The sequence below is a fragment of the Schistocerca nitens genome, chromosome 2 (assembly GCF_023898315.1).
Source record: "Schistocerca nitens isolate TAMUIC-IGC-003100 chromosome 2, iqSchNite1.1, whole genome shotgun sequence".
NCBI lineage: Eukaryota > Metazoa > Arthropoda > Insecta > Orthoptera > Acrididae > Schistocerca > Schistocerca nitens.
This window is the reverse complement of record NC_064615.1, coordinates 382820900-382892988: the sequence shown is the minus strand read 5'-3', so window position 1 is coordinate 382892988 and position 72089 is coordinate 382820900.

The window sequence follows — 72089 nt, the reverse complement described above, 5'->3', positions numbered from 1 at the left end:
TCTTTTGACACATGTCTGATGTGCGCCTGTCCTCCAACATGTCACTGCGACTGTGGTACGCGGCATCAGTGGGGGGGCTATATTGAAATGTATCGGGCAGCTGTGTAATTCGGGAGTTATCATTAAATTTCCTATGAAGATATCGGGGTGCCATTTGCCAGCAATTTACTACCAGTAATTTATGCCCAGTCCTGTTGGAAGTGAGTTCAAAAATGGCTCTGAGCACTATGGTACTTAACTGCTGAGGTCATCAGTCCCCTAGAACTTAGAACTACTTAAACCTAACTATCCTAAGGACATCACACACATCCATGCCCGAGGCAGGATTCGAACCTGCGACCGTAGCAGTTGCGCGGTTCCATACTGTAGCGCCTAGAACCGCTCGGCCACAACGGTCGGCGTGGAAGTGAATATTTATTGTTAAAAGCGGCAGTAGAATTCGTAATCCGTACGACGTGTCAGTGGCATTCGACATTATCAGCATACTTCACCAGTATATGCTCAGCTTTCATGGCTAAATTCAGAAAAGCACATAGGTTTCCACAAATTACGTCTCCCCTACCGACATTTCAATCTATTCGGTCCGTCATACCGTTCTTCGACCTTAACACACTTGTCCGCACAACACAGGAGAAACAGTCGTTCCCATCTGAGCAAAATATTTTTCTGTCCCTCTCCGTCACCCAGGCGTCTTCTCTGAGTCATTTTGTCAGCAGCAGGAAGTCGACTCTATGATGATTCCCTCATTTTATTAGAGAAATGAAGAACAAATCTGATAAGGCGCTGCAGTCATGGACTGTGCGGCTGGTCCCGGCGAAAGGTTCCAGTCCTCCCTCGGGCATGGGTGTGTGTGTTTGTCCTTAGGATAATTTAGGTTAAGTAGTGCGTAAGCTTAGGGACTGATGACCTTAGCAGTTAAGTCCCATAAGATTTCACACACATTTGAACATTTTTAAGAACCAATCTGAGCAGCCGTCTTCGGTTGTTTCGAGATGACGCTATCGTTTATGGACTAATAAAGTCATCAGATCAAAGCGAATCGCAAAACGATTTAGAAAAGATATCTGATTGTTGCGAAAAGTGGCAGTTGACCCCAAATAACGAAAAGTGTGAGTTCATCCAAATGAGTGTTAAAAGGAATTCGTTAAACTTCGGTTGCACGATAAATCAGTCTAATATAAAAGCCGTAAATTCAACTAAATACCTAGGTATTACAATTACAAACAACTTAAATTGGAAGGAACACATAGAAAATGTTGTGGGGAAGGCTAACCAAAGACTACGTTTTATTGGCAGGAGACTTAGAAAATGTAACAGACCTACTAAGGAGACTGCGTACACTACGCTTGTCCGTCCTCTGTTAGAATACTGCTGCGCGGTGTGGGATCCTTACCAGATAGGACTGACGGAGTAAATCGAAAACGTTCAAAGGAGGGCAGCACGTTTCGTATTATCGCGAAATATGGGAGAGAGTGTCACGGAAATGATACAGGATTTGGGCTGGAAATCATTAAAAGAAAGGCGTTTTTCGTTACGACGGAATCTTCTCACGAAATTCCAATCACCAACTTTCTCCTCCGAATGCGAAAATATTTTGTTGACACCGACCTACATAGGGAGAATCGATCACCACGATCAAATAAGGGAAATCGGAGCTCGTACGGAAAGATTCTTTCCTCGCCCTATACGAGATTGGAATAATGGAGAATTGTGAAGGTGGTTCGACGAACCCTCTGCCAGGCACTAAAATGTGATTTGCAGAGTATCCATGTAGATGTAGAACCACTCCAGTTTCAAAAGACAGTTAGTAACACATCTACTGAAACAACAGTAATGTTGCCTTTTGTCCTGGACGCGCACCTTAGCCCGTTAAAACTAACTAGTCTTCTTTCCCACAGAAACTTCCTCGTTTCTCATACTGTTACAGTTTACCTAAATGTCTCTGCCTCAGAACTCGCTATGTGACAAAATGCCAGTTTCGTACACATGTAAATACTTCTTTTATCTGTTACCCTCACTATTACTGTGGCATTACTGTCACCATCTCCATCAGCACACTGGACTCGCATTCGGGAGGTCGACGGTTCAATCCCACGTCCGGCCATCCTGATTTAGGTTTTCCGTGATTTCCCTATATCGCTGCAGGCAAATGCCGGGATGGTTCCTTTGAAAGGGCACGGCCGACTTCCTTCCCCTTCCTTCCCTAATCCGATGAGACCGATGACCTCGCTGTCTGGTCTCCTCCCCCAAACAACCCAACCCAACCATCAGCACCCATAGCAGCAGTACTGCTACTACTAGTAGTAGTCGTAGTGCCGCAAGTATTAACGCTATTAGTCATTAACAAGCACTGTTATCCACATTATCATTAGATAAATTCAAATCATTTTCATTTCCGTTACTATCATTTTATTGCTATTCGTCATACTGAAATTGTCAATTTAAGTAACCATGTTATTCGGTCCAGTCACATTAATGTGACCACCGCCTACGTTCGACGTCAGCGTGCAATAACGACTCAGATATGACAGATGGCAGCGTTACCAATGGAAGGTATGTAAAGCGTGAAGGGTGACACAGAAAATAGCGCAGTCGTTGTGGTAATGCGGAAGCGAAGCGATTTATCTGACGTCCAAAAGGCATGATGATTGGCTTTCAGGCCAAGGAAGGAAGCGTTTCCAAAATGGCTAAGTTTGTAAACTGTTCGTGTGCCGCCGTGGTTAAGGTATAACATGCATGATAAAATGGCGCCATCCAAAACCAGCGCCGAGGCAACTGTGATGTACCACGGGCTAGATAAGACAGGGATGAACGACTCCAGAGAAATGTACGGGCGAAGAGACTTGCAACTGCTGAGCAACTGACTGGCCAGATAAACCAAGGGGCTACCGACAGTGCCTCCTCAACGAGCGTTCAGCTAACGCTGCTGCGTATGGGCCTCTGCCGTAGGCGTCTGGTTCATGCACTCGTGCTGTCTGCTGTTCGTCGATGACGAAGTCTGGAATTGTCAAATGTTCAAATGTGTGTGAAATCTTATGGGACTTAACTGCTAAGGTCATCAGTCCCTAAGCTTACCCACTACTTAACCTAAATGATCCTAAGGACAAACACACACACCCATGCCCGAAGGACGACTCGAACCTCCGTCGGGACCAGCCGCACAGTCCATGACTGCAGCGCCTTAGACAGCTCGTTGAATTGTCACGCCAGTATCTCAACTGGACGTCCACTGAAGGACAGCACGTGGTCTTTACAGATGAATCACACTTTATAATGCATTGGACAGGGGGCTGTTGGCGTGAGTGGCTCTGCGACAACCTTCGCAAGAGCCCAGGCCAGAGAAGGGAGCGTTATGGACTGGGGAATGATGTAGCGGAATTCCTTGGGTGACCTCGTCATACTGGAAGGCACAGTGGATCAACACAAGTATTCAGCTATCCTTGGGGACCATGTCCACCCCTAAATGCAGCTTGTTTTTCCTCGGTATGATGACATCTACCAGGAGGACAATGCATCATGTCACACAGTTCGCAGTGTACGTGCGTGATTAGAAGAGCACCAGGATGAGTTTACCGTACTCCCCTGGCCACCAAACAACCCGGATTTAAACCCAGGCGAGAATATGTGGAACCGGCTCGGTCGGGCTGTACGCGCCACGGATCCTCAACCGAGAAACCTGGCGCAGATGACCGCGGCATTAGAGTCGGCATGGATCCCTGCATTGGAGTCGGCACGGATCCATATCCCTATCGGTACCTTCCAGAACCTCAATGACTGTCTTCCTGCACGTATTGCAGCACTCCACAGTGAAAAAGTTGGTTATCCAGGCTTTTGATATTTGGTCACATTAATGGGGCTGGACCGTGTATAAGAAGTACTTTATGCGTTACTGTATAGTCCGATACAGCAGACAGGTTGATTACCCTAATCTGATAATGTTAAATAACTACAAAATGAATGAAAGCAGTATGATTCAGAATGCCTAGCCAGAAACACACCCAAAGAGTTAAATAATTTGAGAAGAAAGAAAAAACGATAATTCGAAAAATGTTGGCACCAAAGTATGAAAATGGATCTGGGAATTGATTAGCAACAATGAGGTGAATGCAAGAACTAAGAACATAATAGAAGTAATGAAAAATCGGAAAATAACATTTTATGGCCACTTGGAACGAATGGGTAACAAGAGGCTGACAAAAAAATATTCAGCTACATTGACAAACATCCAAAAACCCAAATTTCATTGTTTATAGAAGTTGAGAAAGATTTAAGAAAATTGGGAGTTACAGAAAAAGCATATAAAACTGGCATAAAGTAAGGTAATAATTACAAAAATTGAACAATTTGTAGAATAAAGCACAGAAGGACAGGATGGTATGGACGAAAGGAAGAAAGGTACACTAGAGCAAGAGTTAAAAAGTACTGGAAAAGAATATGACGCCATAAATCATCTTTTTCAAGTAGTCATTAGTAAGCGAAGTTCGAACAATATTTATATTAATAAATACAGCGTATTGTAAGTTCAAACATCTTGATGTTACTGGAAGATGTGAAGCTCCTGTGAGAGAATCGGCGAGGATTCAGTAACATCATTCGTGTAAAACACAGTTTGCTTTATTCATACTCGACAATAAATGAAACCAGCATTTGCAGATGAACAGATTCCGTCTGCTTAGATTTCCGAAGGGCCTTGGTCAATCGAAAAGAAATGCAGAACGACTTGCACGCAGCTTCCACTTGGTGTAATGAGGTGCAGCTCTCCTTAAACGTGGATAAATGTACGTTAATGCCTGTGACAAATGGGAACAATCCAACAGTATCTGATTATAAGACCGAGCACGGCACACCGTACAAGTATTTAGAGTGATGCTAAGAAGCAATCGCCGGCCGGAGTGGCCGCGCGGTTGAAGGCGCTACAGTCTGGAGCCGCACGACCGCTACGGTCTCAGGTTCGAATCCTGCCTCGGGCATGGATGTGTGTGATGTCCTTAGGTTAGTTAGGTTTACGTAGTTCTAAGTTCTAGGGGACTTATGACCACAGCAGTTGAGTCCCATAGTGCTCAGAGCCATTTTAAGAAGCAATCTGAAACGATACGAACACCTCATACGAGTAACTATAAAGGCGAATAAGAGATTTAGATTCGTTGAAAGAGTTCTGTCAAATTGCAGTGCATTTGTAGAGGAAACCGCGTGCAAGGCGCTAGTGTGAATAATGCTAGAGAATTCACACCAGTTTTTGAAATGTTTACCAGTTTGGCACGACGAAAGAGAGAGGTGGTGTTAGGATTGTAACAGGCTGGTATAATCCATCCGAGAGTGTAACAGAAATGCTCGACGTACTTGAATGGAATCTTTAGAAGAAAGGCGGCCTCGTTCTCATGAAACCCAGTTGGGTAATCTTATGAACGTCAATGACAAGACGACAGTGCGACTATCATGCGGCCACCGTCGTATATGTAGGGCTCAAGAAAATGAAAGAAGAGGTGTTAGGGCGCGCACACAAGGACACAGGCTCATTTACTCCTTGCTCAATACGTGAATTAAACTGCACAGTAGATCACTGATATTGCAGCGAATTATTCTACGCCACGCACAATAGCGTGACTTTCGGAGTATATGGGCAAATGAAGGTTCCGGCTGCGGCAGCAGTCTGGTGTCCCACATCTGTTTTGGTTTGCGAAGCAACGGTCAGCTGTTTCGGACTTCGTGTTGGCGACTCGGTTCTCCTTTCTGCAACCCTCGTGCAGCAGACTGGCGCCTACGTGAAACCCTCTTCGATCGCAAGCCGCGGCCTTCATAGATCTCGCCGGCCGACAGCCTTCATTTCCTATTCCGCAAGACGCCGCCGCGTGTGCCAGCGTAATGTGACATCCTTCTAGGTCGCACATCATTACTCGTAGTCCCAGAATACAGCAGCGTCGGCCTCAACAGCTACTCGTTCCGCCTTCTTGACTTTTCATTCTGTTACGGTTTTCGTTCTTACAGTCTTCGCTTTCATGCTATTACTGTGTGCGCTCACGACTACTGGCGTTCTTTTCTCAAAAAAAAGTTTGTATAGCAACAGTGTTTTCTTACCTTCAAACAGCAAAGGGCTTCATTCACTCGTGAACTTTGGTACCTTGTGAAGCAGTTCAGGACGTAATTTGTAACTATGCTGTATGGTTAATGGGTCTGTCATGCCTCTAAAGACTGGATCTTCATATTTCTCCATCAACAGTTGGTATTTATATGAAAAAAGTCGAAAAATACTAGGAATTTTACATGTCACTTATCACTTCCTTTATCTCTAGCTGTGTTTTTTGATGTGAAAAGCGTCGCGTTGCGCCGTGCTTTGGAGTCCACGTTGAATAGTGGCTCCCACTATGATTGACTGGTTGAGTCACCTCAAATGGTCTGAGGAAAGCATCGGTAGACCACCTGCAATATGACAATGCCTAGCTGTGGTATTCAGACCACCCTTCGACTCGATGACACCTTTACGTTACATTTTGGCGGGGAATGTAGAAAGACATATACTAACGTTGCCGATATTTCCTCTCTTGTTGCTTACTAATCATACGAGTACCTAGTTTCTTCTTTAGTCGCATATTGCCCAACACAACTTTTGCGTATGATATTTCTACATGAATTAATAGTAAAGACAATTTTTTGGGGTGGTGACACTTAAATGTCCAGTTTGAGCTCCTGTGAATGTCAAGAGCATACAGTGTTTGACTCATCCATATGTTCGCATACTTGAGTTGTTAATGTACGTACACGCATCACATCCTTTTTTTTTTCCTGGATTGTTAGCCTCGTAAACAGTCATCAGTTCCTAATTTCAAAACGGAATTACGGTACGTAAGAAATTCACTTTTAAAATAAGAGCTGATGTTGCAGATAGCATCAGGTAGTGTGAAACGTACCATGTTACAGTCACTTTTTCTGTGTATTTTCGTGTACTTCATATTTTCATAATTAGAAACACCACTGATAATGGCGAAAGATCATTGGAGTAGATTTCGTTAAAACTGTGTTTTCAGTTAAGGCAGTCGCATAAACACTGTTTTCTGTGGACCCAGACTAGTTCGGAAGAGGCCAAAACTATACAGTGGTAACTACATCACGTGTGTTTCTCATGCTGCTACGCTACAACTTCGGCTACTCTCCGTACGCCGTAAACAAAATAATTGTCTGTAAATGATACCTTCTGACGAGTGTGCTTAAGAGAGTTAATAAATTTTAAATAAATAAATCGCTGTTTGCTGTAGTTTCTGCTCTAATCACTTTCTGTTTACTCCCTAGTCGCATTCATCAGAAAATTCCATAACATATCATGTAAATTAATGGTGCTAATGACTACGACAGTAAAAGCTGACATGGGAAGTGAGTTCCAATATCCGAAGGATGACAGATTGACTTGTAATGAGTATCTCGATGTGCGGAAAGGAAATGTTTAGCACGTCCATTGATGGAAGTATATTAAGGGGAGTGTGGAGTGCGTTTTAACAAGCTGTGTCCTTCGTTGCAGAAGAGCTTTCCTGAAACGAAGAGTACTTTACCGGCCGACCATATACCCGCCATCCCGTTATGACGATGTATTGGTACCAAATAAGGGCTTCTTCCAGAGGCAATTGATTCGACACATCCTTTCCTTCTTCGTGCGGCTTAAACAGAAATGAATGGCGGACTTCAACAACATAGTTCACTTTTTTTTGTTAGTGCCATTTATCTCTTTTCCAAACATCAATGACACAATGAGTAACGTGTATCGCACGAGCCGCTGGTTTCAGAAAATCCCTGTCCTTTCCATGTAGGGGTTAGCATTCTTCACAGTTAGACATAAATAAATCAGCAGTGAGTGTACCGGAGAATGTATATACCCGCATTAACCTTTTTAAAGCAACGCAGCTTGTCGGGAACGGCAAGGGCGGGGCGTGGATGTTTGTCAGAGGATGCAGGCAGCCGAAGGTCTCCACATAGGCTTAATCGTCAAGTAGTGACACGTAGGACATCTGTAGGCGAGCTGGAAGTGCTTCCTGTGATCTTAATGCGTGACTCACTTCTAAACGGAATCTGAGATGTTATTGAGTATGACCTCAACGAGTGACAGACGCGTTGCAATACTAGCTTCGACTTTGCAACTGATACGTAAGTACGTCAAAACTATACACTTGTTTCTGACCAGGGTTTCAGTGAATCTGATACATGCTTGAAACATAGAGATGCACGTGAATATGGCCTCCTCGTCTATTAAATTTAGAAACTTATTACTTTAGCTTGCATAGCTAAAACAGTATCTTCCTTCTACAGACTGCGCAAACCCCCTGGTTCTTAAATAACTGTGAGAGATGTACGGGACTCATAGAAAAACAAACCGTATAATGGAGCTGATAAACACTGTGCAGACACTTCTACGTTCGAACTTAACTAAGGAGGTAAAGTGGTGAATGATACCCCGATCCATGTATTGTTTTAATATATACCGTGTGTTTTATCCACAGATTACACCAGTGGCCCATGCTTGGAGAAGTAGGATATGTGCCGCCACCGAGTTTACTTTTACCTTTTCTCTCTCCTACTGTAAGCTACACTTACGACAAACCATATCTCGTGATTGAAAGGTTCCAGTGGTAAAACACCTTTCAAGTTCGGCAGCCATTTACGAGTTGACCTCGCTTTTTTTTTTTTTTAAAAAATCGTTCACGTTTTGTAAAAGTATAAAATTTTAGGTGATGAAAATTGACTGCCAGTTGAACAATAAAGGTTGGCGTTTCAATCCCCATACAAGTACGTCCATTTTTGGACATTCGTAAAAAAATTCAACAGTGTGGGAAAAACAGTATTGGAACCCGCCTTCCTGCGTCTCGAGACAGTGTTCTCTAGTTTACCAGTTGTAATTTTCTATTATATGGCAAGATAACTTTTTCTGGATATCGTGTAACTCATCTGGAAAACTCAACAAGGATTTCACAAGAAACGATAATGTAAAACACAACTTTCTCTGTTTGTTCACTAACTCTAAATAGTTATACACTCCTGGAAATGGAAAAAATAACATATTGACACCGGTGTGTCAGACCCACCATACTTGCTCCGGACACTGCGAGAGGGCTGTACAAGCAACGATCACACGCACGGCACAGCGGACACACCAGGAACCGCGGTGTTGGCCGTCGAATGGCGCTAGCTGCGCAGCATTTGTGCACCGCCGCCGTCAGTGTCAGCCAGTTTGCCGTGGCATACGGAGCTCCATCGCAGTCTTTAACACTGGTAGCATGCCGCGACAGCGTGGACGTGAACCGTATGTGCAGTTGACGGACTTTGAGCGAGGGCGTATAGTGGGCATGCGGGAGGCCGGGTGGACGTACCGCCGAATTGCTCAACACGTGGGGCGTGAGGTCTCCACAGTACATCGATGTTGTCGCCAGTGGTCGGCGGAAGGTGCACGTGCCCGTCGACCTGGGACCGGACCGCAGCGACGCACGGATGCACGCCAAGACCGTAGGATCCTACGCAGTGCCGTAGGGGACCGCACCGCCACTTCCCAGCAAATTAGGGACACTGTTGCTCCTGGGGTATCGGCGAGGACCATTCGCAACCGTCTCCATGAAGCTGGGCTATGGTCCCGCACACCATTAGGCCGTCTTCCGCTCACGCCCCAACATCGTGCAGCCCGCCTCCAGTGGTGTCGCGACAGGCGTGAATGGAGGGACGAATGGAGACGTGTCGTCTTCAGCGATGAGAGTCGCTTCTGCCTTGGTGCCAATGATGGTCGTATGCGTGTTTGGCGCCGTGCAGGTGAGCGCCACAATCAGGACTGCATACGACCGAGGCACACAGGGCCAACACCCGGCATCATGGTGTGGGGAGCGATCTCCTACACTGGCCGTACACCACTGGTGATCGTCGAGGGGACACTGAATAGTGCACGGTACATCCAAACCGTCATCGAACCCTATCGTTCTACCATTCCTAGACCGGCAAGGGAACTTGCTGTTCCAACAGGACAATGCACGTCCGCATGTATCCCGTGCCACCCAACGTGCTCTAGAAGGTGTAAGTCAACTACCCTGGCCAGCAAGATCTCCGGATCTGTCCCCCATTGAGCATGTTTGGGACTGGATGAAGCGTCGTCTCACGCGGTCTGCACGTCCAGCACGAACGCTGGTCCAACTGAGGCGCCAGGTGGAAATGGCATGGCAAGCCGTTCCACAGGACTACATCCAGCATCTCTACGATCGTCTCCATGGGAGAATAGCAGCCTGCATTGCTGCGAAAGGTGGATATACACTGTACTAGTGCCGACATTGTGCATGCTCTGTTGCCTGTGTCTATGTGCCTGTGGTTCTGTCAGTGTGATCATGTGATGTATCTGACCCCAGGAATGTGTCAATAAAGTTTCCCCTTCCTGGGACAATGAATTCACGGTGTTCTTATTTCAATTTCCAGGAGTGTAGGTAGTGGAGGTCAGGTTGATGCTGTGTTTTTTGATGTGTAGGTACTGGTGGTCAGCTTGATCCCGTACTTTTTGATCTGAAGGTACTGGAGGGGAGGTTGATAGGTTGATGTGTTTTTTGATCTACGTCCAGAAGGCAGTAGGTAGTGGAGGGCAGATTGATGCCATGTTTCTTGGTTTACAGGTGGCCTTCGGTACAGCTCGGCACAGTCGCCTTAGAAACAAAATACCGACTGGATTAGGTTGAAGACTTTGTAGCTAATGATACTCTCCACGTCGTACTTAATGGGACAACATAGTAAGAGGCGAAAGCAGCGTCCAACGTATCTCATGGTAGCATGATATTAATAAAGTTTGTAGTTCTCTCGAGTTCTTCCTAGATGATGCAGTTACGTACAGGGAGGTCACATTGTTAGAAAATGGTTACGAAATATAGAAATATTTGAAGACAGCGTTTGGTGCAAAGACTAGCTGCAAACCCTCAATTAAATACGTTTAATTTAATGCGCAAAAACTGAAGAATATATCGATCATGGGAATTCTTGTCCATATATTACGCAAACAAATGTTTAAGTGCCCAAACATTTCAGCACCTTTTTACAAACAAGTGTTATTTATAATGCCCAGACATATTTCAGTACCTTCGTGGCATCATATGTGGGCACTTTTATTTAGTTCTTTAAAATGCAAATATTTAGTGATAACCACATCAGGCACAAAAACCTTCAGACCTAATTGTCATTGCAAGAATTATTATTTAAAAATAGTTTTGAATTTTACTGAACACAATGAATGTACCCCCTTACGATGGGAGAAACGTAGTGAGACATGTTTTGGTATTAAAAAGAACAGTTGTTTTCAAAACAGGCGAACCTGAAGTCCCATAATTAGTTGGCAAACACAAAATTGGAGTTATATCCAATATCGTCTGACTACTCGATCGCAAACCTGTCACTGGAATGATCTACAGACGCCAAGTACACTCTCTCATCAAAGGTATCCCAACACCTATTAGTGGACATTAGTATGGGGTGTGTCCAAATTTCGCCTTAATGACGGCTTGAACTCTGCAGAGGACGCTTTCAGCGAGGTTTGTGAATGTCTCTGGAGGAATGGCAGCCCATTCTTCCTTAAGAGCTGAAAAAGCTGTTAAACGCTGAGGTTTGGGGTGAAGTCGCCGTTCTAATTGATCCAAAAGGTATTGCATTCGTTTCATACCGGGACTCTGGGCAGGCCAGTCCATTTCAGTAATGTTATTGTCCTCAAGCTATTGCCTACAGATTCCGCTTTATGAGAGGATGCATTGTCATGCTGATACAATCAATCGATGTCTCCGAAATGTTCATCTACTGTACGCATACACAATTATTTAAAAAGTGCTCATATCCTTCCGCATTTAGCGTTTTTTCAAGCGCAATATGGGGACTACATACTGTTGTTGTTGTTGTGGTCATCAGTCCAGAGACTGGTTTGATGCAGCTCTCCATGCTACTCTATCCTGTGCAAGCTTCTTCATCTCCCAGTACCTACTGCAACCTACATCCTTCTGAATCTGTTCAGAGTATTCATCTCTTGGTCTCCCTCTACGATTTTTACCCTCCACGCTGCCCTCCAATATTAAATTGGTGATCCCCTGGTGCCTCAGAATATGCCCTATCAACCGATTCCTTCTTCTAGTCACGTTGTGCCACAAACTTCTCTTCTCTCCAATTCTATTCAATACCTCCCCATTAGTTATGTGATCTACCCATCTAATCTTCAGCATTCTTCTGTAGCACCACATTTCCAAAACTTCTATTCTCTTCTTGTCCAAACTATTTATTGTCCACGTTTCACTTCAATACATGGCTACACTCCATACAAATACTTTCAGAAATGACTTCCTGACACTTAAATCTATACTCGATGTTAACAAATTTCTCTTCTTGAGAAACGCTTTTCTTGCCATTGCCAATCTACATTTTATATCCTCTCTACTTCGACCATCATCAATTATTTTGCTCCCCAAATAGCAGCAAAACTCCTTTACTACTTTAAGTGTCTCATTTCCTAATCTAATTCCGGCAGCATCATCCGATTTACGGCGTAATACTCCCCCATACCGTAACATTACCTCCTCGGTACTTCACTGTGGATCTACACATGATGACAGGTAACGTTCCCCAGGCATTCGCCAAATCCGAACTCTTCCACCGGATTGTCACAGAGTATAGCGTGATTCATCGCACTAAATCACTTGTTTCCTGTGATCCACTGTTCAGTGGCGTCGCTCTTTACACCATCTCGTGCCTCAATTGGCACTGACTACAGATATGTCTGGCTTATGAGGAGCTACTCAGTCACTCCACCACATTTTTTAAACTCCCTACGAACCATAAAGTGTGCTAGCTGGGCTGCTGGTAGCACTCTGGAACTCACCAGCGATTCATCCCGTTGATTTTTTACAACCGTTAACTGTGGTTGTTCCTTCAAGTTTCCAAACCACAATCACATCACCGAATACCGTCTTGGGCAACTTTAGAAGGGTTGAAATGTCCCTGATGGATTTGTTACTCAGATGACATCCATTGTGTAGTGCACGTTAGAAGTCACTGAGCTCTCGTAACGGACACAGTCTTTCCGTTGACAACACAGTACTCACCGTCTCTTTTTATACTGGCGGGTCCGCCCATCGCGATGTTTCGTGGTGAGTTCCGCATTACACAGGACTGTCCGGATAATTTTGGTCAGACATTGTATCTAGGAGTATGTGTCCGGAGCATTTTAAAATGAATTGTCCTTGACTCTGTCGGTGGTAGAGGCAAACGTCACACTGAGATGTGAGGAAAGGATACCGAGGAACTGTAATTTACCTACGAAGGAGGCCTCTAACGACAGAGTTCGCCCAGTTACTGAGTCCTTTTCGTCGGGCGGTACCCTTGGATTAACGGTGTTGGTGGCCAAGATTTAAACAAGAGCTGCGTGACTAATCAAAAAGCTATTTAGTCAGCGCGAACGTGAACTCAAACTTTGATACGAATAGTTCAATTTGAACAGTTCTCAGGTATCCGACCGGGTAGCGTCGTAATTTCTCCACAATATTTCGGCAGACGTACAAACTGCCATCTTCAGGTGGTTCCTGACGAATTCTGTGCTGTTCCTCTCGGCGCCCTATATATACTAGCCGTTACCCCTCCACCGTTCCTCTCCTGGTGTCTTCGGTGCGGCCGGCGCTGCGGCTGATGGAGGTGGTACAAACAGAAGCAAATAAGACACGCACTCAGACAGGCTGCACCAAGAGAACAAGAAGAAGAAACAGAACACAAGTCATTGGTGTGCATTCCGTTTGTCGGAAACACCTCAAGAAAAATCTGTAGAATCCTGGGGAAACACAATGTGAAATGTGTATTCCGACCCCCTGCAGCCGGCCGGAGTGGCCGTGCGGTTCTAGGCGCTACAGTCTGGAACCGAGCGACCGCTACGGTCGCAGGTTCGAATCCTGCCTCGGGCATGGATGTGTGTGCTGTCCTTAGGTTAGTTAGGTTTAATTAGTTCTACATTCTAGGCGACTGAAGACCTCAGAAGTTAAGTCGCATAGTGCTCAGAGCCAGCCAGCCCCCTGCAAAAACCTTGACTCTACTGGGTTCAGTGAAAGATGACCTAGCAGGCGTTTATCAAATTCCCTGTCAGTGCGGAAAATCATACATTGGGGAGACAGTCCGCACTGTAGAAGAGAGGTGCCGCGAACACAAGCGCCATACCGAATTACGCCAGACCATTAAATCAGCCGTGGCTGACCATTGTATAAAGACTGGCCATACTATGGACTATGAAAAAACAAAAATACTCTGTCAATCCTCCTACTTTTGGGACTGTGTTACTAAAGAGGCCATCGAAATCCGACTACAGGACGATCTAATTAATAAAGACAGCGGCCTTCATCTTAGTCAGGCTTGGAACCCTGCCCTCAGCCTGCAGAGAAAGTTGCGGTCCCAGAGATCGAGGACCGCCCCCGATCGCGGCAGCAGGGAGACTGCAGCCCCCTTTTCAGACCCAGGCGCCTCTTCCCCCACCACCTCAAGTAGCCGCCGCGCCGGCCGCACCGAAGACACCAGGAGAGGTGGGAGGGGGTAACGGCTAGTATATACAGGGTGTTACAAAAAGGTACGGCCAAACTTTCAGGAAACATTCTACACACACAAATAAAGAAAAGATGTTATGTGGGCATGTGTCCGGAAACGCTTAATTTCCATGTTAGAGCTCATTTTAGTTTCGTCAGTATGTACTGTACTTCCTCGATCCACCGTCAGTTGGCCCAATTGAAGGAAGGTAATGTTGACTTCGGTGCTTGTGTTGACATGCGACTCATTGCTCTACAGTACTAGCATCAAGCGCATCAGTACGTAGCATCAACAGGTTAGTGTTCATCACGAACGTGGTTTTGCAGTCAGTGCAATGTTTACAAATGTGGAGTTGGCAGATGCCCATTTGAAGTATGGATTAGCACGGGGCAATAGCCGTGGCGCGGTACGTTTGTATCGAGACAGATTTCCTGAACGAAGGTGTCCCGACAGGAAGACGTTCGAAGCAATTGATCGGCGTCTTAGGGAGCACGGAACATTCCAGCCTATGACTCGCGACTGGGGAAGACCTAGAACGACAAGGACACCTACAATGGACGAGGCAATTCTTCTTGCATTTGACGATAACCCTAATGTCAGCGTCAGAGAAGTTGTTGCTGTACAAGGTAACGTTGACTACGTCACTGTATGGAGAGTGCTACGGGAGAACCAGTTGTTTCCGTACCATGTACAGCGTGTGCAAGCACTATCAGCAGCTGATTGGCCTCCACGGGTACACTTCTGCGAATGGTTCATCCAACAATGTGTCAATCCTCATTTCAGTGCAAATGTTCTCTTTACGGATGGGGCTTCATTCCGACGTGATCAAATTGTAAATTTTCACAATCAACATGTGTGGGCTGACGAGAATTCGCACGCAATTGTGCAATCACGTCATCAACACAGATTTTCTGTGAAAGTTTGGGCAGGCATTGTTGGTGATGTCTTGATTGGGCGCCATGTTCTTCCACCTACGCTCAATGGAGCACGTTATCATGATTTCATACGGGATAGTCTACCTGTGCTGCTAGAACATGTGCCTTTACAAGTACGACACAACATATGGTTCATGCACGATGGAGCTCCTGCACATTTCAGTCGAAGTGTTCGTACGCTTCTCAACAACAGATTCGGTGACCGATGGATTAGTAGAGGCGGACCAATTCCATGGCCTCCACGCTCTCCTGACCTCAACCCTCTTGACTTCATTTATGGGGGCATTTGAAAGCTCTTGTGTACACAACCCCGGTACGAAATGTAGAGACTCTTCGTGCTCGTATTGTGGACGGCTGTGATACAATACGCCATTCTCCAGGCCTGCATCAGCGCATCAGGGATTCCATGCGACGGGGGGTGGATGCATGTATCCTCGCTAACGGAGGACATTTTGAACATTTCCTGTAACAAAGTGTTTGAAGTCACGCTGGTACGTTCTGTTGCTGTGTGTTTCCATTCCATGATTAATGTGATTTAAAGAGAAGTAATAAAATGAGCTCTAACATGGAAAGTAAGCGTTTCCGGACACATGTCCACATAACGTCTTTTCTTTATTTGTGTGTGAGGAATGTTTCCTGAAAGTTTGGCCGTACCTTTTTGTAACACCCTGTATAGGGCGCCGAGATGAACAGCACAACATTCGTCAGGAACCACCTGAAGGTGGCAGCGTGTACGTCTGCCGAAATATTGTGGAGAAATTACGACGCTACCCGGTCGGATACCCGAGAACTGTTCAAATTGGAAATACACCGGGAAAACTTCAGATCGCAAGAATAGTTCAGTTGGGACTATGTGCCTATATGCGGTTTTAATGTTTCAACTTACATTTGCTGCACTGAAGATGGCCAAAAAGTGACCGAAATCTGGATACGCGAAACACATTATTTGCGACAGATTGCTGTACATTTTACTACTTGAAATAAATACGAGTACAGTCGCTAGACAAAACTACTTCCCACTGGCATCGAATCCAATAAAACTAGAGAAATTCCGGGTACACCTAGATACGTATCGAAAATCACATGAAGAAGAATGACTCTGGCGCTCCACTCTTTCTCCGCCACACATCGCGCGTTGGCTTGCGGGGTACAGATGTGGGCGTCCTGCTCATCGCGTGACATGACGGTGCAGAGGCAAATCCGTGTTTGTGGAAGACACTGGATACGGTAGGCAGGGCTGAATGGCCGCCGTCGACAGCGGTATCAATTGCAGTGGCGCCAGCAGCTGCCGGCGAGCCTCCCCTAGGGCAAAGCCTAATGGCTCCACAATAGGGGCTGCGCACAGTCGCCGCGCCGAAAAACTGGCCACCCCACAACCTCCCTCTCGTCTCCTTCTGACCCCGTTACGGTTACCTGCCAGTCACATAATGATAGAGCACAGACTTGAAAATTTTCTCGTCTGTCGTCATTTTCCTTTTCACTCTGTACACCTTATAGTGTCCAAATGACCGATGATCAGTTTAATCTTGGCATGTTTCCGTATAATTCACTTCCGCGTTCATACAGTGTTTCGCTCCAAATGTACAGTTTCAGAGTATTCGGTTTCATATCAACAGGCGTCTCTTGTTTAAGAATATTGTTATTGTCGCCTGTGTCTGTGAGCTATCTCTTGAAGTAGGTCACTAATATCTTATGCTGCAACTTAATTAACAACAGAGATTCTGTAATTACACTACTCGCCATTAAAATTGCTACACCAAGAAGAAATGCAAATGATAAAAGGGTATTCATTGGACAAATATATTATACTAGAAGTGACATGTGATTACATTTTCACACAATTTGGGTGCATAGATCCTGAGAAATCAGTACCCAGAATAACCACCTCTGGCCGTAATAACGGCCTTGATACGCCTGGGCATTGAGTCAGAGCTTGGATGGTCTGTACAGGTACAGCTACCCATGCAGCTTCAACACGATACCACAGTTCATCAAGAGTAGTGACTGGCGTATTGTGACGAGCCAGTTGCTCGGCCACCATTGACCAGACGTTTTCAATTAGTGAGAGATCTGGAGAATGCGCTGGCCAGGGCAGCAGTCGAACATTTTCTGTACCCAGAAAGGCCCGTACAGGGCCTGAAACATGCGGTAGTGCATTATCCTGCTGAAATGTAGGGTTTCGCAGGGATCGAATGAAGGGTAGAGCCACGGGTCGTAACACATCTGAAATGTAACGTCCACTGTTCAAAGTGCCGTCAATGCGAACAAGAGGTGATACGCCAGTATGGTGATGACGAATACACGCTTCCAATATGCGTTCACCGCCATGTCGCCAAACACGGATGTGACCATCATGATGCTGTAAACAGAACCTGCATTCATACGAAAAAATGACGTTTTGCCATTCGTGCACCCAGGTTCGTCGTTGAATACACCATCGCAGGCGCTCCTGTCTGTGATGCAGCGTCAAGGGTAACCGCAGTCACGGTCTCCGAGCTGATTGTCCATGTTGCTGCAAACGTTGCCGAACTGTTCGTGCAGACGTTCGTTGCCTTGCAAACGTCCCCATCTGTTGACTCAGGGATCGAGACGTGGCTGCACGATCCGTTACAGCCATGCGGATAAGATGCCTGTCATCTCGACTGCTAGTGATTCGAGGCCGTTGGAATCCAGCACGGCGTTTCGTATTACCCTCCTGAAGCCACCGATTCCATATTCTGCTAACAGTCATTCGACCAACGCGAGCAGCAATGTCGCGATACAATTAACCGCAATCGCGATGGGCTAGAATCCGATCATTATGAAAGTCGGAAACGTGATGGTACGCATTTCTCCTCCTTACACGAGGCATCACAACAACGTTTCACCAGACAGTGCCGGTCAACTGCTGTTTGTGTATGAGAAATCGGTTGGAAACCGTTGTAGGAGTCGCCACCGGCGCCAACCTTGTGTGAATGCTCTGAAAAGCTAATCATTTGCATATCACAGCATCTTCTTCCTGTCGGTTAAATTTCGCGTCTGTAGCACGTCATCTTCGTGGTGTAGCAATGTTAATGGCCAGTAGTGTATAATGTAGCTTCTGTACTGTGTTATTTAGTACGATTTGCTATAGTCATTAAACGGCAGACTTTTTATATGGTGGGAAATAAGTAGATAAACATTTCGTGTGCTGTGTCTCTCTTGATTCACCCCTCATACATCACCGTACTTCCTAAATAAAGCAGTTCTTTATACCGTACGGGCCGTGTAATCAGCTATCATCTTTGCCTTTTAATTGTGTAGCGATTTCTTTTCTAGACCATCGATCTTATTTGGCATGCTAGTTAAATAGCAGGTCTAGTTAGATAAGAACGCTGTCTTCCTGTCTTCGTATAAAACGAAACTTTTCAATGTTCATGAAGAGTGAGTGATCAAAAACTGGTTGAGCAATCATGATTTGGATTTTTCCTGAATTATATAAATCATGTCAGGTAAATAATATGACCTATTGCCTCACATATACTTGTACAAGTAAGCAGCTGCCCGTTTCTGGTAACGTCGATGAGACGCTAAACTCAAACCTTGCCTTGTATATTTTTGTTCTCCAAGGAATTCCTATTTAAATTCTATATGACTTTCTATGGAAGTACATATGCGATGAAGATATTTTGTTTGCTCTTAATTGTTTATTCCATTAATACTTGCTTGGTACATCACTTCTGTAAGAGTGTGACTGTCATCCAGCATATCTTGAGTGTGTCATTCTTTTGTTCCCAGTTTCATCGCTGACAGCCAATAAAAAGTTTTAAAATATTATAAGTCGCCAATACGTTGTATCTAACGTTCATTGTGAAAACGAGTAATCCTGTATTCGCTGCCTCACTACGCTGTGGTTTATAATTCGTATTGAGGAAGACAGAACTGACGAAAGCCCACTCCGATGAACTGTCCAAGTAGCACTCGTGGGGCTAACGTAACAGTACTGACGTGTGAGTACGCGTATAAAATCGAATGTTCATGTAATAGCCGACGCTGGGACAGCGCAGTTGGTTTATAAAGGAGACAGCCCGCAGCAGTCCTGCACAAGCTCTTCTAAAATATCACTCGTGTGTATAATTATGATGCCCAATAACTGGGTCGATATCGTAGAACGATCAAAGCGTCCCGTTGCTTATGTATTACTCGTATTTATCTGAATATCCGATTGAATCCACTCTTTTAACTGCATTATCTGTTTCTATGAACGTCATGGCCTACAGAAAGTCCTGATTTCCTCCTGGTGTGTGTAGGTAAAGACAAACAAACGCAGTATTAACCCCTGTTGGGTAAACAGCTTGCAATTTGTTCTCCCATAGTATATCACTTTTCAGGAGGAACGTGCAGACCGACATTTGTCAATGTGCCCACTTTACACTTCGTTCCATCTCTCAGAATCAAACTTGCCGTGTATCAGTAGAGTTGTATAATGGAGAGTACGTACGGTGGTTAGGAAAATAAGAGTATGAGCCTCGTGTTAAGGAAACATGTGACGTAGGGCGAAGAACTGAACTGAACTAAAAAAAAAAAAAAAAAAAATGTGGCCGAGCGGTTCTAGGCGCTACAGTCTGGAACCGCGACCGCTACGGTCGCAGGTTCGAATCCTGCCTCGGGCATGGATGTGTGTGATGTCCTTACGTTAGTTAGGTTTAAGTAGTTCTAAGTTCTAGGGGACTGATGACCTCAGAAGTTAAGTGCCATAGTGCTCAGAGCCATTTGAACCATTTTTTTTAACTGCACTTATTGGCAACTGAAACAGAAGAGAGGAAGTGAGATGCGAGTGGCATGTGATTCGATGATTGTCATATACCAGAAACGTTTCTCCGAAGGTGAAAAGTTGGGATACACTCATGTTTTACTTGTTATAGAATGACAGACTCACAGCGATTGTCTAGCTATTGCCCATCAGTACCCTCTGTTTCCACAGCAGCTGAACGCTACTCCATCGACCAAAGTGCCGTGTAAAGCCTCGTGGCGAATCCATCATTACTGCGCTGGTGGCGTGAAATCGCGGGATCTGAGGGAGCACGTCCGTCAGCACGTGTGAGCGATGTGAGTAATGACGGCGGCAGAATGGAGCGCCTCGTGGCCATAAGTGCGGCTGTCAAAATAACATACGATCCAAACAGCGCGACAACGACCGGCACAGCCGCACGACGGTCTCCTATTCATGGGCCCTCCTCAAAGCCAGCATTGTGCTGCCCACGGCCGGCGCTCCCATCACGGAACACTCGGCCGTCCCCGACCGCGTCCACGGCGCCAGCGTTGGGAAAGACCGCCGAAACTCCTAGGTATCTGCAACAGCCGTCTCATTTGTACCGTTGGGCACTAGCTCGTTTTACTTGTACACTACTGGCCATTAAAATTGCTACACTACGAAGATGACGTACTACAGACGCGAAATTTAACCGACACGTACAAGCTGCTGTGATATGCAAATGATTAGCTTGTCAGAGCATTGACACAAGGTTGGCGCCGGTGGCGACACCTACAACGTGCTCACATGAGGAAAGTTTCCAACCGGTTTCTCATACACAAACAGCAATTGACAGTCGTTGCCTGGTGAAACGTTGCTGTGATGCCTCATGTAAGGAGGAGAAATGCGTACCATCACGTTTCCGACTTTGATAAAGGTCGGATTGTAGCCTATCGCGACTGCGGTTTATCGTATCGCGACATTGCTCCTCGCGTTGGTCGAGATCCAATGACTGTTAGCAGAATACGGAATCGTTGGGTTCAGGAGGGTAATACGGAACGCCGTGCTGGATCCCAACGGCCTCGTGTCACTAGCAGTCGAGATGACAGGCATCTTATCCGCATGGCTGTAACGGATCGTGCAGCTACGTCTCGATCCCTGAGTCAACAGATGGGGACGTTTGCAAGACAACAACCATCTGCACGAACAGTTCGACGACGTTTGCAGCAGCATGGACTATCATCTCGGAGGCCGTGACTGCGGTTACCCTTGACGCTGCATCACAGACAGGAGCGCTTGCGATGGTGTACTCGACGAAGAACCTGGGTGCACCAATGGCAAAACTCATTTTTTTCGTATGAATGCAGGTTCTGTTTACAGCATCATGATGGTCGCATCCGTGTTTGGCAACATCGCAGTGAACGCACGTTGGAAGCGTGTATTCGTCATCGCCATACTGGCGTATCACCCTGTGTGATGGTATGGGGTGCCATTGGTTACGCGTCTCGGTCACCTCTTGTTCGCATTGACGGCACTTTGAACAGTGGACATTACATTTCAGATGTGTTACGACCCGTGGCTCTACCCTTCATTCGATCCCTGCCAAACCCTACATTTCAGCAGGATAGTGCACTACCGCATGTTTCAGGTCCTGTACGGGCCTTTCTGGGTACAGAAAATGTTCGACTGCTGCCCTGGCCAGCGCATTCTCCAGATCTCTCACTAATTGAAAACGTCTGTTCAATGGTGGCCGAGCAACTGGCTCGTCACAATACGCCAGTCACTACTCTTGATGAACTGTGGTATCGCGTTGAAGCTGCATGTGCAGCTGTACCTGTACACGCCATCCAAGCTCTGTTTGACTCAATGCCCAGGCGTACCAAGGCCGTTATTACGGCCAGAGGTGGTTGTTCTGGGTACTGATTTCTCAGGATCTATGCACCCAAATTGCGTGAAAATGTAATCACATGACAGTTCTAGTGTAATATATTTGTCCAATGAATACCTGTTTATCATCTGCATTTCTTCTTGGTGTAGCTATTTTAATGACCAGTAATTTCCCACTCTTTTTGACTACAAAACTCTATTTTTCAACATGACCTCCGTTCTGTGATACGGCCTGACGCCACCTTACCTGTACGGCCGCATGGTACCACTCTACTGCTAGACGTCGGAGCCAACGTCTTGCTGCATCATTAAGCTCCTTATCATCCGCGTACTACTTCCCGCTAAGAGCATCCTGCATTGGGCCAAAGAGATGGAAGTCGGAAGGCGCGAGATTCGGGCTGTAGGGTGGATAAGGAGGAACAGGCCAACGAAGTTTTGTGAGTTCCTCTCGGGTCCACGAACTTGTGTTCGGCCTGGAATTCTCATGGAGAAGGAGAAGTTCGTTTGCATTTTGTGGCGACGAACACGCTGGCAGTTATTTCCTATTTCCTGAGGGTAGCATTTCAGAGTTGCTCGTTGGATCATGAGGGAGGACATCAAATGGAATAACCCCTTCAGAGCTCCAGAAGACCATCGTGATGGCTTTACCGGCTGAGGGTGCGGCTTTGAAGTTTTTCTTCGGAGGAGAGGAGAGGTGATGTGGTGCCCCTCCGTGGGTTGACGTTTTTTCTCCTGTTCGAAATGTTAAACCGATGTTTCATCGCTTGTGACGATGTTTGACAAAAAATTGTCACGATCAGCCTCGTAACGCGCAAGGAATTTCGCGCAGACAACCTTCGTTGCTCTTTATGGTCTTCTATTAGGCGGCGACTAACCTAGCGGGCACACATTTTTCATTACCCTAATTGGTGGACGAGTGTGACAGCGCTACCAACAGATGCGTCCAGCTGAGTAGCAATTTGTTTTATTGTGATACCTCGATCAACTCGAATGAGAGCACGATATTACACTGCCTGTGTTATTCCGAATTACGATGTCATTCGTTTCCGAAGGAACAGGTACTGCGGTGACTAGAGTCGTTATGAAATACATGAAATGTATTCGCATTGCTAATATAGACAACCGTCAGCCGTATGGACGACAGTGAAAATTTGTGCCGGACCGGGACTCGAACCCAGATTTCCCGCATATCGCGAGCGGTCACCTTACCATTTGGTTATCCGAGCACGTGTCACAGCTAGACCCAAAATTCCACATCTCGTCAACCATGTGTCTCAATCTGTTTTCACTTGTACTGTCGCCTTTGTTGTGGTAGGCAAGTCTTTGAGCAGCAAGACATCCACTTCTTTTCACATTTGTGCTTCTTCACAGAGACAGTAAGTGTTTCACTTAATTCTTCGTCATCCAGACTTGTTTGACTACACTGGAAGCGTCGGCGCCACCTACTACTGTGGGACATGACGGCGCGTCGTCGCCGTTCACTTTCACTGACATGGTTATTGCAGCGTTGTTTCTCTTCAAATGCAGAAAACGAATTACCGAACAATACTCGGCTGTATCAATAAGCTGCATCGTTATGTTTCTGCTCCTCTAGTGCCCTGCTACGGTACTATGACGCTGGGATTTTAGTGTGTGCCATAACCGCAGTCACGTACCTGCAAACAAATAAAAATTAATTCCAATGCTTAAGTTTTCGGAAATGATAACTGTGGCGGAATGAGCTGCCTCGTACGTCTGAAGAAGACAAGACTTTACTACCTCTATTAAAATTATGCCTTGAAAATCCGTATGTTGTTTAAACCGTCCATAAAGTTGCCTGACACAGCCTCCTTGATCTGGTGCTCAGTTTTGTGTCTGTTGATACAGTGGTACCGCGTTTAGCTCTCGCTGAGGTACAAACGTTTGGAACAGAAGCCAGCGAAGTGGGGTCGCAGCGAAAAGCCAGTACGGGACTGGGAACCGCGCGACGTTAATTTTGTTGCTGATAGCTTTACTATTCGCAGATCAGACATAATAATCTCCTTGTACACCTTAAAAATGATGGCCAGGTGCAAACTGTACAGCACCTGCCACAAAATCTCTTGTGTTACGGCAATATTTGGCACACATTTAGAAATAGATTTAATAACGTGCATTGCAAAATAGCTTTATTTATTAAAAATCATATTATAAACTTGATTAGCGCATTTTTTATAATAAAACCTCTATCTGTCTTTGATTATTTATGTAAACCTCTTTTAATTTATCATTCAGTCTATAGTTACTCTGCCTCTGGACAGGTTTTGTTTTCTTTTATCATTGCTGTTGTATGTCCGTGTGTGTGTGTGTGTGTGTGTGTGTGTGTGTGTGTGTGTGTAAGAGAGAGGTAAATGATTACGGCTGAGTCTTACTGGAATGTTTGCTAAGTAATTATATAACTATTTCTAATTTGTTACTTCACTATCATTTTGAATGATGCACCGCGTTCTACGAGGGCGTGCTGAAAAGTAATGCCTCCGAATTTTTATTCTATTCTCAATAACGGTTTACATGTCTTGCATATTACTCGGTCGAGTTTTCCGCTATGCTGACGCAAGTTGGAACCCTTGCTGTCAGAAGGATCGAGAGTAACGAGTTCTACATGGTGGTGTGTCACGTAACAATGTCGGAGCGTGAGAAACTGAAAGCACTAATTCGAAGGGTTCGTCCACACGTGGAGCACCCTTTCCTTCAGTATGACGAGACCAGACTATACCTGAGCACCACGATTTGCCAGAGTTCGTCCGCACATGTCTTCTTCAGCGTGACAGTACCAGACCACAAACGAGAAAAAAAAAAAATTGGGAATAGTTAGACGCGAACCTGCTACTTTTCTGTTTAACGATAATGACAGTGTGAACAACGCTAAAGCTTCGAAATGGCTGCAGCTTCTCAGATAATACGATGTCACTATGTAACGGCTCTATCTACAGATGTGATTATTTGATATTGAACTATGACAAATTCTGTCCAAAACGACTCGCCTTTGATAGATCATCATTGTGCCGTAGCCATGAAATAGTATGCGAGGGCCGTTCGGAAAGTAAGATCCAATAGGTTACGAAATGGAAACGACAGTGCTGGGCAGTGTCTCCAGTATGCCTGTCGATCGCGTCACTCCTTTGAATCCTGAGCACACAGACAGCATGTAAATATGCCTAGTAGAACAACAGTGCCTCCCGCCAAGTGTGGGTGCCCGCTGCAAGGTTTCGCCTGTTTTCATGCAATCCCACGTATCGTAACTGTCATGCATTTCCTTCTTCATGAGAATTGTCGGCGGCACAGTACAGGAGCAATGGGACGCCCTTGCAGCGTTTTCGATGGGATGTGTTTGATCACCCACCATACAGCAAGAACTTGGCTCCCTCTAATGTTCATATCTGCTCATATGAACCGCTGGCTATGAAGACAACTTCTTGGCACAGACAACGAACTGCAGAGCGTAGAGAAGTGACGGAAAGCACTGGTGGCAGTCTTGTATGACGAGGATATTGGAAATTTCGTACAACGTTACGACAGATGTCTGACTCGGAATGGCGATTATGCAGAGAAGTAGCTGGAAGATGTAGCACACTGTTGCACATAAAATATTCTTCATTTTCACTGTGGTCTCCATTTTGCGACTGATCGGACCTTACTTCCGAATGGCCATCGACTTCGATAGCGCACAAGTAATAACACTAAAAGAATCACTTTAAATGCGAACATTTTTAGGTTTGGCTTTACCGTGACTGTTACTGACATTAAATGAAACAACAAGTTCACTGTTACCAGTCACCGTTTTATTTATTTCCAACACGCGTTTCGAAGGTTTAAACCTCCATCATCGGGTGGATTTACATTAGTAAGTATTACATTTGTATGTGTGTTGTGTTACGATTTTTGGAGGAACTTGTGGCACTGCCTAGTGGAGAAACGAGACGCTATTTCAGAATATGGTTTAGGATTGCTTTTGACGAAAAATTAAACTGATATCTAATGGTAAACATTAAATAAGTAAACTACAGTACCTTCAGTGATCACAGGTTCCTTTTGCTGTCCTAACACATCACATGTATACTGCCACATTTGTAAACAAATATGGTGTCTGGAATCAGCTGGGTGCAAGGTTCGTATAGCAGAAGTGAAGACATAATCGCAAAGTGCAAAGAATATACATCATAACAATATTATTACAGAATAATTGCTTTAAGCATTTGGCGGTGTTTGTTTTGAGGTGTCAAATATATGTGTGTGTACTTCAAGTGGTATATAAATCCAATTCTGACAAGTTGAAACAGCAAACATTCGTACTCGTTTATACAATCAGGTGAAATGTTAAAATGGTTTAAACTTCATACTTATTGATAACAATTAGGTGAAATGTTACAGACTATATTTACAATGATCATATTGGCTACAACAGTAAAATCATACATACATTACACTCTTTGATTGGGGTTAATAAACAGATGTGAAGTGAGGGGCTGGAGGCAGAAGGAGAGGTAGAGAGAGAGAAAAAGTGTGTGTGTGTGAAAGGGAGCAGGAGAGGGAGAGAGAGAGAGAGAGAGAGAGAGAGAGAGAGAGAGAGAGAGAGAAAAGAGTGATTATATGAGAGGAAACATTTACATGGCAAGGAGTCTTAAGATTGCATGTTGCATATATTAGCTGCCTAAAGGTTGGGGTAATACATTGGTTAATGCTATAAAATATGCAGATAGATATACATTTGTGCCAGTAGTTGATGTACATACAGTTTTAAGCTGACAAGGGGTACAAGCTGTTGGTGTGATGAATTATCTGTGAATGAGGTCAATCTCTTGTACTCTTGGCAGCTGTAAATACTAAAAGAATCAGATACGGAAAGTCTTTCATGCGTAGTTTCTTGTAGTTTTGTTATAGAAAATTGTACTTAAAACGAAGGTTTTCCAGGTATCCTCAATGCGCTGATGTCGTGAAACACTTTATGTTCATACCACTTACTCAGGAATTAAAAAAAAAAAATCAAATACGGAGTTTAACTGCGTACAATATGGTGTCTCCTAAGTTCTGCTTGTAACGTAAAACAGATGCCACATCTCATTGGCCGCGTTCCTACTCACGAAGCAAAAATGTGATGCCACTCTCCTGAGTTGTTGCGCTATTAAATCGCCATAGCATGAATACTCGACTACAGCGTTCATATACACTTTTCACAAATTTTCTGGCTTATTCTTCTCTGTTTTCCTACTTCGAAACTTACGGTATCTTATTCTTTACAGTAACATGATCGGAGACTTTTATCTAATGCGGCATCACATCTCAAATTTTTATTCAGATAATCTTTGGAAGCGGTATTTCATACGACATTTGTTCGTAATCATCTATAAATTGAAGCGCGCTTCTCTTGGAGTCAGCAGACATTACTCCACATAAAACGCTTCACAGCATAACCTCAACACGCTACACGTCATACACGTAGGGGCCCCAGCTGCCCCTCGTCTGGTAAAAAGCGCAAAGATTCCTACCGAGAACGAGAAACAATGCGCCTTACACACGACCTCATTTTCTAGGAAATTACGTGTGCACAAATGCGTATGCGCAGTTGCGCTGTCGGAAATTAATGAGCAAGCGCGTAGTAGAACACACAAAGGCGTCGTGTGGCCGCAACTTCATCATTTTGCGTGACGTGGTAATTATTTCAGCAGAAGCATAATTAAAGGAGCGACAGCAGGAACTTGACGTTAATGCGTGATAATTGCCACTTAAGTAGTTGTGCATGTATATGTAGCGTCGGCAACTACTGCACTTGGAAAGCGAGCTTAGGACAATAAATTAGTCGGCGGTGGCTGTGAAGATGAACACTGCTGTTGGACCGCAGTTATAGCGTTTCTCACGCAGAGGTCGGCCACGCTGGATTGACGGCTCGTTAGCTGGCGGCCCTCCGAGTCGTGATGGCTCCATCAGGCCGTGTCGCAGGCGGAGCCCCAGACCGACGATTGAGCGTCGTTACAGCTTGATTCGTCTCTTGGTTCAAATGGCTCTGAATACTATGGGACTTAACATCTGAGGTCATCAGTCCCCTAGAACTTAGAACTAGTTAAACCTAACTAACCTAAGGACATCACACACATCCATGCCCGAGGCAGGATTCGAACCTGCGACCGTAGCAGTCGCGCGGTCCCGGACTGAAGCGCCTAGTACCACTCGGCCACCGCGGCCGGCGATTCGTCTCTATCTGCGCCTCGCCCTTCCACTGCCCTGTACCGCTGCACTATTCGCTCGTCTCGATAAGAGGACTGAGTTGATTCGATCAAAACCTTCTAACTGCACTGGTGTGAAAAACTGACGGAGAAAGGAATTTTCGCACGATGTGTCACTGCCAAGTAATACAGCTCGATGAAACTTAGTTCATACATAGAAAGAACTGCTACAGTATAGTACAGAAGGTATTAGAAAGACATAGGCAATGAGACGAACAGATATAATATTTTTATTGAACGATAATAGACTGAAGAGCCAAAGAAACTGGTAAACCTGTCTAATATCGTGTAAGGCCCCCGAGAGCACGCAGAGGCGCCGCCACACGAGGTGACGTGGACTCGACTAATGCCTGAAAGTGCTGGAGGGAACTCACGCCGTGTATCCTGCAGGGCTGTTCATAAATCCGTAAGAGTACGAGGGGATGGAGATCTCTTCTGAACAGCACGTTGCAATGCATTTGAGATACGCTCAATAATGTTCATGTCTGGGGAGTTTGGTAGCCATCCGAAGCGTTTAAACTCAGAAGAGTATTCCTGGAGCCACTATGTAGCAATTCTGGACGTGTGCAGTGCCGCATCGCCCTGCTGGAATCCTCCAAGTCCGTCGGAATGCGCAGTGGACATGAATGGTTCAAATGGCTCTGAGCACTATGGGACTTAACTTCTGAGGTCATCAGTCCCCTAGAACTTAGAACTACTTAAACCTAACTAACCTAAGGACATCACACACACCCATGCCCGAGGCAGGATTCGAACCTGCGACCGTAGCGGTCGTGCGGTTCCAGACTGTAGCGCCTGGAACCGCTCGACCACCCCGGTCGGCCGGACATGAATGGATGCAGGTGATGAGACTGGATGCTTACGTACGTGTGGCCTGTCAGAGTCGTACTTAGACGCGTCAAGGGTCCCATATCATTTGAACTGCACACGCTCCACACCATTGCAGCGCCTCCACCAGCTTAACAGTCCCCTGCTGACATGCAGGGTCCATGGGTTCACGAGGTTGTCTTCATACCCGTACAGGTCCATGCACTCGATACAATTTGAAACGAGACTGGTCTGACCACGCAGCATGTTTCCAGTCAGCAACAGTCCAATGTCGGTGTTGACGGGCCCAGGGGAGGCGTAAAGCTTTGTGTCGTGCAGTCATCACGGGTACAAAAGTGGGCTTTCGGCTTCGAAAGCCCATATCGATGATGTTTTTTTGAATGGTTCGCACGCTGACACTTGTTGATGAGCCAGCATTGAAATCAGCAGCAATTTGCGGAAGGGTTGCACTTCTGTCACGTTGAACGATTGCCTTCAGTCGTCGTTGGTACAGTTCTTGCAGGATCTTTTACCAGCCGCAGCGATATCGGACATTTGATGTTTTACCGCATTCCTGATATTCACGGTTCACTCGTGAAATGATCGTACGGGAAAATCCCGACTTCTTCGCTACCTCGGAGATACTGTGTATTGGAAATTTTCTGCGCTTTTCTTTCCGCGATGTTAGAAGAGGCTGACACAGTTACTTTTAGGAAGCTACTTACAATTTAATGTGGAGTACATGCAATGGTGCAGTTCCAAGTTTTATCGTTCGCAAAGCGTTACAGAGTAGTATTACCCAATGATTAAGGCACTAGACCAACATTCGGGAGATACTAGGTTCGAATCACTGTTCGCCATCATCATTTAGTTTTTTCAGTGCTTTCACTAACTTATTTAAGACAAAGGTCAGAACGGCTTTTTTAGAAAGAACACGGCCGATATCTTTTCACGTCGTTACTGTACGGCTGGTTCACCATCTCGTTGTCGACGGGAGATCAAACTCTAAATCTTCCTTGTTTATCACTCACAGCATATCCAGAAGTGGAAGTCACAGAAAAGTCGCTACGACTGTGGATCTTTGAATGGCTGATCTTAAACGGGTAACGAACATTAAGTATTTTATATACATGACTGATGGATTACGATTAATGTCGAGCAACGGTTCCGCAGCTCGTGGTCTAGTGGCTAGCGTTGTTACCTCTGGATCACGGGGTCCCGGTTTCGATTCCAAGCCGGGTCGGGGATTTACATTGCTCGGGAACTAGGTGTTTGCGTTGTCCGCATCGTTTCACAATCGTTGCGGAAAGTGGCGAGACTGGACTGTGTGAAGATTTGGAATTTGTAAGGGCGCTGATAGCCGCGCACTTGAGCGCCCCGCAAACCAAATACGATCATCATTGTAGAGTAACGGGCCCTAATAACGTCCCTGCTCCTAATTTCGTTCCCCTGTGAATTTCCGGTTTCCACAATTGGTGAGAAATGTTGCAGTCTACAGTTTTCATGAGAGAGTCTGCTGTTTGCAGCACGTTCAGCTCCCATGTACGACGGAATTCATCTTTCTACAATCGGGTGAGGTAGTGCAGCAGTCAAATTGACAGTCTGCTGTTCCTCGTGTGTGTACTAGTTTGTTTCAAATGTTGGCCTTTATTTCAGTCGTGTGTTGGAGTTTCTGGCGTGTAATCGCTATTGTCAACGTTTTAGCCTATGTTGCTCTGTCGGCCATTACAATAAATCTGGAGATGATCGTAATTTCGGCCCCCTTACTGTTCCTTTTTTCGTCCCGGTGACGAAATTTAGAACTGTTATTAAAAATTCATTTTATTTGCTATTTAGAGAGATTATTTTACTTTTTACTATTGGAAAAGGCAAGCGGACAGAAATGGATTCTTTACACCGAATGCTTCGTTTGTTATTACGAAACATGCCCTTCGTCTACCCAGACACACAAATTCATACAGGATGACAATTATTGAATTATATGAAACAAAATCGTCATAATTTCTGAACGGTTTGCGTTAGCACGTTCAAACTGCACGGTTGGCTGCGGGGCTTGATTGGAATTAGTATGGTTTGGTTTAGCGACGAAGCCCACTTTCATTTGGATGGGTTCGTCAGTAAGCAAAATTGGCGCATTTGGGGGACTCTGAATCCGCATTTCAGTACGTGACAGTTTTGGAAGATGATGCCATCCCAACTATCCAAAGTGCCCTGATTTTGACAAAATGTGGTTCATGTAAGGCGGAGATCGACCCCATCGAAGCAGTAGAGTGTTTGATATCCCGGAGGACCACTTTTGGGACCGCATTCTGGCTCTGGGGTACACAAACGTCACTGGCATGGGCCTCGATTGACCGCCATATTTTCCGGATCTCAACTCATGCGACTCTTTTTTGTGGGGCTATATTAAAGACAAGGTGTATAGCAATAACCCCAAATCAACGCTCAGCTGAAAACAGCCATTCAAGTGGTCATTGACTGCATCGATGTTCCGGCACTGCAGCGGTTCGTGCTGAATTTCACTTTTCGTCTTGCGTCACATCATTGCCAATGATGACAGGCATATCGAACATGTCATAACCCAAATCCGAATGTCTGTAGTGACGTTTACATGTTGAATAACGTGCGTGTAGGCCGTAGTTTGTAACTAATTTACGTTTTTTTTATATACTTCAATAGTTGTCACCTATATTTGACACATTTTAGAACGCTGAAAATAAATTGAAAATATTGTTCATTCATGGCGTTCAAGTGATTGGCCATGTCGTGATGGAAAAATATATTTAAATTAATTGTATTTTAGAGAATTTTTATGGGGGGTGGGGGTTAAATTGCTAAAACTTTTTTCTATTTCTGTTTTTGCAGCGTCAACGTTTGTCAAATACTGGCTTCAGTATGCTATAACAATGTAGTTGAGAGTTGGAAGTCGAGAATAAATTCGGGAATGTATACAATGATTTGCAGACTTCTCCATAACCTTTCATAACCTACTAAGATGACGAAATTTGGTCCCCCTACCTTATGTACCTCCTAGCGCATGAAAATGTTGTCCCCTTCAGTCAGAAAACGGGTCTGATACAGCTCTACATACTAATATATCACGTACTGGTTTTCTCATCTCTGCATAACTAACGCAACGTACGTCCATTTGAACCTGCTTACTGTATACGAGCCGTGGTTTCTCTCTGCGGATTTTACCCTCTACACTTCCCTCCCTCAGGATGTCTCCCGTCAACCGATCCCTTAATTTACCCAAGGTACGCCGTAAATTCCTATCTTCCCTGATTCGGTGCGGTACCTCCTCATTAGTTATCTGATCTACTCATCTGTTCTTCAGGAATAGTCTGCAGTACCAAATTTCATAAGCCTATGTTATCTTCTTGTCTGAACTGCTTTTTGTCCGCGCTTCACTTCAGGACAAGACTACACTCCACACAAGTATCTTCATAAAAGACTTCCTAACATTTAGACTTAAGTTCCATGTTAACAAATTTCTCGTTTGCACAAATATTTTTCTTACTATTGCCCGATTGCATTTTATGAGCTCTCTACTCACGAATCCTCAATTATTTTGCTGCCCAAAGAGCAGGATTCATCTGTTACTTTTAGCATCTCATTTCCTAATCTGTGAACTCAGAATATCAAGCCTTGCCTTAGTTGCTACAGTGCAAGAGTTAAATCTAGTCAAAACCACGATTCTGCTGTGGAGAAACACTGTACTCAGATTCGTGTGAAACAGTCGGATTAAGTCAGTCACTCCGTTATTTACTGCACAGTTTTCTGTCCCGTCTTTGTAATGTAAAGTTTTCAGCCACAGAAGATGGGAACAGAGACTCGCATCGGAGGTGCAGCTGCCTCCAGCAAGTACGAATATAACGCATCGCTTTGCTCTAGTCGACAGAGGGCGTCGCGTTGCGCGAGGAAAAACGCCGGTGGAGGGTCGTGTGCTTGGCTGCGCTGTCAAGTGCGCAAAAAGACCGTCATGTGATGTGTGCCGTCACCGAGATCTCGTTACATTGTTGACGAGGAAGCGTGTACTGTATCGAGCAATCCACTTACAAGCATAAGCAGCTATGACACTCTGCACCATGCGGGCGCTTTCTTCTGCTAGCTGGTGTCTGCACTCGGAAATTCTCGTAGGGTGCCGACATTTTGACAGTGATTTAGTTGATATCAACTTATTAATGATCGACTCAGCTGTGAATTACTGTGGTATATTTGCTAGATAAGCCTCGCTAGTATTTTAGTTCATTTTAAAGGATGCGATAAAGACTTTACTACAGTTAGAAGACGGTGCCCATCTGAATCCCACTGTGTGAGTTGGGGCAGTGGCTGAGGCCTTCAGACCACGTTCGATCTGTCCATTCCGATTTAGGTCCCGCTGCACCATTTAATCAGACTTCCGAAATGGACCGCTCAATATTTCCTTCATGTTTGTCCAATTGACCTAATGATTTCTGTCTTACGACCTCGCTATCATTCATTGCAATCTAGCACGGCACTGTCATTTTTGCCGGTGTGTGAAATGAATTACACCACCATGAAAGGCTTGCATATACGTAGAACACACAGAGTTGCGTAGAAGTTGACAGTAAAAATGTTTTAGTTGGTTAAAACGTGGATGGAGGCGGGCCTCCAACCACCTTTAGCGTTGTACCTAACAAACTATTGACATATTCCGTCAGTCATCCAAGTACATGAGTACTTTAATTTTAATGAGGTCGAGCACTTGCAGTGTTTTCGTGTATAATACTGCAGTTTGTGTTGTTTAATGCGCATACTTTTCCTTGCATTCAGCTTCTGCATTTTCCCAACTACCGCAGTTTTCCTCGACAGCTTATGGTAAAGATCTGAACACTGTAACCCCTGTGGGTTTTGACACTGGACTACGGCAGTGAGCAAGCACCGAAAAAATATAGCACGTCCACATCTTGCTGTTTTTAAGTGTGTATAACGTTTAAAGGTGTGCTTCGGTACTGTAGATTCCATTTCTATGCACAGTATATTGTTGATGTGGTCTTCAGGCTGAAGACTGGTTTAGTGCAGCTCTCCACGCTAATCTATGATGTGCAAGCCTGTTAATCTCCGAATATCTACTGGAACCTACATCCATTTGAATATGCCGAATATATTCATCCTTTGATCTCCTCCTACAACTTTCTATATACGAGGGCGAATCGGAAAGACTTTGCCTCTGTTTTTTACTAGCCGAAATGAGGTACATACACGTAGTTACAAATATACGTAATATTCTTCGTACCCTACACTGTGCCGGCCGTTGTGGCCGGGCGGTTCTAGGCGCTTCAAACTGGAACCGCGCGACCGCTAATGTCGCAGGTTCGAATCCTGCCTCGGGCATGGATGTGTGTGATGTCCTTAGGTTAGTTAGGTTTAAGTAGTTCTAAGTTCTAGGGGACTGATGATCTCAGATGTTAAGTCCCATAGTACTCAGAGCCATTTGAACCCTACACTGTTTTTCCATATAGTCGTTAGACCCGTTCAGACATTTCTCCCATCGCAGCACTAACTTTGGGATACCTCTATGCTAGAATTCGTCTCGCTGGCTGTGGAAACACCGTCGGACTACTGTCTTGGCGTCATCATTCCATGTGAATCACTGTCCTGCCAGGAACTTCTTCAATGGACCAAAAACGTGGAAATCACTAGGTGCGAGGTCCGGACTTTATAGCAGATGGGTCCAGACTATCCCAGTGTAAAACAGGAACTTGTCGGCGTTCTGATTTTCACATGTCGCCTCGCATTGTCCTGGAGGGTAATTACAGTGCTTACATCGAGAATCCCTCGGCGCTTCTTCCTGACGACAGCCCACAGATGTGACAGTGTGGAGCAATAACTGTCGGCATTGATGGTTGCGCCTTGTCGCTTGAAATGTTTCCTCCTCCTCCTCTTCCCCTCACACTTCTCAAAGCGAGACACTTTTCCCTAAACGTTGGTTGCATTTCCCTCTAGATGTCAATGGGCGTTCGTCTGTTGCTCGGTTGAAATCGAGCCAGATGTAGTTGCTTTACGCCGTGGACGTGTGAAGCACAACCATCATCTTCAACAACTAACTGCAGCACCGTGGCACGGAGCTACTGGCAGATAAGTCCTGGCTGGTCCAAGAAAGGTTCACCGCTGTCTTTTTTTTTTTTTTAAAAAAAAAGAAGGTGGGAGCCCCTCCACGCTCGCACAAGCATGGTGACCAACTTTACTGTCACTTCTGCATTGTTAGTAATTATAATCGAGGAGATCGCAGGAGCGAGGAACTGCGATGTTATCCGTACATCTGGGTAAGGTTACCCATTAATAAGAGCGCATCTGGGTAATAGAAGTGATCGAAAAAAGCTTGACAGAATCAAGCTTGAGCCACCGCTGTGAACGGATATGTTGACTTCGCTTTTACAGCCGTAATTTGGCTAGGAAAATAGGAGCAAACAGTTAATGATTCGCCGTCGTAGTGTTTATTATTCGAGTATATTATTACAATTTCCTTTGTATTATTGTGCATAAAAATGGACTCAGCCTCCGAAAGCACTCCAGTAATCAAATGCGCTCAGAATACCTCAGAGATCGCTAAGCTTACTATTCCTTCCGTTCTATTTTAATCACTTCGTTGAAATTCCACGTTTGGATTTCCATTACGAATGAGGAAACAACCTACAACACAGCGACTTCTGGTGTGCAGATTTCTTAAGCAATACGTGGTAATACTACGGTTGGAGACAGAACAAGAGTGACACTTATCTGTAGCATACTTTGTTTTCGAGCAGCGGCGTCTCGTCTCTGTGAAGCCTGTTTGTAATGACAAAGCCTAGTGTAATATATTTGTCCAGTGATAACAATCATGCGGTAAAGTTCCCTTCTGTTTGTACGGACCAAGGAGTCTGCGCGTCTGAGCTGTTGGGCAATTAAGAGGGACGGGCAGATCGTGGCCGGGTGTGGCGGAAGGGAGGAACAGCCGAGGCGCAGATTGGCGGAGTGACGTCACGGCGCACAGTGGCAATCTCCGCGGCACATCCGCTGATTGTTCCAGCGCTCATCAGGGTCCGCGTCGCGGCCGGCCTGCCCCTTGTTTTCGGAAGGGCGGGCGGGGAGCCCTTTGATGTCCTTTTTTACCCATTCTTTCCTCGCGACGTCCAAAAGCGTACAGCGTCATTGTTGTGCACGACGAGTCAACCAGCCCAGTCGGTTCTAGTATGTATACGAGTGATTTATCAGACTGTGGAGTCTACAACGTTCTCTCGATATGCAGACGATGTGCTGAATCTTCCTTTCAGACCCGTAGAATCCGCAGTGTGTATGTAGCATGACAAGGAAGAATTCCGCGTTTCACTATTCAGCTATTTTGCGTCGGAGTGGACCTGTGGGTCATTACACTAAGCACCAGGTTAACAGAGACTGTTACTGAAGTTGAACGCGAATGATAACTAGTCACGTTACTCACTGTGAATTCGATATCAGCTAAGAAATACCTGACTGATTTTTCCAGAAGAACATCCGTTGACGTCTCTTTCGCTACTTCTTTCAATTCGAAGAATTTCGCGTCTGTCTTTTGAAATCCTCTTATGGATTAAGGCATCTAGTGATAAGCATCCATGTGTCTCTTTTCGTTGATTCTACATATCTTCCGTTACTGATAGTCTCTGTCTTTTCTTATCGCTTGGAATTTAGCAGACAACTTCCTTGGCCAATTTACCATCCATTTGCCTGGCTACATGTCCCGCCCATTTTCATTTCTTTGTCATTAAAATCACAAATTAATTCCTTCGAAAGTTCAAAAAATAGCTAATACAGTTCATCATCTGTTACAGTATCTATATTTCACATATACTTTTCCGCACCTCACTCGTGTCAACATCCCGTCCCCCTCCACTTCCCCCAACACACAGTCCACTACGGAAATACTGATATTTCTTAAAGCTATTGTCACTGCCATTTTCAATCTCCTCCCGTTTCATCATCCCTTTTTTTTATAATTCTACATACTCCTCCAAAAGCGCTAAACTAATCAATAATTTGTTATTCTTAATGACCTTTTTACTCTTATTAAATTGTTATTATTAATGTCAGTTATTCTTATTGTACGTATACGTGTTGATATATGTTATTTCTGGTCCTATGGACGAGAGCACCTTAAGCCTCTAATCTGATCAGGCTAAATAATGGTAAATAAATAAATACGACCTCCACCCCAGTATATTCCAGGATCCAGTTGTTTGTTTCTCTGTATGTCCTGGCAGTTTACAATGTGAATCTCTCCATTTCTCGTCGAGTGATCCTTAGCTTCTGAATAGTGTTTGTGTTAAGGTTCGTGTCTTACTGCTTTATAAGGTATTTAAACAGTAACACTTATCACGAGAAGGGAAGAGAAAAGAAATAAATCGGTCACGAAAAGACGAGTATTTACGTAAAAGTTATGAAATTGGAACGGCACGGAGCAAATAACCGTAAGAGTTGAAAGAATATGCACTGATGAAATTTTGGGTTCCACATGAGGAGAAAGATCTAGAGGGCGACGTAGTGGAAGCTGGGTCGACGACACCATAAAGCGGATGTAGCTGGATGCGTAAGAAGCCTGAACGAAGGTTTTATTCGTCTATTGGTGGAAAATGGTCAATGACGCTGTTGCCACATAGTTTTATATCACCTTCTCCGGCAGTTTTCCGCTGCTTCGTTGTCACATTAGCGGTATCTTCCGCATCGATGGACAGAATTCGTTTTCAGTTCAAGTGATCCTTGCGTCTAGGCAGCCGAGACTGCTGAGTTGCTTGGACGATATTTAATTTCACAGGAGGACTCTTCAGTCGCCGCCTCATGCTAGTCAGCTTCAGTGATAACAATCATGCGATAAAGTTCCCTTGAATGGAATTTGAAGAAACCTTCTAATGGCAAAAAAGCGTTCTTTTCCTAGGGGAGCTGCAGCGATGTCGTTGGGTAAGTGAGACAATGCGTGATGAATGATCTTGAAATACAGCATTTAATTTAAAAGCACAACAGTATCGGTGTCGTTTAATTTTCGTTCTGTCAATACGCCGTTTAACGGAGATACATCGATCGTTCGGAAATCCTGTATCCGTGGATAGTGACCATTATTTGTTGCCTAAGAGACGCCCGTTCGCAAAACGTAAGGACGAAAATAACTGCCGCAAGATGTGTGGCCTGCCAAGTAATACAGCTCGATGAAACTTGTACAATAAATACAAAGAACTACTACAGTATAGTACAGAAAGTAACTGAAACAAATACGCAATGAGACGAACAAAAATGACACTTTTATTCAACTGAACTGAAATCAGCGTGATTCATGATGGCCCCTGGACATTACAAAAAGCGGGACGTGGTTCTTCACAGGGCTTCTGATCACCACGTACGGAAAAGCATGTTCTGCTGTCTACTCCTCTGCTGGCCACAAGGTTCGTAAGTTCTTGTGTTAAAGCGTTCCATTCCTCCACTAGTGCAGTTGACAACTGTTGGATCGTCTTTGGTGTTTGTGGAATTACTGCAATACGTCTGCCCAACACATCCCATACGTGCTCAATGGAACTGAAGACAAATGTAGAGGGGGGAGGGGGGCGGGGCGGGAAGGCTGTCAAGTCTCAGAGTATCCTCCCGTTCCAAGATATCATCCATCTGACCTGTTCGATGCGGTCGCACATTATCATCCATAAAAAGGAAGTCAGGGGCGAATGCTCCCTTGAAAAGACACCTGGGGAAGGTGGACAATGTTACAATAACGTTGACCGATGATTGTAGCGTGATCAAAGATTTGGAGGTCAGTACACCAATGCAACATTATGTCACCCCACACCGTTAACACCTAGACAATGAAAACGATCATGTTCGGCAATGCTGGACTGACGTTCCTATTGTAAGAAATGAGAAAACGTAATACATCTAGAAACATTGTTGTAGTGAGTATCCAAGGTGTCGAGAGCAATGTGACGTTTACTTTCAACTTCCTCAAAAGTTCTTGCCTGGGCAGCCTCATGAATGAAAGATAAAGTTGAGGTCCAGTGGACTGGTCAGACGTATATTCATTAAAGGAAGTAAACTATGTCCGACGTGCTTATTAGTGGAAGATCACTGTTGTGGTGCTATTTATGGTGACACGAAGTGAGTGAACTCCTTTCGGAGTTGAAGAATAACCTGAGGCAGGGAATCTTGCAAGGCGGCCAAACTCCGCCTGGGACTGCAGCGTGCCCTCGCGGAAGCGCTCGAGGCCAGTGCAGCCGCAGCGGCAGCTGGTAGCGCATCTCGGCTGGCGGTGAAGGTCGCGCCGTAGTCCAGCCTAGGTGCGGACGTGGGCGTGGGAGAGGTGTGGGCGGGCCGCAACCCGTCCGCCTTGACCGACTGCCCGCCTGCTGTTCCGCCGGCAAGCCGCGCCGGGCCCGCTTCCTGCTGCACCGGCCTGAGGACAGGCACACCGAAACGCCCCGTTATAAGCCACTACTGGGCGCGGCAAACTTGTCATTTCTGGGTTCATTGGCACACCTGCACTAGTACTTTCACAAATGTGATTACAAGGTGATTACACTGTGTCAGTTTAGACTTAGAATTTCCGTACTATAGATGCGATTCGAGAACTTCGACACATATTTTTCATCATCATCTGCAGGAGCAACGTCAGATCTTCCTCTCCACAGCGAAGTGTAGACTGTTATGAAATCACCTGGCAGATTAAAAATGTGCATCGTGCCAAGATTCAGCTGTTGACCCTGACTCCAGGTTCCAAACACAATTTTCGTTTACATGTGCACATTTTTTGATAAACAGCATTCAGACACTGTCAGTTAATCTAGTTGTTAAAACTAGAGTCGTTACCGGTTTCGAACCAACAGTCACCTTCAGACGGTTGTTGGCGTTTATTTTAGATCATTTACATAATACTCGGCGGTTTCCACCTGACACACTGGTAAAATTTTCTTGGAATGGTGATAGTCTACAAAAATGATAGGTATTAGAAAGAACTATTTTTAAAAAAACTGGCTGAAGTTGGAACAACATGCTTTGTGGGTGTACAAACGACATTTTTTCCCTGTAGTGCTGTAATTTCCGTTTAGTTTATGGAACACTAATGTGTGCAGTCGAAACGCCTTATGTTGCATGCAACAATGAGCTTTTGGACACAGTGAATAATGAAAAAACACACACACACACACACACACACACACACACACACACACACACACACACACACCTCAATAGTATGAACAGGTGGACTCTGGGGCCCATAGTCTATGACTGACACAGACAAAGCAACATCAAGATGTGTATCTGTCAGAGATTTTACAGCATGGACATAAATATCACAGGAATTTACCTATATATAAAGACACTAGTAGCTTTTTAACATAACATGGTGGAAAAATGATTTTTTAAGTGGTTGATGCCACGTAAATGACATAAAACTAATGTGAACGTCCATCTGTTTGTTGGAAATCAGTGACGGAAGTATTTAAAAAATTGTAATGGATCCTTGGTGTTACTACTTCTAGTGAGAATCCGCCTATATTTTCGCAAGAGTATGGGAGTATGGCCTCATTAAGTCAAATCTCGATAACATAATTTTAATCTGCCAGAAAATTTCATAAACAGACAAAATGCAATCGGTGTTGAAACAAATGACAGGCTGTGGTTAAGCGATTCTCTGCCATGTCCTCTCTCCCAAAAGCGCTTGTCCAACACGTATGCGAGAGAATCTTTTCCAAGTCTGGAAAGCGAGGAAGATGTGATGGTAGACGGAAGCTTTGGGTCTGGCGGTGAAGCTCGTGGGTAGGTAGGGACACACATGCAACTCTAAGCCTGGCACACTTTTAACCTGTCAGCAATTTTCGTCCCTCGTCGACATATTTTTATGCTGCATTGGTATTTATCCCATTATATTCATAATGATTAATACCTTAATCACAGTTCCCACAATTATCTACGCGTGTGCACCGTTCCGAGACTGCTTGTATTCTTAGATTACATTAGATTCAGTTCTCATTCCATAGATCCAAAAATGAGATGATTCAGGTGGGTGTGGAACATGTCAGTAAGAATAATATAAAAAACATTCAACATTTAAATGTAATACACTCTTCTCTGATCGTTTGTCAGGAGAGTGTCAAGATACGTGAATACGTTACAGTAAACTGGAACTGCTAGTTCTTACAGAATTAATACACTGTCAGAATGAAACATAGTTATCCTCTTTTAATAAATTTGTTGTTGTTGTTGTTGTTGTTGTGGTCTTCAGTCCAGAGACTGGTTTGATGCAGCTCTCCATGCTACTCTATCCTGTGCAAGCTGCTTCATCTCCCAGTACCTACTGCGACCTACATCCTTCTGAATCTGCTTAGTGTATTGATCTCTTGGTCTCCCTTTACCATTTTTACCCTCCACGCTGCCCACCAGTACTAAATTGGTGATCTCTTGATGCCTCAGAACATGTCCTACCAACCGATTCCTTCTTCTAGTCAAGTTGTGCTACAAATTTCTCTTCTCCCCAATTCTATTCAATACCTCCTCATTAGTTATGTGACCTACGCATCTAATCTTCAGCATTCTTTTGTAGCACCACATTTCGAAAGTTTCTATTCTCTTCTTTTCCAAACTATTTATCGTCCGCGTTTCACTTCCATACACTCCATACAAATACTTTCAGAAACGACTTCCTGACACTTAAATCTATACTATACGATAAATTAATAAATTTATGATACACAAAATACCTAATCTTGACCGTTGTGACCAAGTGCTGTCAAAACTGAAATCTAACAGACATTTTCACCTAACCTGGTCTAACAGTCCCTGTGCAGATATTCATCTAGAGTAGTAGGAGTTGCCTACCAAAAAGTCCTTCGAATTCTATTTGAACTGTGCTTTATCTTAAACCAAGTTTTAATGGTTGCCGCTACTTTATTGAAAATGTGTTTTCCTGAATATTGGACCCATTTTTGGACCAAGGTAATCGATTTTAGGTCTTTATGTAGATTGTTCTTGTTCCTAGTATTGATACTATGTATTGAGCTATTGGATGGCAACAGAGACATGTTATTTGCAACAAATTTCACTAACGAATAAATGTACTGCGAAGAAGTGGTCAGAATACCCAGTTTCCTGAAGAGGTTTCTACGCGATGCTCTTGAATTTACGCCACAAATGAGTCTTATTACATGTTTTCGCAGTCTAAAAACTTTTACTCACTTTGACGAGTTCCTGGCGGTTAAGCGATGTCGACGCAGTAGTGATGGTGGCAGCTTGAACCAACAACTTTAAACAACAGGCGTGTATTCGACCAGTCACTTGTCAGCAAAAAATGGTTCAAATGGCTCTGAGCACTATGGGAGTTAACATCTGAGGTCATCAGTCCCCTAGAATTTAGAACTACTTAAACCTAACTAACCTAAGAACATCACACATATCCATGCCCGAGGCAGGATTCGAACCTGCGACCGTAGCAGTCGCGTGGTTCCGGACTGAAGCGCCTAGAACCGCTCGGTCACCGCGGCCGGCCACTTGTCAGCAAGCAGTTTTATGTAGTGGACGTGTGGCTGTAGTGTGTCAACGTGGTTGAGTCACAAATCACAAGGTAAGAATATATCTAAATGAAATATTCAAGACATGCTCCAGAAAGTTTTGAAAAAGAGAAAAGTATGTGCAAAGTTTAGCCTGCACAGCTTTATTCCGGAACAAATCAACGACGTGCGGACAGCTGGCGCGACTCGATTGAGGTGAAAAACACCGACAATTCTTTTCTAAAAAAAATAAAAAACACCACGGGTGATGGACCTAGTGTTATCAATATGAACCAAGCACAAAACGACAAAGTGCAGAAATTCACGTGAAGGGCCAACGTTTTGACGAAGTAACTGACATTCGAGCCCTGTGACGCGCGAGTTGGACGACATCCAAAAGAGAACGTTTCTGGCAGTTTCGAGTGGTTGTATGAATGTTTGTGCGTTGTGCTTTAGTGGGTGGAGGCTATGTAGAACACCTGAAGCATGAAAACCACCGTCGTAAGGTGTCTCAGTTTTTTTATTAATCCAGTCAGGAAACATCTTGGGCTGGTGGAGTACGCCTTATACACAGCTTTCACTCACTTTGACGATGACCTATTTCGTCATTCCATGAGGAGTGTATATATGAATATCATTCTGTCGCATATGCATACCGCTCTGTTGCCGCAACGTTCCCCCGACCTACTGTTCAGTTCCCTGGGCAGTTTCTCACAGGCCTTTGTGAATGTCAGCTCCGAAGTCTTCCGTGTGATCTTTGTATGCAAAAAGCCTCAAGGCTACACATCGCGTAGAACGTTGAAACAGTGCAGGTATGACAAGGTGCACGAGAAGAGGCAGAAGAACGAGCATACCACAGCCGTCTTTCTTACACGCTTTGGCGTCGCGCACTTGGCGATACCTGAAGGAGGAAAGAAAGAAATATGCAAGAGTACAGTCTCAACCAAGAACATAAGATTAGCAGCACTAGAAACGACACTGCAGTACGCCGGCAGAGGCCGAGAAACATCGACTGCAGAATTACGTCGCGCATCAAAAAGCGACACGCTAATCTTAGCGAAGTGGTAGCTGTTAACGGCTATAATGATCAGTTGTCCGGTGAAGACTGCATTATGGACCATGATTATTTTATGAACTTATTGCATTGCATTACGTCAAACTACTGCGTCAGTGAGTTACTGAAGTAATCTTGCTAAGACACAAGAAGTGGCCCCTAAATCCGTATACCTCGTTCAGCTTATGTGGTTTTTAAACCCGTTGTGTAACCATCATACCCATTGCAGATTAATCAGTAACACCGCCGAACACTAGCTCAAAATTGTAGAAGTTTCGAGACATGACGTTTCAGATAAAGTCATCTTACCTTGTCTCCACAAAGCAACGGAAGGAAAGGAAGTACAACGGTTGACTTGCAGCAGAAAATAAATAAATCTGTTATGTCATTCGCCTGCTTGAGAATTAGTGTAAAGAACCAGAGAGTTACAAGAGCGGTGACATCTTCGGTGAAGAATCCGTTGTGACAAAAGAATACTCGACGTGCTCGTCCACCACTTCTGTAAACATTTATTGTTCTCCCCAGTCTGCGTATCGAGCATCGAAAGGAAGGCATCGAGCCACAAATTTAAATACAAGCAATACTGAATGTTTGCCTTAACAATGACAGATAAATTTTAATGAGACCACCGCTATTGTTCTCATCGCCAACGGTGAACAGAACTGCATCCCTAAACTGTAATTAAGGGATTAGTTACGACGTGTCGAAAAAATGCCATTAATCCAGTTCGAGCTGCGGCACACTGTACTCGCGTTCAGGAAGAGCGGAATTAGAGTCCTCGATCGGCCGTCCGTATTTAGTGTTTACATGGATATACTGTGTCACTTCGCTAAATGCTCGGTTAGGTCCTTTCGAAAGACCATGGGAAATGTTCCGTCTAATCCTTGTTCTACCCGAGATTATATTCCGTCTCTGATGTCCTACACTCTCCGATCAAAAGAATCCGGACGCCACTGTGTAATGCGGAACTGATCGCCACATGTCAAGAGCTGTATTATAGGAGGCTTGGAGTATTGTGCTGTCCCTAAATCTACATCTACATCCATACTCCGCAAGCCACCTGACGGTGTGTGGCGGAGGGTACCTTGAGTACCTCTATCGGTTCTCCCTTCTATTCCAGTCTCGTATTGTTCGTGGAAAGAAGGATTGTCCCTGTGCTTCTGTGTGGGCTCTAATCTCTCTGATTTTATCCCCATGGTCTCTTCGCGAGATATACGTAGGAGGGAGCAATATACCGCTTGACTCTTCGGTGAAGGTATGTTCTCGGAACTTCAACAAAAGCCCGTACCGAGCTACTGAGCGTCTCTCCTGCAGAGTCTTCCACTGGAGTTTATCTACCATCTCCGTAACACTTTCGCGATTACTAAATGATCCTGTAACGAAGCGCGCTGCTCTCCGTTGGATCTTCTCTATCTCTTCTATCAACCCTATCTGGTACGGATCGCACACTGCTGAGCAGTATTCAAGCAGTGGGCGAACAAGCGTATTGTAACCTACTTCCTTTGTTTTCGGATTGCATTTCCTTAGGATTCTTCCAATGAATCTCAGTCTGGCATCTGCTTTACCAACGATCATCTTTATATGATCATTCAATTTTAAATCACTCCTAATGCGTACTCCCAGATAATTTATGGAAGTAACTGCTTCCAGTTGCTGACCTGCTATTTTGTAGCTAAATGATAAGGGATCTATCTTTCTATGTACTCGCAGCACATTACACTTAATAAGCAGCAATAGCAGAATGGGTCGGTCGGGAGAACTCAGGTGCCACCAGCAGTCCAGCTAGGAGAATATCTGTGCGCAGGAAGTTGAAACGAATGGAGTCCAGTGGTCGAGCAACCCCTCATAAGCTCACACATTCCTGTAGCGTTTGCTACGGGACGTCACTGGGTAATGGATGACTGGAAACGAATGATTTGGAGTGATGAATCACGCTAGAACCTGTAGCCAGTAGCCATCCGATGGAAGGGTTTGGGTTTGGCGAATTCCTGGCGAACGTTACCTTCCATTATTTTTAGGGTCAACAGTGAAATACGAAAGAGTTGGAGTTAAAGTATGGGGATATTTTTCGTGGTTAGGGTGTGACCCCCTTGCTGCGTTTAAGAAATCTAAATGCAGAAGGATAAGAACACATTTACGGAATTGTGTAATGTGTTCAGTGGAGGAACGATTCGGAGGCGACGATGGTTTGTTTCAGCATGACAATGCACCCTGTCATAAAGCAGCATCTGTGAAACAAAGCTTTGTGGGCAGTAATATTCCTAATATGGATTGGCCTGTCCAGAGTGCCGACCTGAACCCAGAACACCACCTTTGGGATGAGTTGGAACGTCGACTTCGCTCCAGACCCAACCTTCTCAGGTTTCGGCTCTTGAGGAAGAATGGGCCAGCATTCCTCCACATTCATACACTTCACTGCAAATGTAACCAGCAGTGTTGAAGCCGTCATAAAGGCGAAAAGTGGACGCACCCCATTTTAATGTATATCACTAGGCGACTATCCCAGACCCAGTACCATCTGCACGTTGCGTGTCTAACGCCTCCAAGGGGCAACAAGAATTTGACTTTCAGTATTTCACGTGATTATTGTCAGAATTAAAAATTTTAAATGCTGTCATAATTTACGTATAGAAGAGGATTAATCTTATGTTAAAAGTTTAACACAAAAAATTGATCGTGTGCATTGATGGCCGGGAGGCCCATCCGGGGAAGCTCGACCGCCGGGTTGCAAGTCCTATTTCAGGTGACGCGACATTGGGGGACTTGCGTGTCGTTGACGATGAGGACAACACAACTCCCAGTCTACGAGCGGAGAATATCTCCAACCCTGCCGGGATTCGAACCCGGACCCGCTGTATGGTACGCAAACACGTTACCACTCAGCTAAGCAGGCGTACAGTTTAACGCAGTAAGACAGGTATTATAGTTAGAAACTGTGTGCTTGTTTTGAAGCAGTGTAAATACGACGCGCAAATATACGGACTTTACTTATCCAGTATTTGGGGGTGACAGCGACCTCCAGCAAACTTTACACATACACAGACGAGCCAGCCGGCTTCTGTGGACGAGCGGTTCTAGGCGCTTCAGTCTGGAACCGCGTCGAATCCTGCCTCGGGCATGGATGTGTGTGATGTCCTTAGGTTAGCTAGGTTTAAGTAGTTCTAAGTTCTAGGGGACTGATGACCTCAGATGTTAAGTCCTATAGTGCTCAGAGCCATTTGAACCATTTGAACAGACGAGCCAAAACATGATCACCTGCTTAGTAGCTTGTTGGGCCATCTTTGTAACGTAATGTATTAGCGATTCTGGATATCATTATTCTACAGTTCGTTGGTAGATTTGTGAGCTATGTGGTGCCAGGTGTCTGTGCACAAGTCACGTTATTACTGTAAATAATTTGATTCGTGTACACGGTGACGGCGCTCAATAGCGACCCAGATGGGAACCATCTGACTCACATCAGGCGAATCTGATGGCCTAGACATTAACGTGATACCACTATCAAGCTCCTCGAACCACTGTAGCACTAGCTTCGAGATACCGACAATTATACTGCTGAGAAGATGGCATCGTCCTCAGGGAAGACATCAAGCAGGAAGGGATGCAGGTGTCCGTAGCTGACCTGGTGTCTTCGATTAATACCACAGATCTCATGCAAGCGCAGCAGAATGTCTATTATGACGCAATATTGCTCCCTCTAGCCAGCGTCCGTTGCGCGTTGCACGTTTCGAACAGCTGTTCGGCTGAATAACGGCGTTTGTGGAGCCGACCATCGACCTGTTGTAGCAAAAACGTGATTCAACAGACGAGCCGACACGTTTCCATTGATACACGGTCCAATCTCCATGGGCCTGACCCCACTACAGTCGTAACATATGATGTCGCTGGGCCACCATTTGGACACGCAGGGGTCGTCTGTTGCGGAGTCCCTTGTACAACAGCGCGCACTGAATGATATGCTCCAGAACATATGTGCGTCCGCCGGCACTGAGCTCTTTCGCCAGAGATGTCACATATCGCGATCTATCCTACTTTTCAGAGCAAACGAGCCTCCAAACCCCACGTTCTGAGAAGAGTTGTGGACATCCGCCTCTTAGCGCCAAGTGGTAGTTTCACTGTCCTTCTACCACTTTCCGTGGATGCTCACGACAGTAGCACGTGAACATTCGACCAGGTTCGCCGTTTTCGAGATACTCGTCCACAGGCTCTGCGTAATAACAATCGGGCCTTTGGCAAAGTCGCTTACCTCGTCTGGTTTCTCCATTCTCAGAGCATATCTCCGCTAGGAGAATCCCCCGCCCGTATCAGCTCGGCTTACATACACTATGTGATCAAAAGTATCCGAACACCTGGCTGAAAATGACTTAAGTTCGTGGCGCCCTCCATCGGTAACGCTGGAATTCAATATGGTGTAGGCCCATCCTTAGCCTTGATGACAGCTTCCACTCTCGCAAGCATACGTTCAATCAGATGCTGGAAGGTTTCTTCGGGAATGGCAGCCCACTCTTCACGGAGTGCTGCGGTGAAGAGAAGTATCGATGTCAGTCGGTGAAGCCTGGCACGAAGTCGGCGTTTCAGAACATCCCAAAGGTGTTCTATAGGATTCAGGTCAGGACTCTATGCCGGATAGTCCATTACAGGGATGTTATTGTCGTGTAACCACTCCTCCACAGGCCGTGCATTGTAAACAGGTGCTCGATCGTGTTGAAAGATGCAATCGACATCCCCGAATTGCTCTTCAACCGTGGGAACTTTAAGCGTAATTTCAAACCTCTTCTAAATTTTTTTCTGTCCTTCATGCTTAAAGTAAAATATTTAACTCATGAACTAATTTGTGAAAAATCAGACTTCGAATCTGTTTTATAAATGGGGGCTCGATTCTTTAAAGAATCGAGGGTTACTGGTATCTGCTAGCAGGTGTCAGGACACTTTTGATAAGAAATAGTGTAAGTTATTAGGCCGTTTATTCCAGCCGTCCATTTGAATATCATTCGTGGAGACTCGTCAACCTCAACTTCATATAACAGACTGAAAATACGCAATTGCTGAATAATGAGCACACCTTCACCACAGTTTCTTCAACCGAAATTATTTATTCAGCCAGTTCCTAAAATAGTGATTTGTCGATCGCATATTATTCAGACTTGGCTCATGTTATTAGACTCTTTGTATTCAACGTCTGATCGCGAAGAAATTCCTTAAAATCCGAAAAGCCTATAGTGCACTGAAAGGATTGATCATGAGTGAGCTCTGGTCAAGTCTCGTGTCTGAGATATCAGACCTGTCACAATCGCACATGCTTGCCGTGATTCTGCGCGCTACGTGACGACGGGGCGCTGTGAGAAGAGCAGACGCCCGGCCTGGGAGACGGTGGCGCTCTTTGAGGCAGGTCACGGTGGGTCGCGGCATTTGCATGTTAAAGGGGGTCGCGTCCGAAACGTGAGAACGCCGTCCGGGGACCCTCATTGGCCAGATGAGCCGCAGACGCCTCGGAGCCTGGCACCCGCCTTCCACCGACTCCAGCGCCTGGAATCTCCAAACCAAAGACGCTGCTCGTAACACTCCCTCTACACGCACAAACACACTGCTTTTTTGGTAATTTTTTTCTTTGTTTTGGATGGGGTTTAAGGGAGTTTGTCATAGCAGAGAAACTCATCAATCTGGTAAAGATCTGTATGACCGAAACACGTGCAAAGGTGAAGATGGGAAATAGCGTAACTGAGGAGTTTGAAATTGTGACAGGACTCAGGCAAGGAGATGGGTTGTCCCCTATCCTGTTCAACTTTGCCCTCGAGAAGATCGTACGCGAGACCTTCCAAGAGAACGAAGGGATTGAAATCGAAGGAAAGAGACTGGCATACTTAGCCTATGCAGACGACATCTGTTTACTCTCTAGGTCGGAAGAGGAGTTAGAGCAAATGACCAAAGCACTAAAGGAGGCTGCCAGCTAATTTGGGCTAAACATAAACGAAGCCAAGACAGAGTACCTCGTTATGACGCGTGGTCATTGTCAGACTGCTGATCATCTACAATCACTGCAGGTTGGGGACCATTCCTACAAGAGAGTAAAGAATTCAAATACCTAGGGGCACTTTTCACTGAGAACTCGTCATGTGAAGCAGAGATCAATGCCAGAATACAAGCAGGAAACCACAGCCTAGCACAACTGCTTCGGACCAGATATCTCTCCAGACAGTTCAAGATTCGACTGTACAAAACCCTGATCCAGCCTGTTGTTCTATATGGCTGTGAGACATGGAGTATCCGGAAACAGGACTTCCATAAGCTCCTTGTTTTTGAGAGAAAAGTGCTTCGGAAGATCTTTGGTCCGGTTCTGAATGCAGATACAGGGAAATAGAGGATCAGATACAACCAAGAGCTTGAGGAACTATACCAGCAGCCCAACATGGCAGGGATTGTCAAAGCCAAACGAATGCAGTGGGCCGGCCATGTGGCCCGGATGGAGGATTACAGATGGCCTCGGAAGCTCCTAGATTTCACACCTACAGGAAAGAGACCGCCAGGGAGATCCAAGAAGCGTTGGAGGGATGGACTCCATGAAGATTTTAACCAAGTGTCAGTAGATCTGAACGGATGACGGATAGCAGCAATGGACAGACTACAGTGGAGGAGGAAACTTGTAGGTGCGTGCGGTCCACTGGGCCTGATCACGTAGTAGTAGTAGTAATAGTAGTAGTAGTAGTTTTGGATGGGTCGATTTGTCCCAGAAGAAAATAAAAATGTTTCCAGTCTTTCACTTTTGATCAAGGTATCCCAAACGAAATACGCTGGTATTATCACCGAGCGAGGTGGCGCAGTGGCTGTAAGACACAGGACTTCTGTTCGGGACGAAGGTGGTTGAAATTTCCGTCAGGCCATTCACACTTGGGTTGTTCGTGCTTTCCCTAAATCGCTTAATGCGAATGAAGAGTCAGTTCCTTTGAAAGGACACGGTTAATTTTCTTCTCTATGCTTCCCTGATCCGAGCTTGCGATCTTTCTCTAATGACATTTTCGTTGATGGGACGCTAAACTCTAATCATTCTTGCTAGAGTACATAAAAGTTCATTGCATTTCTTTGGCTGGGACAGTTTGTACGAGAAATAAATTAAGAATGTTTCCAATCATCCGGTTCAGACCAAGGATTTTGGGTGGTTTCCCTAGCAACTGATAATTCCGTACCAACCATTACCAATTGGGAGCTCATTTACATTGCTCGAAGTCCACTAAGAAGTGACCGAAACGAACCAGCTCTTCCACACGCAATGCGGTAGGAAATGTTGTGTAGTGAAAAGAAGAAAAAAGTAATTGGGCTTTGCTCTCCCACTCTTTGTCTTTCTTTCTCTCTCTCTCTCTCACTCTCTCTCTCTCTAAAAACGAACAGAAGAATGGGTTGTGTGTAAATAGATATGCTTCTAACTAGTGTATTGTTCCATATACGACATTCTATGTAAAAACAATGTCTTCTCGCATTGGTGAACATAACTTTATGTAGTCATAACTCTGAAACGGAATTCAACTCAGTCACTGAGTGATGATCATGGAAAATATGCATCAGATTACGCGGATCTGAAATGAAATTCGTATTATCTGTCGAGGTGACCACGGTTTGCATGAAGTCGCCATAGTAAACAGCGTAGAAATATACTATCATCCTTTGGCTCCGAGAAAAGCCTTTCACGTTAAGATTATATCAGTATACAGAACTAACGTTTAATAGCTTATAATAATATATAACATTATAGGTGTTGTCATTACTTATTTAATTGTGAATAAAAATATAACCTTTTTCTTCTCTAGTCTTCACAATGTTCCAGTACATCTACTCTTCTGAGAGTAAAATAATGAAATTCTTTTAGAATGTATTTGAATTTTTTCTTTTGGATGATGATGGTGATGATGATGATGATGTTTGGTTTTTGGCGTACTCAACTGCGTCTACAGCATGTTGTGCTAATATATATGTATATGAACTTTAGTCAAGTAAGCTCCTTAATAATTAAGTGAGGCAGAACAAATTGCGTATTTGCGAGAGAGAAGTTTTCTACGTTTATCACATTTAGAATTAACATGTTAAAAAACGTGTAATTTAGAGTCTTCTCTGTCTAAATCATTACCTAATGCCATCTTTCTGTTCCTTTCAGGTGCGTACCGTCCAAATACGACTCCTTTCAGAGTAGACACATTTGAAGTAAGTAAGCATGCACTTCCATAAATGCAAAAAGCGGTTCTCGCATTGCACAATTCCAGCTGAAGAGAGAGACAGTGTCGGGCTGAGACACATTACAGATGAGTATTTGGTTAACTTAAACTCGCCCTTTCATTAGGAACGGGAATTAATACTCTTATGAGGCTGAAGAAGCGCATGCAAATTAGTCTGCAGTGTCATGGACTATGAACATCATTGAGGTGTAACTAAATCCATTAAGGTTTAATTTTCGATACCCTATCACTTTCAGTTATTTTCGTACTTATTAGAAAAATATATTTCTTGTCTCTTGGATTTGAACGATAACTGAATGTTACCGAGCTTCCATCCACGTCAAGCGATTAAATAAAACGAGCTTTTAACCAAGTACTCCTTCGCTGTACAGTCTCGCGGCAGTAACATTAATTAATGTTACTGCCGCGAGACTCTACATCCTTACTTTACGTACACTTGTGGGGAGGAAACGTGGACAGCCTTTAGCACTTGACAATAGCCGAGTAGCATTTTAAACACTTGAAGCGCCTGGAAGCCAGATGAATTACATTGAATGTTAGCGGCGCGAGACTCTGCATTCCTACGAAATGACAACTGTTATTGCGTTTGTTAATGCGGATTTATTTTTGACTTTAAGCCGTATTGAATATACAGGGTGGTCCAGTGATCGTGATCGGGCCAAATATCTCACGAAATAAGCGTCAAACGAAAAAATTACAAAGAACGAAACTTGTCTAGCTTGAAGGGGGAAACCAGATGGCGCTATGGTTGGCCCACTAGATGGCGCTGACATAGGTCAAACGGATATCAGCTGCGTTTTTTAAAATAGGAACCTCCATTTTTTAGTACATATTCGTGTAGTACGTAAAGAAATACGAATGTTTTAGTTGGACCACTTTTTTCGCTTTGTGATACATGGCGCTGTAATGGTCAGAAACATATGGCTCCCAATTTTAGACGAACAGATGGTAACAGGTAGATTTTTAAATTAAAATACAGAACATTTTATTTCGGTTGTTCCAAAGGGATACATGTACCTTTGTGAACTTATCATTTCTGAGAATGCATGCTGTTACAGCGTGATTACCTGTAAATACCACATTAAAGCAATAAATGCTCAAAATGATGCCCGTCAACCTCAGTGCATTTGGCAATGCGTGTAACGACATTCCTCTCAACAGCGAGTAGTTCACCTTTCGTAATGTTCGCAAATTCATTGACAATGCGCTGACGCATGTTGTCAGGCGTTGTCGGTGGATCACGATAGCAAATATACTTCAGCTTTTGCCACAGAAAGAAATCCGGGGAAGTCAGATCCGGTGAACGTGCGGGCCATGGTATGGTGTTTCGACGACCAATCCACCTCATGAAATATGCTGTTGAATACCGCTTCAACCGCACGTGAGCTATGTGCCGGACATCCATCATGTTGGAAGTACATCGCCATTCTGTCATGCAGTGAAACGTCTTGTAGGAACATCGGTAGAACATTACGTAGGAAATCAGTATACATTGCACCATTTAGATTGCCATCGATAAAATGGGGGCCAATTATCCTTCCTCCCATAATGCCGCACCATACATTAACCCGCCAAGGTCGCTGATGTTCCACTTGTCGCAACCATCGTGGATTTTCCGTTGCCCAATAGTGCAGTTTTACGTTACCGCTGTTGGTGGATGACGCTTCGTCGCTAAATAGGACGCGTGCAAAACATCTGCCATCGTCCCGTAATTTCTCTTGTGCCCAGTGGCAGAACTGTACACGACGTTCAAAGTCGTCGCCATGCAATTCCTGGTGAATAGAAATATGGTACGGGTGCAATCGATGTTGATGTAGCATTCTCGACACCGACGTTTTTGAGATTCCCGATTCTCGCGCAATTTGTGTGCTACTGATGTGCGGATTAGCCGCGACAGCAGCTAAAACACGTAATTGAGCATCATCATTTGTTGCAGGTCGTGGTTGACGTTTCACATGTGGCTGAACACTTCCTGTTTCCTAAAAAATAACGTAACTATCCGGCGAACGGTCCGGACACTTGGATGATGTCATCCAGGATACCGAGCAAGCAGACAAAACACACGCCCGTTGGGCATTTTGATCACAATAGCCATACATCAACACGATATCGACCTATTCCGCAATTGGTACACGTTCCATTTTAACACGGGTAATGTTTCACGAAGCAAATACCGTCCGCACTGGCGGAATGTTACGTGATACCACGTACTTATACGCTTTTGACTATTACAGCGCCATCTATGATAAAGCGCAAAAATTGGTCCAACTAAAACATTCATATTTCTCTACGTACTACACGAATATGTAATAAAAAATGGGGGTTCCTATTTTAAAAAAACGCAGTTGATACTGTTTGACCTATGGCAGCGCCATCTAGCGGGCCAACCATAGCACCATCTGGTTTCCCCCTTCAAGCTAGACAAGTTTCGTTCTTCGTAGGTTTTTCGTTTGATGCTTATTTCGTGAGATATTTGGCCCGGTCACTATCAATGGACTACCCTGGGTAGCATAAACTCATGCAGTGACTTGTAAAATATTACTCTTAAATTTTTATCGTTTGTAGTTAAGCAAAAATCCAGCAGTAATGATGTAATCGTATCGGATTGTCATTCAAAGAAGGGCGGGTAAAGTGAGTGATCATTCATTACGTGGCAGAGACACGACATGGAGGAACGTAGACTACCAGAGTTGCGGCCGGTCGTGGCCGCTATCTTCAGAGTGAAAAGCGACTGTACTTTGTCAGTGCAACAAGTGCGTTACTGCTAGCGTCACAGGTCCCCAAATTACGGCGGACACAATGGTATCGCGGCATCTGTTAGAGCGGCACAATAGCGGCCTGTTTGGGGGGTCGCCCCGTGCGACCACGCCCCACCCAGTGTCCGGTGTCGCGTCGGCGCTTTGTCGGCGCATACCGCCCTGCACATGCGTCTCACCCACAGGACGCTGCACTCACTGCACGGAGTCCTCGCTGCAGTTGTTTCTGCTGCAATCTCCGCACCATCTACATCTGTATCTATATGGATACTCTGCAAATCACATTTAAGTGCCTGGCAGAGGGTTCATCGAACCACCTTCACAATTCTCTATTATTCCAATCTCGTATAGCGCGTGGGAAGAATGAACACCTATATCTTTCTGTACGAGCTCTGATTTCCCTTATTTTATCGTTGTGATCGTTCCTCCCAATGTAGGTCGGTGTCAAAAAAATATTTTCGCATTCGGAGGAGAGGGTTGGTGATTGGAATTTCGTGAGAAGATTCCGTCGCAACGAAAAACGCCTTTCTTTTAATGATTTCCAGCCCAAATCCTGTATCATTTCTGTGACACTCTCTCCTATATTTCGCGATAATACAAAACGTGCTGCCTTTCTCTGAACTTTTTCGACGTACTCCGTCAGTCCTATCTGCTAAGGATCCCACACCGCGCAGCAGTATTCTAAAAGAGGACGGACAAGTTAGTGTAGGCAGTCTCCTTAGTATGTCTGTTACATTTTCTAAGTGTCCTGCCAATAAAGCGCAGCCTTTGGTTAGTCTTCCCCACAGCATTTTCTGTGGTTCAAATGGTTCAAATGGCTCTGAGCACTATGGGACTCAACTTCTGAGGTCATTAGTCCCCTAGAACTTAGAACTAGTTAAACCTAACTAACCTAAGGACATCACAAACATCCATGCCCGAGGCAGGATTCGAACCTGCGACCGTAGCGGTCTTGCGGTTCCAGACTGCAGCGCCTTGAACCGCACGGCCACTTCGGCCGGCCGTTATTTAGGGTCAATTGTCACTTTATCAGTCGATAAACGACAGCGTCATCTGCAAACAACCGAAGATGGCTGCTCAGATTGTCTCCAAAATCGTTTATATAGATAAGGAACAGCAAAGGGCCTGTAACACTACCTCGCGGAACGCCAGAAATCGCTTTTGTTTTACTCGATGACTTTCCGTCAATTACTACGAACTGTGACCTCAGTCACAAATCCAGTCACATAGCTGAGACGAAATTCCATAAGCACGCAATTTCACTACGAGCCGCTTGTGTGGTACAGTGTCAAAAGCCTTCCGGAAATCCAGGAATACGGAATCGATCTGAAATACCTTGTCAATAGCAGAACACTTCATGTGAATAAAGAGCTAGTTGTGTGTCAATATACCGTTTTCTTCGAGGTAATTCATAATGTTCGAACACAATATATGTTCTAGAATCCTGTTACATATCGACGTTAACTATATGGGACTGTAATTTAGTGGATTACTCCTACCACCTTCCTAGAATATTGGTGTGACCTGTGCAACTTTCCAGTGTTTGGCTACGGATCTTTCGGCGAGCGAACGGTTGTATATGATTGTTAAGTATGGGGCTACTGTATGAGCATACTCCGGAAGGAACCTAACTTGTATACAGTCTGGACCAGAAGACTTGCTTTTATTAAGTGATTTAAGTTGTTTCACTACTCCGAGGATATTTACTTCTACGTTGCTCATATTGGCAGCTGTTCTCGATTCGAGTTCTCGAATATTTACTTCGTCTTCTTTTGTGAAGGCATTTCGGAAGGCTGTATTTAATAACTCTGCTTTGACAGCATGTCTTCGATAGTATCTCCATTGCTGTCGCGCAGAGAAGGCATTGATTGTTTCTTGCCGCTAACATAACGACCAGAATCTCTTTGGATTTTTGCCAGGTTTCGAGACAAAGTTTCGTTGTGGAAAATGTTATAGGCATCTCGCATTGAAGTCCGTGCTAAATTTCGAGCTGCTGTGAATGATCGCAAACCTTGGGGATTTTGCGTCTGTTTAAATTTGGAATGTTTGTTTCGTTTTTCCTGCAACAATGTTCTAACCCGTTTTGTGTACCAAGGAGGATCAGCTCCGTCGTTTGTTGATATATATGGTATAAATTTCTGGTGTTTTAAACACACCGGAGGTGTGATATGTTGCTATAATTTCACTATTTCATCATCACTGCAATCTACACTCATGTTCAGAAAAACACAGAAGATCTTAAATGAATAGAGCTAGGACCTTCATATTCACAGGACATTCACATTACAATGTTCTGCAGAAATGATTAGCACTTGAACTATGTCGGCCAGCGGGTTCAAGATCTACATCGATATCGCGGTGCAGCACCACCTACGGGTAAAATTTGCCTGCGGCTCTCGTTGACGCTATAATCCGAAGGTAAAGGATCAGTGTGACTTGAGCAGACATGCAGGATGCCTCGCAGACGTTTCCGCGAACCCTACCGTCAAGTGGTCTAGCGGTTCTAGGCGCTCAGTCAGGAACCGCGCGACTGCTACGGTCGCAGGTTCGAATCCTGCCACGGGCATGGATGTGTGTGACGTCCTTAGGTTAGGTAGGTTTAAGTAGTTCTAACTTCTAGGGGACTGATGACCTCAGATGTTAAGCCTCGCCGCGCAGGATTAGCCGAGCGCTCTCGGGTGCTGCAGTCATGGACTGTGCGGCTGGTCCCGGCGGAGGTTCGAATTCTCCCTCGGGCATGGGTGTGTGTGTGTTCGTTTCGGTTAAGTAGTGTGTAAGCTTAGGGACTGATGACCTTAGCAGTTAAGTCCCATAAGATTTCACACACATTTGAACATTTTGTTAAGTCCTATAGCGCTCAGAGCCATTTGAACCATTTGTGCAGAGAGGGGGAGCGGCATCACAGAGACTGGATTCGCAAAAGCCATACAGCGCCAACTCAAGGCCTTATGGTGTGATATGCTATTGCATACAGCCACAAATCACGGTTGGTGCGTGTCCAGGGCACTGTGACCAGTATGACCTACGTCAATGACATCCTGTAGCCATACCATTTCTGCACAGCAGCCCAGACGCCATGTTTCAGCAAGACAATGCACGACCATATGTTGCTTTGTATCGCTGGGTGTCAGCCTTTTGTCCTAGCCACATCACCAGACTTGTCTCCATCCGAAAATATGTGGGGTATGGGCACACGACGGGTGCAGCGCTGTGACCCACTGCCAACCACCACAAATGAACTGTGAAACCAGGTGAATGTGGCATGGATGGCTATACCACAGGACGCCATTCGTACTGTATACGTGATGATGCCATCACGGTGTGGAACACGGTTTCAGGGTCCATGGCGGGCCCTGTGCCTAGACAACAGGACACAAGCTGAACCGAGGTGACTGAAGTGCTAAACATTTCTGACATACTAACGTACATATCCTGTGAATATGAACGTCCTATCTGTAGTCGTTCAAAGGGTTTTTTTTTTTTTTTTATGAACATGAATGTAAATATGACCAACCCTGTCGGGCCTCTAGCTGCCAGTAAGTTAGTTTCCTGGGCACTGTCTGACAGACAATAGATTCAACTATTCCAGGAATGCTGTATGTTTCAGAGAATGGTCCACAGCGTGCCCGCACACTGAGATCTACGTAGTTACGTATGCAGCCTCACACATCTGCTGTATTCGCAATAACAGTCAAGTCTTTCACAGACAAGTTCTGTCTGCATACAGCCACACACAACGCTCTGCTCTTTGCGGCAATTAAAAAAATCGCAGTAATCACCATACATCGCACAAAAATCCCCTAGAAGAATCTATAGTTCGCGTATAGTATAGATCTTTATATTGTCTCTAAGCATATCAAAAGTCTGTTATTAATTTTAATTGTGCAGGAGTAATCTTTTTTACAGCAACTGAAATTTTCCCGCCCGAGAAATAGTTTCAAACTTAAGGCGGAACATCTCGGAAACTATTGATTTCAATGAAGTACATTCCTTTTCGTTGTTTACCAAGATACTCAGAACACTAGAACATTTTCAAAGTTTTGTGCCGCATTGCGTTTGTTGTGTATAATCTCGAGAAAGACCCTTCGTTTTATTATTACATGATTGCGGAAAACTCACTGAAAGCAGTTACTTCCGTGAAATGTATAGGAGTATGCGTATGGAGCGCTTTGAAGTGGAACGACCACAGAAAATTAATCGCGGATTATGGAGATGCCAGACTGAAATTCATCGGAAGAATTCTCAGGAAATAAAGGTCATCACTTTACAAAAGACTTATTCGACAAATACTTCAATATTGCTCGTCAGGCTGTGATCCGTTGCAGACGGGACTGCCAGAGAAAACGGAGAATATCCCAAGAAAAGCAGCACGTTTCGTTACAGGGTTTTTTAGTAAGCGCGAAAGCGTCTTGGAGATGCTCGGACACATCCAGTGGCAGAAGCTGCACGAGAGGCGTTCTGCATCACGGTATGTTCTACTGTTAAAATTCCGAGAACGTACGTTTCGAGAACAGTGAACATACAAACATCTCTCGAAAAGATCATGAGGATAAAATTAGAGGAATTCGACCACAGGTAGGCTTACCAGCAATCGTTTTTCCGAATCATACGTAACTGGAACAGGAAAAGGAAGAAGTGACTGTGGTACACAAAGTACCCTCCACTACGCACCGTAAGCTGGCTTGCGGAGAATAGATGTAGATACAGAAGATGGTTCTTCTTTCAATTTTGTCACTATTTAACTCGTAACAAGTGTAAAAGTTAAAGTCTCACCTTAAAATTCTGAATTTCGCGTATGGTATAGATACCTATAATTTCTCTAAGCAATTCAAAAATGTGTCCTTGGTTAGGGTCTAAGTTGTGATTTTAACTGAAATATCGAAATTCTTGCGCTGGGAGAGCTTCAGCTTGAGAACTGGCTAGCACATTGCTTTGTGCGTTGGAAGTCACAACACAGTGTTGTATTACTGGCACGAGCAGTACAACCCCCACGTAGTCAAATGCCATCTGAATTAAATGACGACGTGGTTTACCTGATAAAGTTACCCGAACAGCGGGACAAGAATACCGTCGTGTTCGCCCAAGAATCAGGAAGGAGATATAGTAATTATGCGCACTGACTCCAGTATTCTCTAAACTGTGCCGCTATCACGCACTACACGCCTATGTATGTGCCAATACCCGCACAGAGTCGATTGCCAGAGGTTCTGAAGTCACTTATCGATTCCCTGCTTGGGTTCACTGGATCCGATCCGATTGTATTTCACCTTTTGCTACCAAGAGAAAGGTGGTTTAGTCTTCTGTTTGTTGTGATATACAGCGTTCTTGTAGCGAGTAATCCTGAAATGGGATAGTCCTCTTCATATTTTTGAAAAAAAATGCTTTACATTTCTAAATGATTGTATGAAGCATTGCTTTATGAGCTCCATACGGTAAGTGAACTCTTAAATGAAACACAGGTCTCTGCAAGCATGCAACAGTGAAATATTGTTTGGTACTTCTGTTTGACAATACTCGTCGCACGCTACCGCTTTACCGACAGTGTGATGTAATGGTGTATGAATTTACTCTTCTCCGAAATGAACCACTAGCCCCTTCAGTTTTTATGTCTCTGGTCAAAGTTTATATTTATCTACGTTGCATCGAATTTTAGCCTGGTAATGACCCTTACACTTTTCCTCTCGTTCTCCATGTGGGTTGAGTTACATTTCACAAGCTACTTTTATCATGTCATTGGGCCTTCGGTAAATGCGGGTGGATTTGTTTGCACCATGACCTTGTGGACATACTCAATATCCATGCCTTCTTCTACTCGTTTTTGGCTATGTTTCTAACTACATTCGGGAGGACGACGGTTCAATCCCGCCATCCTGATTTAGGTTTTCCGTAATTTCCCTAAATCACTCCAGGCAAATGCCGGGATGGTTCCTCTGAAAGGGCACGGCCGACTTCCTTCCCCATCCTTCCCTAATCCGATGAGACCGATGACCTCGCTGTCTGGTCTCCTTCCCCAAAAACAACCAACAACCAACCTAAGTACAGCAATGAACTCCTCGCCCGGAATGCATCGCTCTTGTATTCCCTTCATTTTCGCGTCCTTAGTCACACTCATGAATCCTTCAACAAGTACCTTGCTCGTCATGTTCTAGCAAGGGAGTAGCGACTGGGAAACTTGCATTGCACGCAGATTACAATACAGTAGAAACTTCCTGACAAAATGAAACCATGTGGTGGTCTGCGACTCGAACCCGGAAGCAGTAACTGGATAGCTCAGTCAGAGCATTGCCTGCGATAGGGTACGAATCCTGATCCAGCACATAGTTTTACCGTGCTAAGAAATTTCTAAACATCGCACAGTTCGCTGCAGAGTTGATTCTAGTATACTGTTCATCGGCTGTTGAAGAGAGAAGATTTCTCTAATGAAATAAGCTGAGGAAGCGAGCGTTCGCATAGGCTGCAAATATTATTTCCAAAAACTTGACCTGAGTGAAAACTGGAAAAGCTTGCACAGTTATTAAATGACTCTGCCTTAAAAACAATAATGAAACGGCAAGAAGGAGAAGAGGGAACGGAATAAAGCTTCACAGTTTCAGAGGATATGGCATGTTAATCTACATAATTACAATCTCAAATTTACGAAGAACTTGGCAGTTATCAGTATGACGTTGAAACCCGTTTGGCCTGGATGCACGCACTCATTCGGTTGAACAGATAATCACAAAACCGTTGTATCCCTTCCTGAGGCAAGCTGGTCCTTTAGTGTTGTATCTGTTCTCGATATGCTGCATGATGATGCAGGAAGTCCGTGACGTACCGTCGTTCCGTCAGAGTTGCTTCGGTCACACCTGTTTGTTGCTCGCCCAATGACGCTGGAGCAACACAGCTGTGGCTCTCCAAAACATTCAAAGAATCCCATCTCTCTCGAGGTCGCCTCCATACTCGCCGACAGTGGGTATCCGGTGTAGTGCAGTACGGGGATTCATCGCTGAGCACACTGCGACCCCATTCCTTAGCAGTCCATGCTTCTTGTTCACGAAACCACTCCAGACGCAGCCGTTTGTATTGTGTTAGTGCAGAGGTTCCCAACCTGGGGGTAATTACCCCCTGAGGAGCAAAATGAAATTTGTTGAGGGGTAAAAACCAAACGATTCGATTCTGTTTCAGTCACTAAACTATTCTCGAAAGATCATTACTACTATCATAATTTTGTAAGACTCTAATATTGATTATATAATAATATTGATTATACAGGGTGTTACAAAAAGGTTCTGCCAAACTTTCAGGAAACATTCCTCACACACAAAGAAAGAAAATATGTTATGTGGACATGTGTCCGGAAACGCTTACTTTCCATGTTAGAGCTTATTTTATTACTTCTCTTCAAATCACATTAATCATGGAATGGAAACACACAGCAACAGAACGTACCAGCGTGACTTCAAACACTTTGTTACAGCAAATGTTCAAAATGTCCTCCGTTAGCGGGGATACATGCATCCACCCTCCGTCGCATGGAATCCCTGATGCGCTGATGCAGGCCTGGAGAATGGCGTATTGTATCACAGCCGTCCACAATACGAGCACGAAGAGTCTCTACATTTGGTACCGGGGTTGCGTAGACAAGAGCTTTCAAATGCCCCCATAAATGAAAGTCAAGAGGGTTGAGGTCAGGAGAGCGTGGAGGCCATGGAATTGGTCCCCTCTACCAATCCATCGGTCACCGAATCTGTTGTTGAGAAGCGTACGAACACTTCGACTGAAATGTGCAGGAGCTCCATCATGCCTGAACCCCATGTTGTGTCGTACTTGTAAAGGCACATATTCTAGCAGCACAGGTAGAGTATCCCGTATGAAATCATGATAACGTGCTCCATTGAGCGTAGGTGCACGAAACTCAAATGAGCTCTAACATGGAAATTAAGCGTTTCCGGACACATGTCCACATAACATCTTTACCTTATTTGTGTGTGAGGAATGTTTCCTGAAAGTTTGGCCGTACCTTTTTGTTTGTAACACCCTGTATAAGTTATCAATTATTACCTTTTCTCAGTACCATTAACTCGGTGAACGTTACAGGTTCCTCACATAATACATCCACTATATATATATATATATATATATATATATATATATATATATATATATCGTACTTCGTCCCGTACATAGCTGATGATAATAGTGAGACTTATACGTAACAAATGCTAAATATCTTCAAGAAAATGCCTTCTCCAAGCTTTAGACAGTACCTGCAGTAGTCCAGCAATTGCTTCATTACTCGATTCGAAACAGATAAATGAATTGACAGCATGACACAGCAGTAACTACATAAGGGCTACTATTGTGCTGTGCACAGTTTTATTATTATTATTATTATTATTAGAGTGCTTAGACATAAACCATTAATAGCCTGATGTCGTTCAATTTCGGCCAGTTCATAAGTAAGGAGTGCTGCAATGAAGTGATTTACCAACAGTAAGTACAGTGCACTCATCTGAACTTGTTTGATTTTAAATGGGGCTGCAGTGTGCAGGTCAAGCAATTGCTGCAATGGAGAGGAGTAATGTAGGGGAAGCATGTTTTGTAACAAGTGTCTACCCTCACTGTGGACAGTTAGCTTTCTTATCTGAGGAGGTATTGTGCGTAGCACTTGCGATGCACCACGAACTGCTTCATTATTCAAAGTAACACAAACACACACACACACACACACACACACACACACACAATATCATTCATCTTTCATCATTTTAAAAACTAAATGTTCCGAAGTTGGTGATAATGTATAATGTAGGAGGGTGGGGTGGGGGATGGTGGGGGTACTAGCTAATATCTTATTGTACTCAGGGGTAATGGTCTAAGAAAGGTGGGAAACCACTGTCATAATGGCAGCGAACACATGGAACCATAATTCCGTTGTCTGGCTGCTGCTATAACTGAGCGAGATGACACGCAGTGTTGTACGGAGTCTACAACTTGGTCTCGGATGATGGGCGCAAAAGTGAATGAGTTACGAAGTGCTTGGTACACAATACGGCGATCCTCCGATGTGGCGGACGGAACATTGAGGACGAGTATGGCAGCCCTCCCGTTCCCATACAGTCCCACGTCGGGCAATTGGCACTTGTGGATATTGCACGAATGTCTAACCGGCCAGTGTGGCCCATTTGGAACTCTTGTCAGGCACTGATAACACTGCCCTATAATCATCTGCCGCTGTTGTCGCCTCCTTATACGCCCTACCAGGCCTGGTAACAACACTAAACACGAACAACACTAATGACTCTGGTTTATATGAACATGTCCGAAAGAACAGACACCATATCCGTATAAATATATATTTCTGGCAATACCGGCCATGACCTTCTTCTGTGCAGATGCAGGCATATTCCCCGAACTCTTACGGGACTTGGAAAGAATGTCTTCCACGCGTAATGAGTGTGTTGAGGTGGGACACTTCGGACGTAGTTTGTGGGTATACAACGTGAGAATGTGAGTCTCGCGGGAGTCGTGCGCGAGATAGTCCTTGCAGTCGCACTATCCTCTGTGACCCCGGTGGCTCAGATGGAGCCGGTACGGTGGCTCAGCGTGCTGGGTCAGAGGGTTAGCTGCCCTGTGCAATAAAAAAACTGACTGAATGGATCAACGAAGAATTTAAACGGACGCCGTAGGACGTCCGCCCCGAACACATAGAACAAACTAAAACGAACAAAATGAGATCAACTACAAAAAAAAGATGGATAGAGCGTCTGCCATGTAAGCAGGAGATCCCGGGTTCGAGTCCCGGTCGGGGCACAAATTTTCACCTGTCCCCGTTGATATATATCAACGGCCGTGAGCAGCTGACGGTATTAATATAATTCTAATGACTCTGGTGGCCGTTCTACTTGTCACAGAGAATTGCCACTCTTAATCATTTACATACCCGCGGATGCAGTGTAGGTGTATGAAGTTACGTTGACGTACGACCACGGCTTGTGGGTGCTTCACTAATTTTTTTCAGGCAGCCGTATGAGCGTGAGCTGGCCACACGTGGGAGACGAGATAACGACGCCCGTGACCCCTGGCTCTGCCGAGAGTTAACGTCCCGGGTACTGTCGCGTGTGTACACAGGACTGAGGTGTCCCGGATCAAAGCCTCCAGCAGTGCCCCTCCGTACTCACACGGCACACTACTCACCGTGTTTACAGAGATGAGCTCAGGAAGCAGCTCGCTGATAACAGCGCCATTCACAAAGCGCTACCAGATAAGGTGGGACACGGCACGCACGCCGTGAGCCCGAGTGGTGCGCGCCTCATCTCTGCCACAGACGGAATGAAAAGACGGCGGCCGAGATAAGCCGGTCGCGCCGTCAACACGACACGGGCGCGCCGGCCGCTGGCAGGTGACAGACGGGGGCTGCGTTCCAGGGCGGCGCCCCGTGTAATGCAGCGCTGCCCCGTTCTCCCTCGGGAATTAGCCCGGGGGAGGCGGGGCGGCAGTATTTCCGTCCGCGGGCGAGTGCCACTGCCGAGGCATCCAAAACACGGCGCGCGGCGAGTCTCCGCCTGTGTTTGGGTTACTCCCACCTCGGCGCCCATAAAGCTGCGAGAAAACAAAGCCTGCCGAGGGCCCGCCGTGTTACGGGGAAAAAGGAAGGCGGCGCCCTGAGAGCCGCGGAGTGCCGAGGCGAGAGGAGAGGGCAGCAGGTGATGCCCGCCAGCGCCTTTTATCGTCCGTGGAGAATGAGCGACGACCAGAATAGAGCGGGGCGCGATCCTGCGGTCACGTCGCCCGCGGAACACTCAAATACCTGGCTCTCTTGCGTGTGTGCTACAGTGGAACTTGTGTTGTCCGGACTGGATAGAACCGTGGGTCTTCTGAATCATCGAAAATGCGTATAATGTGGAAATTCAGGAAAAATTCAAATGTTATGGGGGGTTAAATGCATTAGAAACACACCTTATAGTTACTTCTTTAATATACATGTTGTCGTCTTTGTTTTTCGGACAAGTTGTATAGGTTAATTACCGTCTTTTGCAACTGTAATGAAACCAAACGCGTTTCGCTTCACATCGTTAGTGGTCGTTGTAACAGTATGGCTTTTTTTCCCTCGTACAGTTTTGTTTGCCGGCCGCGGTGGCCGAGCGGTTCTAGGCGCTTCAGTTTGGAGCCGCGTGACCGCTACGGTCGCAGGTTCGAATCTTGCCTAGGGCATGGATGTGTGTGATGTCCTTAGGTTAGTTAGGTTTAAGTACGTCTAAGTTCTATGGGACTGATGACCACAAATGTAAAGTCCCATAGTGCTCAGAGCAATTAATAGGAAAAACAAAACAACAATTTTGTCACAGTGACCACTGAAGATGCCTCAGAATAAACCGAAACGCGTTTGATCACAATAAGACTTTCATTACAGCTGCAATAGACAGTAATTAATCTATAAAATTTTTTTAAAGTTTTAATGGCTCTGAGCACTATGGGACTTAACATCTGAGGTCATCAGTCCCATAGAACTTAGAACTACTTAAATCTAACTAACCCAAGGATATTACACACATCCATGCCCGAGGCAGGATTCGAACCTGCGACCGTAGCGGTCGCACGGTTCCAGACTGAAGCGCCTAGAACCGCTCGGCCACACCGGCCGGCTATTTAATGTTGGCGATCTCCCAAACCTCAGTTGCTATTAATATTATATTAAGAATTTTTAGGTTAGGATCGCCTGTTACAACTAGATGAAGGCGCTATATGTTTTGCCAGATGCTTTTCGCCTCAATTTATGGAGCATGATCAATCGCCTGAAATAAGTATACATCTTCATTTGTATTCGTCACTTTCAAGTTACATAATCTGCTATTGTACACGTAAGTTAAAAACAGTTTTAAACTAGGCACCTCTTTCCCGGTACAAATGCCGGCCGCGGTGGTCTCGCGGTTCTAAGCGCTCAGTCTGGAACCGCGTGACAGCTACGGTCGCAGGTTCGAATCCTGCCTCGGGCATGGATGTGTGTGATGTCCTTAGGTTAGTTAGGTTTAAGTAGTTCTAAGTTCTAGGGCACTGATGACCTCAGATGTTAAGTCCCATAGTGCTCAGAGCCATTTGAAGCCAACCCAGTACAAATATGACAAGGAAGCGTTCTGAATTGGCACTCACAAAGGTCTCGACTCGACACTCACAAAACTGAGCTAGCAACTGAACAGTATGTCGTGGTCACAGAGCGAAAGAATGCTATTCATGTATACGCTGTTCATGTGATGACGAAATAGACCATCGTCAGACGGAGTGAAAGCTGCGTAGAAGACATACCCCGTTAGCCCAAAAAAGAAAGCTAAAATGGTTGTTTCAATGCTTCAGGTGTTTTGTGTAGTCACTCCCACTCTCACCTGAATACAACGCACAGAACTTCTATATAGCCACGTGGAACTGCCAGAAAAGTCCTTCTTTCGGATGTTGTGCCACTCGCGCGTCACATTGGCTTGAATGTCGGTTACATCGTTAAAGCGGCGACCCTTCGTGTGAATTTCTGCACTTTGTCGTTTTGCGATACGCGCATAGCGATAACACCAAGTCTTGTCACCCAGGGTGATATTTTCGGGAAAATAATTGCCACGCTTTTCTCTTCAATCAAGTCCCGGCAGACTTGTTTTTGCCCAAGTGTGCAGGCGTGCCGCACAAACTATGCACACGTTTCATTCTTCTTCAACACATTCTGAAAAATAATTCTGAAAAAATCTTGAACACTTGATTTAGAGATGTTGCTCTATTGCTATTTGTGACTCAATAATGTTAACACACTATCGTCTAACGTTCGCTAGTAGTCGATCACAACATTAATGCACCTGGGTGGGAGGGCAACTCGGTCGGCTTACCGTCACGAGGACATGTTGAAACAGTTTATAGTATATGCACAACTGTCTTGAAATACTTCACGGTGCGATGCTTGTCCTTATTCACCATTGTACTTGTTTACTATAAAGTCACCGCCTGCTTCCGATAACGGCGATGTGATCCCAATTGTAATAATATCATGATCGGGTTATTCATAACACTGCCTGCTTCTAACTGACTGGTCGAATGCACAGCTATTGTTTCCAGTCATTAGTTCAAGTTGCGCCTTCCGTATTGGCCGAGCGGTTCTAGGCGCTTCAGTCTGGAACCTCGCGACCGCTACGGTCGCAGGTTCGAATCCTGCCTCGGGCATGGATGTGTGTGATGTCCTTAGGTTAGTTAGGTTTGAGTAGTTCTAAGTTGTAGGGGACTGATGACCTCAGCTGTTAAGTCCCATAGTGCTCAGAGCCAAGTTCAAGTTGCCACTGCTCTTCGTGTGTTCCTGTTGTACTGCAGCTGAAGCTGTTGCTCTGCCTTACTGGTATCATTAAATACCATTTTCGACATTGATGACGAGATGGTGCAGTGGTAGCACACTGGATCCGCATTCGCGATGACGTCGCTTCAAATCCGCGTCCGGTCATCGAGAGCTGGGTTTCCCGTGATTTTTCTAAATCGTTTCTGGAAATGACGGACGGTTCCTTTGCAAGGGCACGTCCAATTTCCTTCCCCGTCCATGAAACGTTCCTACCTTGTGCGCCGTCTCCAATGACCACGATATCGACGGCATGTTGAACCCTAATCTTCCTTCCTTCAGCACAAGGCACAAAGCACAAACTGCACGTACACATTTCCACCATGTTCACTTGTTTAGGAAATGAAGTGTTGCAAACTGTTGGATGTATGCTGTTGATCTAAGTTCCAAATCAGTGCACACTCTATCGCAGATTGAAAATTCATTGTTAATATACCTTTCTTCCCCAAGCTTCCTCAGGCAAAAGTCCCTGTGTTTCGTGATACTCATAAGCAAAAAAGCTCCTTTGAAGCAGCAAATTTTGTTAATATAGTGTTATACAAAGTTTGCAGACAATAATTTCCGTGCCGGCCGGTGTGGCCAAGCGGTTCTAGGCGCTACAGTCTGGAACCGCGCGACCGCTACGGCCGCAGGTTCGGATCCTGCCTCGGGCGTGGATGTGTGTGATGTCCTTAGGTTAGTTAGGTTTAAGTAATTCTAAGTTCTAGGCGATTGATGACCTCAGAAGTGCCTCAGAGCCATTTGCCAATTTCCGTGACGAGACGGATACAGTTAATTTAAGCCAAACATTTTATCTGCTGTATGATAATCTGATGCGACTGGTAACTTTTGCGGCTGACTGGGTTGTAATGCCGCCTAAAAACTGCCATCATTGTGCGGGTCTCTCTACCTCTGCTTATTAGGCTGCTCGGAAGAGGGCAGAAAAAGTGACGCTCTCGTCGCATTAACGCCTCCGACCCGTGCCTCGTCAGGCTCGCCGTATCTGAGCTGCTCGACTATAAATAAAGCCGAACGCTGTGTACGCGATGATAAACAGGCGAGATTTACGAGTGGAGTCGCCTGCTGCGACATCTGGCGGGAGGCGGCAGGAGTGCGCGACCAGGAGGCTGGACCGCCAGCCGGCTAGCCGACTAGCTGCATGTGTGGCTCCGACTTCCATTACGGCGGCCGTTGATTACATAATGGCAGTCCGTTGATTACATGACATGCTGATTTAGTGCCGGATTAATGGACGCCGGCGTAATTGGATAAAATTTCTCTGTGAGATGTTTAGCCGGGGCGTGAATAACACATGTCAGCATTCGTCACAAGCTGGAGAGATGTTTTTGTACTGCGTTTGGGTAATAACCTCTCGAATCACACATACCATTATCATTTTATCATATCCAAGCCGTCACCTTCTATTTCTTTGCGTTAGATCTGTTTATATCTTCTCAGACTTCCTTTCGCGATTTGAAACTCTTATAATCTATTTTACGTACTTGAAACATTGTTTCTTTAACATGTCGCGTAAAAAAATTGAACCTACTAGCAGTTACATAACTTCGAGTCTCGGTGGCGAAAAGCTGTCAAATAACATTCCTGTGACCAACAACCAATAGGACAGTGAAGTAGCCGGCCTCGGTGGACTAGTGGTTATAGGCGCTTCAGTCTGGAACCACGCGACCGCTACGGTCGTAGGTTGGAATCGATGCCTCTGGCATGCATGTATGGGATGTCCTTAGGTTAGTTAGGTTTAGGTAGTTCTAAGTTCTAGGGGACTGATGACCTCAGATGTTAAGTCCCATAGTGCTCAGAGCCGTTTGAACGATTTGAACAATAAAGTAACCGGGCTCATGCTACCAATAGTCATCATCATCGTCATACTGGTTTCCAGCACCAGGCTTGGTCTGTTTGGAACATAAACCTCGACATCTAGTCTTGTTTTCCCACCATCCTTTTAACTCTGATTCATTCCTTGCCTCATTTTTCAATACGCTCCTCTACGCCTTTCAGCCATCTATACCTGGGTATTCCTCTTGGTCGTTTCACCGTATTTCTATTTCGTGTGTCTTCTTGGAAATCCTGTTGTTTGTCTTTCCTTCGCGTCTCTGTTCCATGTATTTTTTTGGGAATCATCTTGCTTTCCATTCTCTTTAAGTGCCCCCACCTTCTTAGCCTTGATGTTTCTATTCTGCTCTGCACGGGTTCCTACACTCCTGGAAATGGAAAAAAGAACACATTGACACCGGTGTGTCAGACCCACCATACTTGTTCCGGACACTGCGAGAGGGCTGTACAAGCAATGATCACACGCACGGCACAGCGGACACACCAGGAACCGCGGTGTTGGCCGTCGAATGGCGCTAGCTGCGCAGCATTTGTGCACCGCCGCCGTCAGTGTCAGCCAGTTTGCCGTGGCATACGGAGCTCCATCGCAGTCTTTAACACTGGTAGCATGCCGCGACAGCGTGGACGTGAACCGTATGTGCAGTTGACGGACTTTGAGCGAGGGCGTATAGTGGGCATGCGGGAGGCCGGGTGGACGTACCGCCGAATTGCTCAACACGTGGGGCGTGAGGTCTCCACAGTACATCGATGTTGTCGCCAGTGGTCGGCGGAAGGTGCACGTGCCCGTCGACCTGGGACCGGACCGCAGCGACGCACGGATGCACGCCAAGACCGTAGGATCCTACGCAGTGCCGTAGGGGACCGCACCGCCACTTCCCAGCAAATTAGGGACACTGTTGCTCCTGGGGTATCGGCGAGGACCATTCGCAACCGTCTTCATGAAGCTGGGCTACGGTCCCGCACACCGTTAGGCCGTCTTCCGCTCACGCCCCAACATCGTGCAGCCCGCCTCCAGTGGTGTCGCGACAGGCGTGAATGGAGGGACGAATGGAGACGTGTCGTCTTCAGCGATGAGAGTCGCTTCTGCCTTGGTGCCAATGATGGTCGTATGCGTGTTTGGCGCCGTGCAGGTGAGCGCCACAATCAGGACTGCATACGACCGAGGCACACAGGGCCAACACCCGGCATCATGGTGTGGGGAGCGATCTCCTACACTGGCCGTACACCACTGGTGATCGTCGAGGGGACACTGAATAGTGCACGGTACATCCAAACCGTCATCGAACCCATCGTTCTACCATTCCTAGACCGGCAAGGGAACTTGCTGTTCCAACAGGACAATGCACGTCCGCATGTATCCCGTGCCACCCAACGTGCTCTAGAAGGTGTAAGCCAACTACCCTGGCCAGCAAGATCTCCGGATCTGTCCCCCATTGAGCATGTTTGGGACTGGATGAAGCGTCGTCTCACGCGGTCTGCACGTCCAGCACGAACGCTGGTCCAACTGAGGCGCCAGGTGGAAATGGCATGGCAAGCCGTTCCACAGGACTACATCCAGCATCTCTACGATCGTCTCCATGGGAGAATAGCAGCCTGCATTGCTGCGAAAGGTGGATATACACTGTACTAGTGCCGACATTGTGCATGCTCTGTTGCCTGTGTCTATGTGCCTGTGGTTCTGTCAGTGTGATCATGTGATGTATCTGACCCCAGGAATGTGTCAATAAAGTTTTCCCTTCCTGGGACAATGAATTCACGGTATTCTTATTTCAATTTCCAGGAGTGTATTTCGCAGTTTCCTTTACCCTTTCATTCCTCATTCAGTCTTTCTGTCTGTCCTTGGCACCTGCCCGAATCTGCTTACATCTCTTTTTAACTACCCATGTTTGAGAGACGTGTGTCAGTAGTACAGTAAATTCTATACACCAATTCTTTGCTTTTTTCTGCCCCGTCTTTGTTCCAAACTAGGCTCCTAAAACTTCGCAAGAATGCTTATGCATGACTGCCATGTTCATTGATCTCCTTCTCATTTCTTCCATTTTCCTCTGTCGCGCCTCCCAAGTGCTTAACACTATTCACCTTCTTCAATTGTTCTCCTCCAATCCCTTGTCCGCTAGTTGGTCTATCTTTTCTCTAGTTGTAACCAGGATCTCATAATTGTTGACGGTAAGTTTTATTCCATACTGTCTCATGTTTCTTCCCGAGCATCCAGCTGTTCCTGAATCTCCTTCTCTGTGTTTCCTCAGATCATGAAGTCATCAGCGAACACCAT